At 37.9% G+C, this 71,384-nt stretch overlaps 4 protein-coding genes across 6 annotated transcripts; 2 read left to right on the top strand and 2 right to left on the bottom strand.

Moving 5' to 3' along the window:
* The first annotated feature begins 27,390 nt into the window (after positions 1–27,390).
* LOC110681885 (myb-related protein 1-like) lies at positions 27,391–31,917 on the top strand. 2 transcript variants are annotated; one of them, XM_021858034.1, is made up of 6 exons: positions 27,391–27,959; positions 28,116–28,192; positions 28,455–28,491; positions 29,268–29,466; positions 29,868–30,297; positions 31,425–31,917. In XM_021858034.1, exons 1-6 carry the CDS (start codon positions 27,812–27,814, stop codon positions 31,776–31,778), a joined length of 1,245 nt encoding a protein of 414 aa, XP_021713726.1. In that variant the 5' UTR covers positions 27,391–27,811; the 3' UTR covers positions 31,779–31,917. The 2 variants fall into 2 exon arrangements, with proteins under 2 accessions (XP_021713726.1, XP_021713727.1); XM_021858035.1 differs by having other exon boundaries at positions 27,398–27,959; positions 29,271–29,466.
* Positions 31,918–44,993: 13,076 nt separating this feature from the next.
* On the bottom strand, positions 44,994–50,577 carry LOC110681884. Its single transcript, XM_021858033.1, has 7 exons — positions 50,278–50,577; positions 49,364–49,410; positions 47,578–47,686; positions 47,281–47,479; positions 46,146–46,275; positions 45,678–45,854; positions 44,994–45,581 (listed from the first exon to the last, which is right to left on the bottom strand). Exons 1-7 carry the CDS (start codon positions 50,504–50,506, stop codon positions 45,423–45,425), a joined length of 1,050 nt encoding a protein of 349 aa, XP_021713725.1. The 5' UTR covers positions 50,507–50,577; the 3' UTR covers positions 44,994–45,422.
* A 748-nt stretch (positions 50,578–51,325) lies between these two features.
* LOC110681881 (protein ACCUMULATION AND REPLICATION OF CHLOROPLASTS 3-like) lies at positions 51,326–65,312 on the top strand. 2 transcript variants are annotated; one of them, XM_021858031.1, is made up of 16 exons: positions 51,331–51,909; positions 52,292–52,350; positions 54,214–54,278; positions 55,106–55,240; positions 56,192–56,240; positions 57,793–57,905; positions 57,988–58,059; positions 58,287–58,397; positions 58,893–59,074; positions 61,231–61,431; positions 61,526–61,611; positions 61,706–62,103; positions 62,549–62,653; positions 62,754–62,891; positions 63,273–63,439; positions 64,507–65,312. In XM_021858031.1, the coding sequence occupies exons 1-16, from the start codon at positions 51,545–51,547 to the stop codon at positions 64,562–64,564; spliced, it is 2,304 nt and encodes a 767-aa protein (XP_021713723.1). In that variant the 5' UTR covers positions 51,331–51,544; the 3' UTR covers positions 64,565–65,312. The 2 variants fall into 2 exon arrangements, 1 of the variants encoding a protein (XP_021713723.1); XR_002503359.1 differs by lacking the exons at positions 63,273–63,439; positions 64,507–65,312 and having other exon boundaries at positions 51,326–51,909; positions 62,541–62,653; positions 62,754–62,890.
* A 272-nt stretch (positions 65,313–65,584) lies between these two features.
* Positions 65,585–69,728, bottom strand: LOC110681883 (uncharacterized protein At4g15970-like). The gene is made up of 4 exons (XM_021858032.1): positions 69,132–69,728; positions 68,141–68,506; positions 66,107–66,588; positions 65,585–65,996 (listed from the first exon to the last, which is right to left on the bottom strand). The coding sequence occupies exons 1-4, from the start codon at positions 69,444–69,446 to the stop codon at positions 65,933–65,935; spliced, it is 1,227 nt and encodes a 408-aa protein (XP_021713724.1). The 5' UTR covers positions 69,447–69,728; the 3' UTR covers positions 65,585–65,932.
* Positions 69,729–71,384: the final 1,656 nt, after the last annotated feature.

Below are 71,384 nucleotides of genomic sequence, written 5' to 3'. Positions count from 1 at the left end.
TGGCTTATGCGCGTTTTTTGACTCCCAGGTTTACTCATAAGCTTAATAAGTACTCCCTCCATTCGAAAATAATTGTCAAGTCCGCAATGACAAATACGTTAATGGATATCAGATAGACTTACAAAACGTAGGTTGTGGGTTGGAGTGTTTGAGTTGTTGCCTATCAGTAGACGGATAAACGACAAGCTGATCAGCATCAGCTAAATAGATACATGAAAAGGAAGCAGATCAAATGAATGGATGGTAAAGTTTGGATTGAAGATGATATTCAGAAATCATGGACATTGCGAAAACATGCAAAATAACATGAGTTTGTGGTAAAGGCTAAACAAGGGTGGGTCCAAAAATACCTGCACTAGAAAAGAAATTTCAAAATCCATGACTTTCAGAAATCATAACTTACTGGGAGAATTTTACATAAAATGTCATAGCCTAGTCATTTTCACTCTCATTATTATCCTTTTTAGGAGCTCTTTTTTGTCTATGGATTCTACTTGCACTCTATCTTTGCTTACTTATTATTACTGTAGATATTTGGATTATTTTGTTTTACTAATTGAATTGTAGTACTACTAGTAAAAGTATTACTCTTAATAGTCTACCTCAATAATAAATATTATCTCAGTTCTTTGAAATTGCACAATAATCTCATATACTCCGTATGAAGTACTCTTGTACAAGAGAAAGACTATTTTTAGAGACATGTTAAATAACAGTGTTTTCGGGTTGTCTGCTTGGTTTCCTTATCTTAAAGAAAGGATAAGTAGTATGTAAATGTTGACACAAGTGTATACGTGTACAATGTATAACACATTAATATGACAATTTAAAATTAGGTCTTACTACGCACAATATGCTTTAAAGTCATGCTTGACAAAAGTAATTGTTGTACCAATATAATATATCAAATACCATACTTCGTGTATTATTGTTGGTGAAAATCTCACTGTTAACACTTGTACTATACGAAAAGTCATTAATCAAAGCGATAAAAACAATTATTAACATGCATTAATGGTCATAATTATGTTATCTTCCTCACTCTCAGGATATGTGAAAATAGTCCCCAAGTAGCTAGGGGATTTGGCATAGTAACACATATATAATTGGAATTACCTAACACTTAGAAAAACTTTTTACAAATCTTCTAGAAGTAAAACATTGTTCATTGAATGGGAGTTGAGATCCTCTAGAGTTTGAAAATTATAGAGTTGTAGAGTTGTGAGAGTGAGAGTGAGAGTGAGAGTGAGAGTGAGAGTGAGAGTTTTAAATTATTTTTTATTTTGAAATGCATGCAAGATGAATATTAGCCATTGATCTTTTGTGGAGGGTCTAGATTTATTGAACTCTATAGAGTTGAACTCTAGAGGATCCAAACCCATTGAATGGAATTGTGGAATCGTCTAGGTGTTTAAATGTTTTTAGTTGTGATGGCAAGTGACGTCATATACTTTACACAATTGGCAATTAACTAATTTATTCTTTTCACTTTATAAAATAGGGCTTTTCTTATTTTAATGCACACGTTGAGAATTTCATAACTTAGAAAAATTAAAATACTTTGTTATGGAGATATATATGTAAGACCAGGGGAATGTTTTTGTATTAATTCTTTATTGCTCTTTTTAATCAACATATACACTAGTAATCTGAAATATTTATTAGCAAAGGAGGGAGGAATTTTGTACGATAAACTAATTACTCGTAGAGTTGTAGTACATCATTTTTCTAAAATGACTTATATGTTATGTGTGTTAATACTTAGCTTGATTAAACATGTAATAATAAATACATAGTATAAAACAAAGATGATTGAGAGCTTATTTCGTGTCAATATTGGTTGTAACTTGTTCGTTTGATCAAATTATTTTTCTTTTATTTTTATTATTTTTTTTTTTTTTTTTTTTTTTTGAAAGATTGATCAAGTTATATTGGAAGTACTTTGTGTTAGTAGTTTGAATTAGCTAGTACATGCATATACTCATATTTATCAATTTCTTATAAAGTGGCATTTTTATTTTTTATTTTTTATTTTTTTTTGGTAATGAAACTTCAGCTGTTAATTGATAGTTAGTTCATCATCATTTTCAATAATAAATCAACAAGCCATAAACAAAGTTTGTTCTATTTATTAAAAATGCATTATCCAAACATAGCCTCCATGTTTTTTTTTTTTTTTTTTTTTTTTTTGAGGCCAACATGTATTATTTAATTATACATGTGTAAACTAGCACATACGAAATTAAAGAGAAAAACCACAAGTCAATAAGAATTAATTAATTAAGGTTAAAAAACAATTACCAAACAAGTTGACTATGGATATATATACATCAAAATTCGTAAAATTCATTAGTTGCATGAGCATGTGCAAAGCCCTTAAAAACTTGTAATTAGGATATGTATATGTATTATGTAGGCCACCTATTTGTCTTCATCAAAAATTCTCTTTGGTTGGTAAGATTTATTATTATTATTATTATTATTATTATTATTATTATTATTATTTAAAGGCATAATTTGATTTATTTTCGTGTTCATACTTGATCAATTCTTCTTTCATGCATTCAATGCATGCTGATTTTTACACACACGTCAATTAAATAAATTAGACAAGGTTATATATTTCAACGTTTTTTGATTGATTTATTAATAAGCCGCTAATTTCAATTCATTGGACATGCAACTTGAACGTGTCTTGTTACGATAAAAACAAGTCTACGTACAACTACGTAAGTGAAGAGTGTTTAAACAAACTTTTCGGCGGCCCCTCAAAGAATAATTTATTTCTTAATCAATTTGTATAATTGTTATTTAAGCTTACTTAAGCCTTATTATATTGGAGTAATATACTTAATGATTGGAATATAATAGGTATGGGTATAATTAGTTTCTCCGTGTTTTAAATATAATGCAATGATAATTGGTTTTGTAAGGCAGAACGTACCCTGATTATTAATATTTAAAATTATCATCTATGTATAAAACAATAAGAAATTATAATGATATATGTAAATAAAGATGAATCTAATACGATTGCCACTCATGATTAAGCTTTTATTATATTGATTTGAATTCACGGTCAAGGTTAATAAAATTTAACAACCTTGAAATGGAGGGAATTTGATATGTTGATAATATTTAAAGATACTAATGACGTTTCTAGCAAAATATATATATATATATATAAATAAAGTGTACATAAGTAGATCAAGGAAAACTAATAATTGATTGAAAGCTACTCCTTGTTTTTTTTTTTCTCTTTCTAAGATACACATAATATAGTATAGTCTTATTATTTCTTAGACGAAAATTGAAAAACAGAAGAGAGAAAAACTTTATGAATGTAGGGAGTAGTTGGATTATATACTAACATAAGAAAGACTAGTACTTACAACTTTACAAGTCAATAATTTCCACTAATAACGCACTATCGTTAAGTAGAAACTTACTCATTTTTACACTTTTTAAACATAATTAAAAAGTTAGATAGGACACTTTTAGTGGGGAAGGAATTTGATCACCTTTTAGGGCAAAACCCTAAATTTGATTTTAATTGATGGAGGGACGACCAACATACAAGGCCCTCTATTATTGATCAATTTCTCAAGCTTACAAGTTATCAATTGTTCAAGAAAATTCAACTACCTTCAACGGCTTCAAACATACTTTTGAATTATTTTTTTTAATCACTATATGAGTATATGTATATATATACTTGCTTCTCTATGATCATGGATACTTATTTAAGGTGTATTCTCTTCATTTGAAATTTCTTGAATATAAAAATAAAATAATAATAAAAAAAAACCCTTGAATTGAATCCGGTTAAAATCCATTAATTTGACTAGAATTTTCAGACGTGATTTATGAAAATTTATTGAATATATATAATTCAAATTGAAATCATAAAGGCAACATATATAAAATTTTGGATCGAGTCTCTTAATGTTACTATACCTAGAATAAATAAATAAATAATTAAGACAATGGACCAATATTATATTTTAAATGAATGAGAACGTATATATCAAAAGGTAATTGTCACAATTCCAAAATTCCAAGGACCCATGCAAACATACGTTGCCCTTGTCTTCACCAAATTCTTACTTTTTGGTTAAAAGTCAAGAAACTTTGGTCCTACTTTCCTTTATAATCGCCCCATTTTATTCTACATTTGCACATGTTTACCCCGCAAACAAAGATTACAGAGACTACTGGAAATTAAATGGTCCATCAACTACCTATTCGACAAATATACATAGTGTACATACCTAGATATAATTAAACTTACTATTGTTTGATGTAATGTCTTACAAAAATAAATAGGGTTGTTGATTATGTCGATTACTTTTCTAGCTTACTTAAACGTGGGACAATTTTATAAAGAAAAAAAAAATTGTTTGTCCGATAGGTAATCAACTTATTAGAGATAAATATAAACACATATTGAAATAAGTTCAACATTTTAAAAGAATATTAATGCTCTATCGATCTTCAATGTTTTTAATCTTTGATTACTCAATTTCAACCCGTAAGTAAGCATATCGATCATAAACATACAAGTAGTTCATAATAAGCCCTATATCGCCTCAATAAACTGGAATATTATTGGAAAAATTTACATCATTGTCGTATCCTACCTTTTTACACAAGAAAGCAATGAAATTTAAATTAGAGTGTAATCCAAAGTTTTGGACCGGCATCTTAATTAATTAGTAATTGTCATTTGTCAATATATTCTATAGTAAATGAACCTTTCTTGCAAGTTTCTTTTTCTTCCTTTCTACTTTATTAATTAATCATTAAAGTCCTACTATAATGTTGTAAAGACAGAAATGTACACAATAATCATTTTGTCATGTGACCAATAAGGATTTAATAATCGTCATATATTATATGCCTAATACTATTATAAGTTTAATTAGTGCTGAAATCTTTGACTTATCCATAATTTTTTAGGGCTTTTGCTTAAGACGACCATGCAGATTGAATTGGCTGCTCCTTTTTTAAAAATTAATAATAAAAGTTTACATTTTTGTGCTTTTCTATTGTAGTATGATTGACAAATTTGAGGAATTTAACAAGTAATTAATTAGTAAAGTTAATATTACTTTTGGAATGTTTAGTACGTCTCCGGCCACGTGCATCGAACAATTGTATGTTTGGAACTTTGGCTTAATTAATTTATTAAGATGTATAACTGTATATTATGTACATACAAGTATTTGATTTGGTGAGAGTTATACATTGGGATGTGCCGTATATGAAAAGGAAAAAAAGAAAGTGTATACCATCACCTTACTATACATACACCTCGTATATTTAATTATCACGGCTATTATCATTTGTGTATACCTTAAAAAAATACAATTTACTCTATATTAGATTTACAATATTTTATATAAAATACATATTTCGTATTAAAAAAAAGGTTTTATATCCATTAATTTGTATTCACTTGTAAACACAATGCAAGGTAGAATTGGATGAATAATGACTCCGATTGCAGAAACACAGAAGTAAATTCCTTCCCTTTTTTTTACCCAATGCAAGTATACAACTGCACCCTGTTCGAGCAACAAGATTAATCATAGCCATTGGTAAAAGTTAAATCAAAAACTTACTAGCTTAGCTAGGGAGTACCTACTAGAGAAGTACCTCCCAATAAGATAATCCCAAGATTTTATTTTGGTAATTTTGCTAGCTAAAATCTTTATTGAAATTGGATGAATAAGTAGAAGTGCAAAACAACTTAAAAGAATGTGGTCTAACTTATTCTCTTGTTGAATAGAAAAAAATACACTAACCTTGATTATCTACCGAATATTTCTAAGATTTAAAAAATGTACCTTATATTTTTGAGGTATAAACACAATTTCTTTTTATGAACAATTCTTTTCACCCTCATACGGTATACTAAGAGCAACTCCGTAGATGCCTAGATGTATGAACCTTGGCCAAGTTGGATTGAGGCAAGGTGAGGTGAATTTGACACTTCATACTTATTTTTGGAACCATTATTAAAGTATACGGTGTTTGGGTAAACCATTTAAAAATTTAAAACCATACAATCACCTAAACTTGATAAAAATACAACTTGTACGAAGGTATATATGAAAGTATATGACTCGTAATTAAATCAATTCTATTCGCACAAAAAAAAAAAAAAAAAAAAAAAAAAAGTTAAACCTAAATACTCATTATCACATCTAACACAACTCAATCAATATAAATTCGAACCCAAGGATTATGTTAAAAAAACCACCTCTATAATACGGTACAGTAATAAAACTTAATGATTTTATCTAGAAAGTATATCCAAATTCCAAAATCATTCCTCTCATTAGTCCAACGTTCAAAAATATGGCTAATATGGAAAATTTGGGAATTTGGTAGGACTAGCTACAAAAACAACCAAAGCTAGCTTTACTTTCCAATTTCAACCTCCTTTTTCGTGTTTAGCTTTATTAACTTTTAATTCTCTCCTTTTTTTTCTTTTTTTTTCTTGGAATAATATCTTTTCTTTTAATTTGCCTGCATAATATAGTTGACCTTTGTTCATCTATAAAATCCATTTTGATAGAAATGACGTGAAAGGAATACTAGCTCATACTCTAGCATTTTTATTATTTTAATAAAATAAAAAAAAGCACCTAGGGTTTTGGGTTATTTTTGACTATTTTTTATAGTCTAGAAAAAAGTGAGAAAGAATGTACAAAAAGAATAAGGAATAATTATTGCAGGTCTTAATTTCTTTCTTTCTTTTTCTTTGTCAAAAAAAAATGGATTGTTGTTTTTACCCTCTTTATTTGCTGCATACCCCTTCCTAGTTGCAGCTTTCAGGTGTAGCCCCAGAATGGGTAGAGTTTTTAGTACGTAATTGTAGAACATGACAAAACTGTGAATTTGTATATACAGTCAAAATAATTATGAGTAATAATTAATAAAATTAATCTTTTTTCATTACGAAATAATGGCAAGATTCACATGTTCAATGCATGACAATGACACACGTATTAGTCTGTATAAGAAAGAGATTAGTGAATATAAGCAACTAATATTACTATCAAACATCAATTAAAGAAAAGTTATTTTCTAAATCTATACTTTTTTTTGAAACCTTCTAAATCTATACTTGTATATTATTTTCAAAAAAATCTATACTTGTATATTAGGTATAATCTTCATTATTATATAATTATTTTGTTTTAATCCGGATTCGAGGATCAGTTCTGGGTGGTTATGTTTTCAGTCCCCTTCCAATGGTTGTTGGGGGGATCGAACACAGGTCATCCCTACTAAGGGTCTGTTCTCATTGACTGAACTCGGCTGAACTGAACTGAACTGAACTGAAATGAATATTTTATAAGAAAAGGAAATTTTATAAGAGAAGGAAATTAGGAGCTGAACTGAACTGAACTGAACTGAGCTGAACTAAACTGAATAGAGCTGAACTGAATAGAGCTGAACTGAATTGAACTGAACTGAACTGAACTGAATTTTAACGTAAGAGAACAGACCCTAAGTGTAGTCTCAATCAGCACTACATCTATAGTCAATTGGTAACTTTTTTCTTTATTAAAAGTTGTATTTCATCCCTATTTAAAGCTCATGGCCCACCAAATTTCTAACTATCTCTCACCTTCGTCTTAGTTAAATGCATAAAATCATGTGAGATAAACATTTCTTAAAAAACATGTGTATTGCAAAGACGAGTATTAAAAAACAAAGGAAGTACCAATGTTAAAATATTGCGATTATAAGAAGAATTACCCTAATACAGTGCTACAGTATATAGTAGAGTAATAGTACTGTAGTAGGGGATATGGATTATAATGTCATTTGGAAGGCTTAAAAATTTGCAGAAGGTATTCAGCAAATCAGCATAAACAGTTTGGCCACGCTTATTTCCCCACGCGTCGTACTGAAATACGTATACTTCGCTCCTGCTATAAGGTCATTATTAGTTATGACTATCTCTATTTATTGGTCTTTTTGGAAATTCTATTTTCCTTTTTTTGCTTTTGCTTTTTGGAATTTTCTAGCCCTTTTTTAAGACCATTTAATGCAAGCTAAGGTTTATTGTGGTGAAGATTTTTCAAACAATTGAAGGTTGAGTACTCTAGCAAATATTCTTAAAATTGATATGTATGGATTAATTAAATTGGAATCGGAATACAAGTAATTGAAAGTTGGAACAAACATTTTTGCCTAGGGTCCAACTTATGAAGACTCGGTTATATACCTGACTAATAATCATCATAGCGCCCATTCAATTGTAACTATATTTGACTTAGGGCTTGTTCTGTTCAGCTTAATTTCAATTCAGTTCACTTCCTAATTTCCTTCTCTCATAAACAATTCATTTCATCTCTATTCAGTTCAATGCACTTCAATTCCTAATTCCCTTTTCTCATAAACAATTCATTTCATCTCTATTCAGTTCAATGCACTTCAATTCCTAATTTCCTTCTCTCATAAACAATTCATTTCAGCTTTATTTAGTTTAGTTCAGTTCAACCCCCAGTCAGTTCAGTTCAGTTGTTTTCAGTAAATCAAAACAAGCCCTTAGTGATCGATTTGATGATTTTGTCTTATGAAATGATCGTTTTATCTTGTATGTTACATTAGACGGTAATAAAAGACTTTTACCATCGAAACTTTAATTGAACTTTACTTAATTAAATATGCTTACATAGTTACCTACTAGTACACTACAATGCAAGAAAAATGTCTTTTCGTAGCGATTATTTCATAGCGATTGTACATTCGCTACAATATGCAAGTATGTTTGTGAAATAATTTAGGAAGTCGTATCATTTTACAATCGCCATGGTTTTCCCATATAAAATCGATACGGAAAACATAATAATACATATCCACACTATTTTTACACATTTATATAATTTTGAGAAATCGTATCATTTCCAATTGACACTAAATCCTAAAAATCGATACGAAAGGTCTTTTCAACACTAGATATATAAATATTGTTTGACAAAGAATACATAAAATATGTCATAGCTTATTTGTGAAACATTTAATATAAGAGTTTGAGGTTGCATGTTCGAATCTTGTAAAGATCATACGCATGTTTTTTTTTTTGAAGAAAATGAGTTAAATATTTATAGCGATTGTAATCGCTACAATAATAACCACGATTGGATGTAGTTTTTAGTATCAATTATTGAGGTCAACCCCAGCGATATTGAAAACCATTACTAAAAAGGGTAAGGCAACAGGGGATATTGTATCGAATGACCATTCGTTAAGAAATCTTTTTGTTGCAATTACAATCGATACTAAAGGTTAAAATAATCGCTACGAAAAGGTTATTTTCTTGTAGTGGTAGGCTAGTAGCTTGAACCCTACATCAAGGGTCTGGTCACTTTATCTTAATTTCAATTCTTAATTTTCTTTTTTCACAAAATATTAATTTCAACTCTATTCAATTCAGTTTCAATCAATTCAGTTCAAATCAATTCATCTCAGTTAAGTAAATCAGAACAGACCCCAGGTAAATATCAAAGATCATGAAAATATTTTACTAGCTGAATAATTTAATTTCAACTTGATTGCTAGATGAACACAGATGACTACATAAAATATATTAAAAAAATAAAATAATTAAGGATTTGAATACTTTATGAAATGGATAAGAAAAATACGTAAAGGCGTGAGTTCTTGTATCTACCAAAATTGGCACTTGATAAAAAAAATTATTGTGCTAAACACCAATTTAATTTGGTCCTCATTGGCAGGCCACAGCAGCCAAATTAGGCATAAAAGGTCAACATCTACAAATTGGCCATGGTTAAAAGAAAGAAGAATTAAAAAGAAAGTAGGCATAATGTGATAAAAAAATTAAAAAAATTAAAACTAAAATTTTACAAATAGTCTTGATGTATCATGTAAATTATTTTATTTTTTTTGAAACAACCATACAAATTATTGACTTGTCTTTATTTTTCATTTTTACCTATCAATAGTTGTATTGTACTCCCTCCGTTTTTAAATACTTATTTCATTTTTATTTTTTGCACTATTTATTTGTCCTACTTTGACTAATATTTGTGATTTATACATGACAAAAAAATAGTCTTATGAGTACATGTTGGAATTATCTCGATGAATAGATTATTAATTTTTCAATTGTTAGAATTTATACTTATTGATAATTAAATATATTAGTGATTAAAGATTAGCATCGACATGCGTCTCCTAGAGAAATGGAGCAAGTATTTAAAAATGGAGGGAGTATTACTACTATATGCTAAGTGTATTTATTTTTTTGTACAAATATATGAGGTGTTAAGTACGGAGTCGTTGGAAAAAAAATCATGAAAACTAGTATCTAGAATAAAACTAGGGTCTTGTTCTCATCAGATTATTTTCAGCTCACTTCAGTTCAGTTCAGCTCAACTTATAATTTCCTTCTCTCATAAAATATTCAATTCATTTCAGTTCAATTTAGTTTATTTTAATCAATGGGAACATGCCCTGTTTCGGGGTTTTCTGATGTCCTGCGGGAGAGTTACAATTCCGAGACTGGAACCGGACGCCTGTACCTGCAAAATAACGGAGACTCCTGAGAGCTCCGCCTCCAACGGTCAAGTTAGTACCTGATTAAGGAGTAATTAATACGGAAATTAAAGTAATAAGGTCTCTCTAGGTGATAGTGTTTAATGTTGGTAATCTGCTTTGTTAGCGAGATCAGCCGGTTATTAGTGTGTTCCGTAATGTTTCTGTTCTGTTCTTCAGGCGAGATTAATTGCTTGATCCCCTTTAATGAGGATTAATTAAGTATTTATAGTCTTGAGAAGCGTGCCACTCTCTAGGTTTAGGGTAAACCTAGGGCTGACCGGGCCTCTAAACAGGATTGGGCCTTGTTGGCCGGTTTTCCCATTTGGCATGGGTGGACACGTGGCGTGTCTCAATTGGTTCGTAGAGGACGTATCTGTGACTGACACGTGGCAGGCTCCTATTGGCCTACGTGAAGGACACGTGGCGGAACCTGGTTGGTCCACTTGTCAAACGGTGATTGGTGGATAAAAATCCCCTAATCATTTGCCCCTCACAGGTGGCGCGTGACTGGTCACGTGTCACCTGTGACAGGTGTCGCACGGTGACAGGCGACGGCCTGCTACAGGTGTCACCTTGCAAATGGCCGAGAGATTTTCCCGCCCAAATTTTGAATTTGGAAGCGACCCTTCGCCTTCTCACTTTGCCTATATAAGGAAGTGCTGACTTCGGTCATTTTCACATTTGAGAACTTTGCGAGAACATTCGGACCCCTGAACTTGCTCTGACATTTGGGATCTTTTCTGCCTACCGCCTGTTCTGACAAGCCGACTGCACCGGATTTCCAGAACTTCATCAACCGTCACTCGTTCAGGTAACTCAGTTCTCTTACTCTTAATTTTCTTTTTGTTTTTTGAAATGGCACCACGGAAGCACACGACACGACCTAAGTTAGTGATCAGCCGGTCACCGGGGACGGCTGAATCTAGGACTAGGAGTGCCGCCTGCCCTTTTCTGGACCCATCTTTGCCCTTTATACAAAGTCCGACTGTATCTGTGTCTATGCAGAACGTGATGGCCAGAACGAAAAAGACTGCTATGATCTCAAACTCGGACGGCTCCTCCCAAAGGGTGCTCATTAGTGAAACATCTGACCAGGCGCCAGATGTAGAAGTGAAGCAAAGCGGCTTGACAGCCGGCAGTTCTGAGGGAGGGGTCAAGTTGGTCCCTTCCCATTTCACCATTGATATGTCTAATTTTCCTCCTGCTCCTTCTAAGGGAGAGGAGGCGGGCCCCTCTGGGAGAGGGGAGGAGTCGTCCTCTTCGGACTCGTCAGAGGACGAGTCCGAGTCCAGCTCTTCTGGCCACGCTTCTCCAGGCTCAGAAGAAAGGAACAGCCGCCTACAAGAGGCGAGGCTTTCTCATGCAGTTGAGAAGGGGGACAATTGGGCGGAGCCGTCCGCCTCTTACAGAGAGGAAAACACCCCCTACTACTGCACGGTACCCCGGGGCCGGATCGCAACCATGCAAGACAAAGTGGAGAGCTTTATAGCTAACCACAGAATGGGCCCCGAATTTTTATTGTTCGTGCCGGATCCAGAAGACACTGTCGTCTGGCCGGCTGGTACCAGCTATGATGACGGCTGCTTTGGCTGCTATGTGGCGGCCATCAAAGCTGGACTGCGCTTCCCATTACATCCGGCTGTTCAGCGGATTTTAGATGGGTATGATTTGGGGTTATGGCAGTTAGCCCCCAACTCTTGGGTAAACGTACTCGGCTATGTGGCCGGGTGCGAAATGTACGGGGTGGAGCCAAGCTTTGAGGCTTTCGCCCACATGAACTATCTCAGCCGGACCCCTAAGTCGGGAGGTACCGGCTGGTATCAATTAACAAGCCATAGGGGCTACCTCATGACGAGAGGTAAGGCGAACAAATGGAAGGATTGGCGGAACACCTTCCTTATCATCGAGGGTTCAGACACGGAGCTGAACAAACGCTTTAACAAGTGGAATAGGGATCCGCCTCTTCTCGCAGGCGGCCGCAGCATGCCGCCTGTTCCCCCAAAGGCTAAAAAAGAGATCCTAGACAAAGAAATCTTCAAAGTAGAGACTAGGGTGAACTCTACTTCAGGGGTACGAGAGCAAGTACCCCTAAACTGCGTCCCGAGCTTCAAGTGGCTCTATGACGAGTACTTTTTGGCCGCCTGTGGCCTTAGCATTCGGTGCTCTAGAGGTAGCCGGCCTGACAAATACTCTGTTTTTTCACGCTTTGTTTACTTGGGATCTTTACTAACTTTGCTGTTTATTTTTTGCAGCTGACGCCATGAGTAAAATAACAGCATCCAAGACTGCGGCGGCCATGTTGCGGGCCTCTCTCATGCAACAGTCTTGTACCGACTCCCCCAACAAGGGGGCACCCTTGGTAGGCTTCGAAAACTCTTCCTCTTTTAGGAGTTGTCTTATGCATATACTAACTCTTTTTATTTTCAGTCGGGCACTCCAAGAGCTTCTTCCTCGCAACAGCCGGACCCCAAGGCCCGGAGGACGACTGTTGCAAGCTCTCCTGGGTCTTCCAGGAAAACAGTGGCGGCTGAGAAGCAGCCGGCCACTTCTTCTAAAACCCCGGCGGGGCCGCCTAGAAGTATGGACAATTACTTGTAAAAACTTTTACACTTGCTTCCTTCTTGACTAGGTCTAACTTGCTTTTTTACGCTTGATGCAGCCGGCCCTCAGGGGCTTGACTTGGTTGAGGTAGCCAAGTCCATGATCAAAGTAGTTCCTCCATCTGAAAGGGAGGCGGTCAGGGGTGCCGGCACCCTTGACCTTGATGGGATTGCAGGGGTCCTTGCTGAGGTATACTTTTTGAGTATTTGAATTCCAGGACGCCTGTTATCTTTTTTGTTTGGAAACTGACGCCTGTTTTTTTTTTTTTTTTTTTTTTTACTTAGGCCCTGCTCCGAGTTAACAGCCTTCGCAAGCCGCTTGATCGGAAAAACAAAGAGGTAAAGGCTGCAAAAGCTATGGCCGCCTCTAACTGTGATAAGGCAATGTTTCAAATTGCCCAAAATGAAGTACTGACCATTGATATTCTTTATTATCAGGCGCAGGCTACCGCCGCTGTTCGGGCTCAGTTAGAGGCGGCCCAGAAGAAGAATGACGAGCTGGAGGCGACCATCACAAATCTTAAGGCCGAGCTGAAACCTCTTCGCCAAAAAATGTACTCTTACGAAGCCATGGAGAAATCCTTGGCCAACATAAAAGAACGCCTGGTGAGCCAAGAGAAGAGTCTTACCCAAGAGCTCTCGGAAAAGGCCGAGCAAGAGAAGAAAGAGCTCGTCCGGGAGATGATGGAAGACTCCGCTCAAATCCAGCGCATGACCTGGGGCCGCCTGTTCCCCAATGCCGAATTTGCCTCTTGGGAAAGAACGTACCGCCAGTGTTCGGAAACATATAATCAAGAGATCCTGGCGGCTGCTGAAGAAGAGGCGTTGGGAGATGCGTTGGAGGAGGAGGAAGAGCCGGTTGTGGCGCTTGTTCCACTTGGGGGTAAGGCATCAATAGAGGATGCAGCTGAAGCCGAGTCCAGCAAGAAGAGTGCTGACCAGGCGGCAGCTGCTAATACTGAACTGCCCCCTTCTTAAGCTTTATGTATTCTTTCCACGACCTGCGTGCCGTTTGCTTTGTATTTACCCGGCCAGGGGGCCGGGGCTTTGAATATTTTGCTGGTCTTTAATGACCGGCTTATTTTTAATGAATTTTTGTTTTGCTTCAAATTTGTCCAAGTATTCCATATCTAATATCCCATTGTTTACTAGACCGACTGTTGTACATGGCCGAACGTTGCACACAGGTACGGATAGTTAGTACGCCGCCTATGCCCCTGGACGACTGGTTGTCTGTTTCCAGGATAGACGATCAGTCGGCCATTTATTCAATCGGTATTCGAACTATTTTGTCTGGATCCTTTTTAGGCAGGCGTGCCTGTCTTTTTGTAATTTCAACCAAGTAGGAAAGTGGTCTGACCAAGTAAATAGAATATTACCTAGTCGCCAAGGAATTAAGTAAGTAGGATAACAAGCGGCGGGTACCGGTTGTTTCCCTTTATTGCCAATGTTGGCTTTTAACTCATAATTTGTTAACCTAGCAAGAGTAGTGGTTGAGAGTCCCTGTTTGTTAAAAACAGGCGGACGACTCATACCTTTTAGGCTCCATACTAAGTTTGAGTGACTATTAAGTTAACATAGGAGTTACTTAGTCTTCGTCACACTCTAGATTAAATAGTAGAGGTACCAGGCGGCGGAGGCCGGCTGATCCTCTTGATTTGCCAATGTTTGTTGGCTATTAACTCAATAGGTTACCTAGTAGGAATAGGGGTTTGAGTGCCCTTGTTTGTTAAAAACAGGCGGACGACTCAAACCTTTTAGGTTCCATACCAAATTTGAGGGAGTGACTATGAGTTAACGTTGGAGTTACTCAGTCGCCGTCACTTTTGTTTGAGAAGTAGAGGTACCAGGCGGCGTAGGCCGGCTAGACCCCTTGATTCGCCAATGTTTGTTGGCTATTAACTCAATAGGTACCCCCTGCATTTATCCCAAGTAATACAGGCGGTCATCTGACTCAGATGTCAACTGCTACCACTGGTTTGGTTAGTGATAGAGTTATCCTTGTCTCAAAAACGGCTACGTGGTTGCCCTTGGGGACAGTCGTATAGGTGCCGTGTAATTAGTTTATAGAACAATGTTCCACCCAAAAGGGAGCTGCTCTCTGCGACGAATTTCATCCGGAGGGATGTCGTCGGACGCCTGCTATGATGTTGGGACAGGTCGTATTAGTTTTGTAGATTTGATCAGTTGGCTTGGCGCCTGGTCTGATCATTCGGCCTGTGGCCTTGGTAAGTTCTTGGTGAACGTAGGTGCTAAGTAAAAGAAGGGTAGCCGCCTGTTAGGAACAGGGTCGGCCAGGCCCTAATCTTTTTAGCTAAGTATTGTGAGTAAAATACTCAATGGAGAGTAGCCGACTGTAAAGGTACAGACGGCATGCCCCTCTGAAGATAGAGTGAAATACTCAATGGAGAGTAGCCGACTGTAAAGGTACAGACGGCATGCCCATCTGAAGATAGAGTGAAAAATTCAATGGAGAGTAGCCGACTGTAAAGGTACAGACGGCATGCCCCTCGTAATACAAAATTGAATAGTAAGTGCAAACTTTTATTAAGTAGCTCTTTACTTTACATCATTCAGAAGAAATATTTTTTAAGATTATCTACATTCCAAGTTCGAGGCAACGGTTTTCCGTCTGGTGTTTCCAGACGGTAGGTACCGTCCCTGACTTCCTCATAGATTCGGTAGGGTCCTTCCCAGTTGGGAGTTAGTTTGCCAGACTCATTAGCCCTACCAACTGCTTCCATTTTTCTAAGTACAAAGTCCCCTACTTTGAGTGGACGCCTGTGTACTTTTTTGTTGTATGATCTAGTCATTCTCAGGCGATAGATCTCATGGCGCAAGACAGCATTGCCCCTCTTCTCAGGAAGTGAGTCTAATGCCAGGCGCATGGCTTCCCAGTTTGCCTCTTCGTCATATAGCATTACTCGAAGAGTCGGCTCGTAGTGTTCTATTGGAAGAACAGCTTCCGCACCGTAAGTTAGGAGGAATGGAGTTTCTCCAGTCGCCCCTTTTTCAGTCGTCCTAATGGCCCAGAGAACATGTGGTAGTTCATCCGCCCATAGGCCGCCTGCTCGTTCAATCTTTTTCTTGAGACCGTCTGAGATGATTTTATTAAAGGCTTCTACCTGGTCGTTTGCTTGTGGACGGCCGACAGATGCAAAGTAGTTTGCAATTCCTTGGTCTCCCAACCAGCTTTTGAGAACAGGCGTCTCAAATTGGGGACCCTTATCAAAAACCATAGACATGGGAATCCCGAACCGAGTGATGACATTTTTCCAAATGAATGAAATTACATCTTTCGTCTTGATTCCCTTTACAGCCTCCGCCTCTACCCATTTAGTGAAGTAGTCGACTGCAACAAGTATGTACCTCCTTCCGCCTGTAGCAGGCGTATATGGACCCAGAATGTCCATGCCCCACTTAGCAAACGGTAGTGGGCTGTGAATGGTAGTGAGGTCAGTAGCCGGACGGTGAATTATTTTGCCAAACCTTTGGCACTTGTCACATTTTTTCACCATCTCCATTGCATCTGCTTCCAAAGTAGGCCAAAAGTAGCCCTGCCGCCTTGCCCTTTGAGCAAGCATCCTACCACCTATATGAGAAGCACAGTAACCAGAGTGAAGATCATCTAGTATCTCTCGTCCCTTTTCTGGAGTAACACACTTTAAGAAAGGTTGAAGGTACCCCCTCTTGTGAAGTTCTCCCTTAATCATTTCAAAGCAAGTGGCTCGTTTTTTCAGTGCCGCCGCCTGTTGAGGATCATCCGGCAGTGTACCGTTTGTCAGATATGCCCTTATTGAATCCATCCAGGTTGAGCTTCTGTCTAGGATTCCAATAGGGTCTTCCTCGATGCTTCTCTTCTCCATTACTTCCCAAAAAACAGTTCGAGGAGTATCGGAGGAGGCGGATGATGCTAATTTTGACAGTGCATCTGCCTGGTTGTTTTCTGATCTCGGCACTTGGATCAGATGGAAATCCTCAAGGGAGCCGACTGCTTGTCGGACCGCCTGTAAATACTTGATCATGGCCGGATGGGTTGCTTTGTATTCGCCATTGTACTGACTCACTATCAATTGTGAATCGGAACAGGCGTCTATTTTTCTTGCCCCTGCCGCCTTGGACATGCGGATCCCGGCTAGTAAAGCTTCATATTCTGCCTCATTGTTTGAAGCCTGAAAACTGAAGCGTAGAGCATACTCGAACCTGTCGCCCTCTGGCGACTGACATATGACGCCTGCTCCACAACCATTTGAAGTAGAGCTTCCGTCCACATATACCTTCCAAACTTGGTCTGGAACTTGAGAGTCAGGAGGACGAGTCATCTCTACAATAAAGTCAGCAAAGGCTTGCCCCTTCACTGCTTTTCTAGGCTCGAAAGTAACTTCGAGGCTCTGTATTTCTATGGCCCATTTGATCATTCGGCCTGACGACTCCATGATGGTCAGCGGCCGCTTGATAGGTTGGTCTGTATACACGACGACTGTATGTGCCAAAAAGTAGGGCTTCAATTTTTTAACAGCCATGAAGAGTGCAAGACCAAATTTCTCCACTAGGGGATACCTCAACTCGGCATTTTTTCAGTACGTGACTGACAAAGTAGACCGGGAGCTGACAGCCGTCCCTTTCAGCAAGAAGAACAGCGCTTAACGCATGATCAGAGACGGCCAGGTACATGTAGAGAACCTCTTTGGGCAAAGGGCTGACCAGCCTCGGCAAGGAATGCAAGTGAACTTTTAATTTCTGGAAGGCGGCCTCAGCATCCGGCCCCCATTCAAACCTTGCCTTTTTCTTAATTGCCTGGAAAAAGTATAGGCATTTGTCGCCTGATCGGCTTAGAAATCTTCCCAAGGCCGCCAGACAACCTGTTAACTTCTGAACCTCTCGGATGGTACGAGGCGACTGCATGTCAATGACCGCCTGCACCTTCTCAGGGTTCGCTTCTATTCCTCTCTGATTGATAAGGAATCCGAGAAATTTCCCAGACTCAACTCCAAATACACATTTCTTGGGATTGAGCATGACATGGTGCCGCCTGAGTGTGGCGAAAGTTTCTCGGAGGTCCTTCAGATGATCTTTCTGAAGTTTAGTCTTGACAATCATATCATCAATATATGCCTCGACGTTTCTCCCAATCTGATCAAAGAACACAGTGTTTATCATTCGTTGGAAGGTAGCCGGGGCATTCTTAAGACCAAACGGCATGACCGTGTAACAGTATAACCCCTGATCAGTGACGAAGGCCGTCTTCTCCTGATCTTTCTTCCATAAGGGAATTTGATGGAAACCAGAATAGGCGTCCATGAAACTCATCAAGGCATGGCTGGCTGTTGAGTCGACCAGGTTATCAATTTTAGGCAGAGGGTAACTGTCTTTGGGGCACGCCTTGTTTAAGTCTGTGTAGTCTACACACATTCGCCAGGTGCCATTTGGCTTTTTAACAAACACCACATTTGCAACCCAGTCTGGGAAGTAACATTGCCGAATGAACCCTGCATCAAGTAATTTTTTAACTTCGGCGGCTGCCGCCTGACTTCTTTCTTCGCCATGGTTCCGCTTCTTTTGCCGTTCCGGCTTCTTTTTCGGATCCACAGCGAGTTTATGTACCGCCAGATCAGGACTAATGCCTGACATTTCATGGACTTCAAATGCAAAGATGTCCTTGTATTCTTTCAATAGGTTGTGAAAGTCGTCACCAAGGTTTCTCAGAGCAATCGTCCCAACTTTGACTGTTCGGTCAGGACGTGAGTCGTCTAAGATCAGGTCCGCATGCTCACCAGCCGGCTGAGGGCGGAACTCATCCGGCCGCTCCTCTGCCAATGATTGCTATTTTCTTGCTTTTCTTGCGGACTCTGTCTGGGACGCCTTTCTCTTTTTGTCGCCTGTTTCTTGAACAGGCGCACTCTCCTTGACATTGTCAAGGTCTGTTTTTTCTCCACTTGACCCAGTGGCCATAACAGTGGGCTTGACATCCGAGAGATAGCACTCTCGGGCCATCCTCTGATCTCCCCTTAGGGAGCCGACTGTTCCATTATCCCTCTCAAACTTGAGCAACATAAGAGACGGGATTATAACAGCCTTGGAATTATTCAGGGTTGGTCGACCCAGAATCATGTTGTAGGCCGAGAGTTCCTCTACTACTAGGAACCGGACTACCATGTGTCGTCCTTCCCCTTTTTCGCCCAGGCGAATGGGTAAATCTACTCGTCCCAGTGGGTGGACGACTCCTCCTCCAAACCCTATTAAAGGGTGGGAGGTCGGATGTATGCAGTCCGTCTGATATTTCAGTTTCGACAGACATTTGCTGCTGATGAGATCTGAGGAGCTCCCGGTATCTATGAGGATTCGGCCAACTCTCTGGTTGGCCACTTTACATTCAATAACGAGAGGGTCGTCATGCGGCCCCCTTATTCCTCCTAGATCCTCTTCAGTGATGACAATCTCAGGAAATGTATATTTGGACGGTCGTTCTTGGTGAACGGAATTTACATCTAACCGCCTTATGTTATCTTTGTTGCCCCTAATAGTGGGGCCGCCTCCTGAGAAGCCGCCTGCAATGGTGTAGACGACTGCATCATCTGTATCGGAGCTGTCGGCCTGCTGATTCTTTTTGGCCGACAGCTTTTTTGAGGAAGTGTTCCCCGTAGATTTCTTGACATAAGTGTCAAGATCACCTTGCTCAGCCAGGCGGTCTAGGTACCGCATGAGACTGATGCAGTCATTGGTGTGATGACCAACGTCATCATGATAAGCACAGATTTTATCTTGGTTCCGGTTGTTTGCAGAACCCTTCATGGGGACCGGCTTCTCAATTGAGATCCGTCCCTTTATTTCTTTTAGGATAAACTGGTTATCCTTGTTAAACACATACTTTGGGGAGTATGGTTTGAATTCTTTTTTCTTTTTCTGGGCCGGCTGTTTAGAGGAATCAGCCGCCCAGACCTCTTTTCTTTTCTCATCTTTGTTTGACGACTGTTTCTGTCGTCCTTCTCTTTTGTCGAACCTTTTCCCGTCCGACTGTTTTATCGTACACAGATCAGTCGCCTGTATATAGGCTTCTGCTTCAATCAAGGCCTCTTGAAGAGTCGCCACCCTTTTTCGAACCAAATCAAATTTGAAGGTAGACCCGTCTTTGAGACCTCTAAAAAAGTCGGTATAAGCTACCTCATCCGGTAACCCTTGAATCTGTATTCTCATCAGGTTGAACCGCCTGATGTAAGAACGAAGCCCCTCCTTCTCGCCCTGCTGAATCGTTCCCAAATCAAGGGTCGTTTTCTTCGCAGGGATGTTCATGGCGAAGTTGGAGGCAAACAAGTAAGCAAGCGTCCTGAAGCTGTTTACACAACCAGTCGGCAGGTTGCCGAACCATTGCTGTGCGATTCCCTTGAGAGTCGCTGGGAAACACTTGCACCAAGTGGGATCATCCAACCCTTGAAGGTACATCAGGTTGGTGAATGCCATCAGATGGTCTTCTGGGTTAGTAGTGCCGTCATAGGCGCCTACTAGTACATTTTTCACTTTGGCCGGCTGAGCGGCTTCAGTAATTTCCTTGGAGAAGGCCGACGGCTGTTCACCAAGTCTAAGCAACCGTAGCTGCCAGTCCATAGGTTGGACGTTTTTTGCTGCAGGTCCACCAAATGGAGGTGGCTGCATAAAATACTGTTGCGGCACAAATGGTAAGTTTGGTACCGCCTGGGCACTATGAAAGCCGGACTGACGGGAGGTGCCGCCTGACTGACTCTCATGGTACGACTGAGTATGCCTCATCGAGGCATTTCGCAAACTGTCTTGAAAGTCTGAAGTAGAAGCCGACTCTGACAATCGGTCACTCTTCTTCTGCTCTAGCAGTAGCCGAGCATCTGTGAACGTTTGCTTTGACCCGTCCGCCTGAATATGACGAACCGGTTTCCTATTTCCTGTAGGATAACGGAATTTTGTGAAATCAAGGGCAGGTGGCTCCCGCTTCCTAGATTTAGGATGAGGAGTCGCCTCTCGCCCTTGAACTGGCTTCCTCTTCTGTGAAGTGGAAGGTTTCTTGGCCGACTGCTCCTTGACTGAAGCAGGCGGCTTCTTGTTGATCAACTCTTGAATCTCTCCCTTGAAGTCCCTCATGAGGGTCATGAGTTCGTTCCTTGTGATGGGAGCAGACCCATCAGTCGGCTGTTGCCGAGCAGGCGGTGCGCCTGCTGGCTCGCTTCCTGTTTGAAGATGCTCCCGTTCCCTCCTTTCGGTATGTCGGGTACGTCGGGCCCTTAGGGTCTCGTCTGGAGCTGTATGAGTTTCAACTTCAAATTCACTTTCGGTGTCATGGTCCGACTGAACTTGAGGGTCGTCTAGGGGACGCCTCTCTTCAGGAGTCGGTACAGACTTGGATGCCATCTCTGAAGTACTCTCCCCACAGACGGCGCCAAATGTTTCGGGGTTTTCTGATGTCCTGCGGGAGAGTTACAATTCCGAGACTGGAACCGGACGCCTGTACCTGCAAAATAACGGAGACTCCTGAGAGCTCCGCCTCCAACGGTCAAGTTAGTACCTGATTAAGGAGTAATTAATACGGAAATTAAAGTAATAAGGTCTCTCTAGGTGATAGTGTTTAATGTTGGTAATCTGCTTTGTTAGCGAGATCAGCCGGTTATTAGTGTGTTCCGTAATGTTTCTGTTCTGTTCTTCAGGCGAGATTAATTGCTTGATCCCCTTTAATGAGGATTAATTAAGTATTTATAGTCTTGAGAAGCGTGCCACTCTCTAGGTTTAGGGTAAACCTAGGGCTGACCGGGCCTCTAAACAGGATTGGGCCTTGTTGGCCGGTTTTCCCATTTGGCATGGGTGGACACGTGGCGTGTCTCAATTGGTCCGTAGAGGACGTATCTGTGACTGACACGTGGCAGGCTCCTATTGGCCTACGTGAAGGACACGTGGCGGAACCTGGTTGGTCCACTTGTCAAACGGTGATTGGTGGATAAAAATCCCCTAATCATGCCCTATGTCAATTTTTTAGGGATTAAAAAATAAATAAGAGGTAGTAAAAAATTGAGAGGCACTATGATAGTGAACTAGTGATTTGTTACATGTAATTATTTAAACAGAAGATATGGAATAATTTTAGAAGTGACTATGTATTTATTTTATTTATTTATTATTATTTTATTTTTTAAAAAGTGACAATGTAAATTAGTTCACATGTGATTTCCATATTTTCATTGTTGCAATTGATAAACGTTGGATCCTAAAACTAATACTAGTATAATTTAACATCTAGTTGTGCATTAACATTTTACAACCACATCAATCTAATTTGTCGGTCAACGCAATAAACTCAATCAAATCACTCGACAACTCAAATTATTACGGAATACTAGCTAGTCTAATCTAATTTAGTATTGTCTCAAAAAAAAAAAAAAAAAAAAAAAAATCTAATCTAGTATTGCTACTATTAATCTATTATTAGTGCAAATTTGCAATCTAAACATGTACGGAGTACTCCGTAATATGACTCTATAATCGTCTTTTATTTCGTCTGATTTTAATAAAATTAGCTAATTAAATAATTATACAAAGAAAATTTATATGTATGGATTACAACTGCTTCTTTTGGATTAAATAATTATGACTTATAGTGATGGACAATAATTTAATACGGAGTAACTACATACAAGTATGAATTAAATTAAGCATATATACATTTTTTTAATTCAAGAGTTTGGTTTGACAATGTGATAGAAGACAAAGCCTAGGCACCTATTAAATTTTACTAATTAATAATTTTAAATTAAAGATGATTGGCATTTTTGTAATTAAATTAAAGATGATTATTCATTTGTGATTAACATTTTTGTAATCATCAAACTTGGGCATAGGACATGAGTAAAGATCAATACAAACATTTTAAAACCGAATGCAATTTTCACTATTAGACTTAGACCTACTAATTATTGGTACAAGGAGAAAGGCTCAATCGGGTCAGAACTTCTCACAGATCTTTTTGACCCGGGCTACAGGCAAGGTGTTTTAAAAGATCTCACAACCTCTTGATTGTGAGATACAAACTTCACCACTAAATCAAGCTCATATATTTCGTATAATTAATACAGTCTGTCGTTCCGTACTTTGTATATACATGGAAGAACCATGAATCATCGTAAAGACTAGAATAAACCCGGTCTACAATAACTTATTGTAGACCCAACCTTCTAGTATACCATACGAATGTGATTATATCATACGAAATGTGATTATATTACAAAAGTGATTATATCATTTTGAAATTGTTATGTAAATGTAACACTCAAAAAGTAAATTTATCATTATAAAAAGTATGAAATGGTAAATTACATCATTCAAAAGATGATTTTTAAATTTTATCATCCTAAAGATAATTATATAATCTCATTAAATGGTTTAACATGAGATTATATAATTCAAAATGTGACTCACAAAAAAATAATTATATTGTCTAAAAAAGTGATTATATCATCCACAATGTGATTATATTATTTGAAAGTGTCAAATTTTGGATCTACAATAATTTATTGTAGATCGGATCCATACAAGACCAATCATACAGTAAAATAAAAAAAATAAAAATGTTTGAAGAATGGGCGTAGGATCAGTTAAGAATTACGTAGCGTGAAATGATTTATGATGGACAAGCCATGAGAATGTCAATAAATGGTTAGCCTCCCAAATACCATTACATCCATTTACTTTGCTCACCTCTTTTTAGGCGCCACCTCCCCACCGCCCTCCTATTGCTCCTATGCCACTTAACCTAGCTATACCAATTACTCCGATTTTAGAGTCTGTTTATATTTACTGAACTGAACTGATTGGAACTGAAATGAATATTTAATGAGAGAAGAAAATTAAAAGCTAAACTGAATTGAAATTGAGGTGAAGTGAATAGGCCCTTAATTACACTTTCCATCTAATTTTTTTTTAGAGGAAATTTTTATGCTAAAATTTAACCACCTCCATTTTTTACAAGCAACCATTTTCTTACATGAATTAGATGATTCCTCTAATATTTTGTTTTTCCTACTTGCAACTAATTATCATGTAAACAAGCCTTTCTAAGGGCTTGTTCTAATTGACTGAACTAAACTTATTGGAGCTGAGCTGAACTAAACTTAATATTTTATGAGAGAAAGAAATAAAGAACTGAACTGAACTTATTAGAGCTGAAGTGAACTGAAAATAAGCTGAAGAGAACAGACCCTAGAAAGAAATTAGATAGAATTAATAAAAAAAATTAATTAAATTTTTTGAATTCGTTATAAAATAAGTATCCGACTCTTTCTTATAATTTATCCATTTTGACCTATGTAATATGTCTTTCAAATAAGAGTAACCTTATATTGAGTTGCAAGTAAAAAGAGACCAAAGAAGTAATTAATCCACATTGTTTAATGATCTCACCATCCAAACCTAATAAAATTATTTCAAAATTTTCAACATGCTAGTATAAGGATTTTTTTTTTTTTTAAAAAAAAAAAAAAAAAAAAAAAAAAACTAATTTCACCCTTTCACTTTAATTTAAGTGATGGACAAAATAGAAAAAAGAGAAAGCAAGCAATGCATGCAGTAGCAGTTAATTAAAGTGGAGGTATTTTCATGCAAATAGGCAGCTACGAGTAGTAAAAATCTAACGTTACTCAGCTATCTTCATGTTGATGGGAGTAGACCATCTGTTTATTCTGCCATTAGCATGTATCCTCAGAAGGGTGAATTGTACAGTAAACCCAAAATATTGCTAACTTTAATTTCAAACAATAAATTTACTTAACATGCAATATCAGCTCAATCTTCTATGTTGATTGTTTATAAATGAACCTATAAGCTAGCTTCATGCATCTCTCTGGATTACAATTTAGGGGACATTAACCATTAGAGTGTGTATATATGTGTGATTGTGTGTCAAGTCTTAAGCAACATTTATGGTGCTAGCTAGCTAGATGTAAATCTTATTGAAGGAAAAGGGAACAAATGAACAATGCACAAGTGCGTAATTTTCAATTTGATTTATGAGTCGGATTACTTTTACGGATTATTTATTAACTTATAGGAGTCAATTATATTGTACGACATAGAAGTCAATTATATTTCAGTCCAGTAAAATTAATTTCAGTTCAGTATAATTACTTTCAGTTCAAGAAAAATAATTTAAGTTCAGCAAATATAATATTATTTCAATAAAAATAATTTCAGTTCAGCAAAAATAAGGTAAAGTACAGTGAACGGGGCCTAATAATCTAATACATACATTCACATACTCATCTGTTTCTTAATAAATTACATGGTACCATGCCAATTAATAACCTTATGTATGTTCAAAAACAAAATTAGGAAAAAGATAAACAGTAGAACACAACTAAAAACGAGCGAAAAACAAGTAAAATAAGCAGGTGTACATAATAGAAAATCTGGAAAAGACAGATCAAGCCAAATAGGTACCCAACTTCTTTTATTGCACAACACTCCCTCAATATATTATGCCATATTTTGCCCCCCTATCTAATTTATTCTCTCGAGATATAAATGCATTTGGACAATAATATTTTAATTTTATATGCATATAAAACCAAAAAATAAAATATAGTGTAAGAAAAAAATGATTTAGGGAGTAGAAATTAAAAAGAGAGAATAATAATGAAGATAATTAAATTGGAAGGTGTGGTTTTGTGATCATGACGACGTTGGCGTATTGTTAATACTAACACTCGAACGCGGTCAGAATGTATGACAGACAAAGAGGAGAGAGAAAATTACAAAAATTGAACAACAATTTTTATTGAGGTCAAACTTATAGGGGTCTTACGCTATGCTGTAGCCCTATAGCTATCATTATTCTATAGCCTAATTTATTTATTTTTTTACAGGAATAAATTTTTTTGACGGTAAATTCTTGTACTGTATTTATTTCTCTTCTAACTTATTTCAAATACTTACTCCGTATTACTTAATCCTAAATAAATCTAGATCAGATCAGACTTTTAATTATCACTTACTTATTGTTATATATAGTTAATTGCGTTTTAATAAAAAAATATAAAAATTACATATTTGAAAAGTTTATAACGAGACGGATCTAATCAGATCAATATTGATAATGTTTTACTTTATAGATTAGTATTAAATTGCGGTCAAAGTTTAGTCAAAATGTTCAATCATATCAGATCAGACCAGATAATAAAAATTCAAATAAGACCTTAAAGAAATCAGACCAAATCTACTTGTTTCAGGTAAAGAGAACAAGTCCTAAAGGGGATGGTAAGAGAATCTCTAACCCTAAATCTTTAGAGTTTGAAGTAAGAGTCTGTTCTCTTTATCTTATTTACAGTTCAGTTCAGTTCAGCTCCAATTAATTCAGTTTAATTTTCTCTCATAAAATATTTAGTTCAGTTAAGCTCCAATCAGTTCAGTTTAGTAAATCAAAACAAGCCTAAGAAATTTACCAAGTGAGACACACTTTGCTGATACGAGTACGTACACGAAATAAATGACATGTGTCTAGCTTCTAGTCTTTTAGAGATAGGAGGCTACAGTAGTTGACCAGTTCTCCGACTTTCAGGTGTGAGATCAGGAGTCGAATCTCACCAAGCACATTCTAGGAGTAGAAGAGATTTCCCTTTCATCCCCCCTTCTATGATGGGTCGACCTTCTTCTTACCCTAAAAAAAAGTAATTATTCCGTCTCTATAATATTTAATTTATTTCTCTCAGCTAGTAGATCCATCATAAATCATATCTTATTAATTTCATATTCCCTCTCCTCTGATTCTCTCAATTAATTTTGCTTTTTACAACTTTTATTACCCTACTACCTTCACATTTTATTATTTTTCTCAATTGTTTTCTTTAATTCCGCGTATGGAGGAATAGAGTAAGGGTTTGTTTTCATAGACTGAACTCAGCTGAACTGAATTAAATTGAACATTTTATAAGAGAAGGAAATTAGGAGCTGAACTTAATTAAACTGAAAATAAACGTATATGAATAGACCCTAAGTATTTAAAAACGGTGGGAGTTAATTACATACTCGATACTCCGTACTAGCCTACATAAGATTAAGTTAATTAAGAAGAAAAATTATACAAGTATAAAAAAATCAAAATGTGATGCATAAAATGCACATTAAAAACGTCACTATTGAAAATTCCATATTTCTAACAATGACATTTTTCTTAATACGGAATACCTTTTAAAAGTACGAGGGAATCAAATACCCAATACGGATTGAGTATAATAAACTTTGTAACAAAATTAAATGACCAAGTCAATCTTAATAATTAATAATCCTTTAATAAACAATCAACAATATTCTAATTCATTTTATTTAAAAAAAAAAAAAAAGTAAAAAAGGGAGGTTGAGAGAGAGAATGTAAGTAGAGTAATGATTTAAAGAGGATCAGAAGCTCGTGATGAGAATTTCCATGTTTGCAGGTTTTCTAACAGCGCCACTTCAGCCCAACCAAAGGAATTTCTTCTTTCTTTCTCTTCCTTATTTTCTCGTGATCTTCTTCTTCCTTTCACCTCCAATCCTCTTATATTTAAACATTCTTCTAGTCAACCCTTCTTTCATCCCCTCAAATGATTTACAATAAACTAAAATTATATTATTAGAGTATTTAAATTATGGAAGTTTTTATTAAAAATAGTAATAGTAATTCTAGTAATAATGGAGTTAGACAATATGTTAGATCCAAAGTTCCTCGCTTACGCTGGACTCCTGAGCTACACCGCTGCTTTGTTCATGCTATCGAACGCCTTGGTGGTCAAGACAGTAAGTTTTCTTTTCCTTTCTCGTTGTTTCGATGATGAGATAAGGTTGCGTATATCTGAACCTCTTGCTCGGATATTATGGTTATCCGAGCGAGCTGAGATTATTACTACTAATATTAGTAATTAGTATAATTGTTTTGGGTTTTTGAAATTTCAGAGGCAACACCAAAGCTTGTTCTTCAGTTAATGGATGTAAGAGGGCTTACTATTTCTCATGTGAAAAGTCATCTCCAGGTTTGTTTTTCTCTACCTCCATTTTCTTTCTTCTAGAATACTTACCTTTTTTTTTTTTTTTTTTTTTTTAATTTTTTATTATCAATTATTTTAATCATAATAATCCTCGTTCCTTTTTTTTTTACAAAAAAAATCATAATCTAGGTTCTTTTTAAAAAAAATTTGGTGACTTGTGGTCTAAGGTTTCACACTCATTGTTAAGACTAATTTATTTATAATATGCACTAATTTTTGGTTAAATCATTTTTTTAAATGTCAACAGATGTATAGAAGCATGAAGATTGATCATACAAGACAAGGTATGAAATTTTGTACAGTATTTATCTTTATTTTAAATTTTTGTTCAACCACCATGAATATGGATGATTCTCCTATTCTTCTAATTACTTCCAAACTTTACTCCGTCTGTCCGAAATTAATAGTTGTTAGCTACTATAATAAAACTATTACTGTAATTAATATGAGGACACGATTCAAACTCAACCCGAATGGTTCACGGATAGGTGAGTAATTAAAACATGTAATAGAAAAACACAGAAATCTTTAAATTGATGGAGTTGTCAATTTGTCATATATATAAATAGGTCTTGTATTAAAAATCTTGTGAAAGTAATAAAAGCAAAATATTATAGCTAGCTTTAAAATTCTAGGTTGGTTCCCCAAATGGGGTGTTTCACTCAGCTGAAAATCAAAGATTATGGGTTACCATATCATATCTTTTTTAGTGATTTTTGATGTCTCACTTCATTTATTGTTTAAATTGACTAAAACAGAAAATATTCACATTAATTCCCAAATCTTCTGATTTTAACATTTTAATGGGAAAATAAAGTACATAAATAAATTGCCCAATTAAACTTTATTGTTGTACTACTGTACAAACAATTATAATGCTTTCTGAATCAGAAAAATAACATTGGAAATACAATAAAGAACAAAATTTTGAAAATTATAATTACCGTATTTACACAGTAACTTTTTGTTCTTATGTTGTGTAGTAATTTTTTTTTTATTCTATAAATTAAATTTTTAATATTTTTGTGTAACATCTTTTTGGTGTATAATTTGCTTTTAGCAGACAAGAGCTTCACACAGCAAAGGAAACAAGCTTTTGAGAATCATCATAATAACATTGCAAGTACTACTAATTATGTTTTGAAGGATGAAAAAGATGATGTGGGGTTACATTTATCTTCTCCAAATATTACTAATAATCATAATGTTATTCAAGATCTTCAATCTACAATTTCTGCTGCTTTTCCCCCTTCTAAAAGGTACTAGCAATCAACAAGCATTTTCTTTACTCCCATTGTAGATTACATATATATAGACCATCTTTAAATTATACGCGCCAAAATTGATTTTAACACTCCTATAATTTTAAAATCTGCGTGTTTTCGATGATTGTTTTACTCTTATGGGAGTGTGGATGAATTTAAATATTAAAAGTCCTAAAATCAATTCTTCTTGTTTTGACTTTTTTTTTTGTCAAACAATTACCGTTAATAAAGAAAGAACTTTTAGAGACGAAGTTAGTAGTATTACTCGTTTTAAACTTAAGCTTGCACAATAATGAACCAATATGTAGTTTTTTTTCCCCTTTTTTTTCATAAATTGATTGTTGTTTTGTTTCATTTGTTTTTATGGGTGATGAAAAAAATTGAAATTTGAAAAGGGCAAGGATGGAAGAAAGTTGTACAAGTAGTATGATGATGAAGAGAGAGAAATTGGAAAGCAGCCAAAGAGAGGGAGTGAGAAAAGATCCAAAAATGTACTGCTTGGTTGATGATTACAAAAGTCAGCTGGAGTCAATTTATAATAATTCAAAGGGTGAGACAAAAAGAAGAGGAATTATGCTAAAAGATGACAGTAAAAATAAAAATAAAAATAAACATAATAATAATGAGGAAGAAGAAGAATTAGAAAGTGGTGGATTATTGGAAGAGAGTAGTCTGAATATTATCAGATGGCAGCAGCATCAGACCCAACACCCTGGTTTCTCCTCTTTGCTGTCTACACTGCCCCTGCCTCCTCAGGATCATGTTTTCAATTTTCATCATCTTCTTGCAGTCCAACCTGATCAATCCCACTTCTTAAAGCTGCAGGTATAATTCTCATCTTCCTGCTCGGAATTAGTTGTCACGCCAATAGTATAATCAAGTCATGTGAGACGGAGACAATGTTTGATTATGTTGCATTCAATTTGGTTGAACTGTTTGAAATTAACTTATCCGAACTAATTAGAACTTTTTAGAAATTATACATGAGAGTGTTAGAATGTATTTTGTCATATCTTATTTTGACCGGTACTCGTATGAACCTATTTGATAAGATAATATAAGCTGTACAAATAGACCCTTAGCTTCAAGATATTAGCCCCATGTATATAAGCTTGTTAGTAATTATTTGTTGGTTATATGCAATGATTAGTCATGTATATGTGGTCAAATATTCAACAAGAAGACTACATTGTGGTCAAATTTATAATGTGTGAAGGACTACAAATTATGGATAAATGGATATATAGATAATAACAACAGTTTAATTAATTACTATGTACTAGTAATAGCATAAATAAGTGATAATTCACATGTATATATGTTATTTTGTAATGCATGTATATAGAAAATGGAACATGATTACTATTCTTGTGTCTAAATTGGAAGAATTGTTGGTACTGAAAAAAGACCAAGATAAGTGACGAATTTGGAAGAAGAAAACATTTATTGGTGACAGATATTTTAGCCATTATTTAAAAAAAAAAAGAAAATCAACATATTCTAGTTTTTTGGTACAGATATTCTGAGGCAGAATAATTTCCATTATTTTCATAGTGGTCCATTATATTTATATACTATGCTGAAATTGGCAGTCACTCTTTAAATGCGTTTGAAAGTCATTGTGCATTATTAACTTGTTTTAGACTAGAGACTGTATAGAGTAAAGGACAATAATTTTCTGATAATGGTAGTTAGCTAGCTAGTTTAATGCTTGGTAATTATTAAGCTATATGTTCAATATTTATACAACTGATTAATGTTCTTTCGGATTTAAAAAATTTAGCGGGACTTATACACCTATTTAAAATCTCAAGTCGATATAAACATAGAGATAGCTCAAGTGGTTAAAGCTCCCCTCCCTCACTCTCCTGTCGTTATGTCATTGATCCTTTAATGCATAATATATTTTGCGTGTAGAATTGTTTAATCGTCTCACGTTTAAATTATTACAGGAAGCAATGGCATATGAACAAGTATCAGACCAAAATCAAGCTCATTACTTTCACAACTCAGATGCATTCTTCTCTTCTATGAAACAAACCAAAGATGAATACAAAGAAAACGACGATGATGAAGAGCTAGCAATCGGAAAAAGAGACAACGAGCATGGAATATCCTTGTCTCTCTCCTTACAAAGGGTGGCCTCGCCGCCATTGTTAATCCAACGGAGCAGCAATGTTTCGTCGACTAATGTTAGTGAAATTAGTGATCAGGCAATTAGTTCATACTCTTCTTCTTCTATTGCTTGGGATAATCATCAACAGTCTCTTAATCTTGATTTATCTATCTCACTTTGTGGTAGCTAATTAGATTAGTTAATTCCTTTTTATTTTAGGCAGGCAATCAGGTTCTTTAATATCATAGTATTATGCATTTGTAAAAAAATTAATGAAAGTTTAGTTGATTAAATCAAGTCATAAACTAGTTGGAGTACTGGTCTTATTATATCTATTCTTTCATATTAAATTAAACCAAATTTAATTATTCGTAAGGAGTACCTTCTATCAATCACGTACTGCATGATTAGAGTATGGTAATCACTAATTAGGATTGTTGGATCCTAAAAACAGTCCACAAACTATCACGTTGTACAATATCCCAAAAAGGCAATTAAACAACATTCTCCACTGTCATTGGGCAGATTTAGAGGTGTCAATTTGAATATGCAAGTCAAGTTCGGTAAAGGGTTGGATGAGATCTTTCAAATTTGAGTCATGTTAAATTATTGTATCCATACAATTCGAAATCTGAATTTAATTTTTTTATTTTTCAGATCGAGTCATCTTTTGACGCCTCTATACTCAACCTAATATTCTTCTTACCTGGAAAAGGAAGATTTACAAATTGCCTTTAGAAGAAATAAGGTTGCACAATTGAGATTGTAGGGTTCCAAACTGTAATGGCCTCCAACTAAGCCTTATGCTACGTTTGTTGAAATCCCATTAACAAAAATACGAAAGAAACTGTTATCCCATGTTGAAGTGTTAAACAAGAGGAGGATTGAATGACAAATCACTTTATAATTACTATCTCCGTTTCATATTTTTTGCAATTTTAGGGCATTATTTGTAAAATATAAAATAATTCAAAGTTTAAAGAATCGTCTTGTCAAAAAAAAAAAAAAGGTTTGAGGAATCGATTAATTACTTCAATTACCAAATTGGTTTTAGAATGAAATACCCTTATAAAATAGGGTGTGTTCTCAACTTTTTCAAAACAAAACAAGTTCACCGTTCAAAAAAAAAAAAAGGGTACAAGTTTCAAGGCTTACGACCAAATAAGTTTAAATAATTGTAGCGTGCATGCACATTATACATGACTAATAATCTAATATATTGATTTTGTAGAGATATTCCAAATTATAAAAAGTGTACAACAAAGTTCATTATAGGAAAGAATATCTTCCAATTCCAAGGAACCTTTGCTAGATAAGTAGATATCATAGACAATTAGACAAAGACAATGACAAATTAGACACATTCACACATAAATACAGTAGTAGGTAGTGAATTCAAAATAGAACATTTTTTTGTACCTTGGACCAGCTTATCAAACATTGTAAAACTATTTCAACAATAATACAACACAACAATTAAACTTCACCTTTAAATTTTTAATGATTTACAACTGTAACTGTTTCGGGGTTTTTTGATGTCCTGCGGGAGAGTTACAATTCCGAGACTGGAACCGGACGCCTGTACCTGCAAAACAAACGGATGCTCCGGATGGTTGGAGATCCGCCTCCGACGGTCAAGTTAGTACTTGATTAAGGAGTAATTAATGCCTAAATTAAAGTGATTGGGTCTCTCTAGGTGAGAGTGTTTAATGTGTGTAATCTGCGTGTTTAGCATGTTATCTCCCTTAATGAGGATTAAGGGAGGTATTTATAACCTCGGGAAACGTGTCAGTCTAGGTTTAGGTTAACCTTGGGCTGATTGGGCTTCCCTCGGGAGTTGGGCCTAGGTGACCGGTTATCCCAGGTGTCATGGGAAGGACACGTGTCGTGTCGTAATTGGTCCATGGTGGACGGATCATTGCTTGACACGTGGCAGGCTCCTATTGGCCCATGTGACGGACACATGGCAAAACCTGATTGGTCCACTTGTCAGATGGTGACTGGTGGGGAAAAATCCCCTAATCATTTGCCCCTCACAGGTGGCACGTGACTGGTCACGTGTTACCTGTGACAGGTATCGCCCTGTAACAGGCGACGGCCTGCTACAGGTGTCACTCAGCGAGAGGCCGAGAGATTCTCCCGCCAAAATTTTGAATTCTGGAAGTGACTCTTCGCCTTCTCACTTCGCCTATATAAAGGAGTGTTGACTTCGGTCATTTTCACACTTGAAAACTTTGTGAGAGAACATTCGGACCCCTGAACTTGCTCTGACATTTTGGACCGTTTCTGCCTACCGCCTGCTCTGACAAGCCGACTGCAAAGGATTTTCAAAACTTCATCAATCGTCACTCGTTCAGGTAACTGTCGGTTCTCTTACTCTTAATTTTCTCTTTACTTTATTCTTTTTTGAAATGGCACCACGGAAGCACACGACACGACCTAGGTTAGTGATCAGCCGGTCACCGGGGACGGCTGAATCTAGGACTAGGAGTGCCGCCTGCCCTTTTCTGGACCCATCTTTGCCCTTTATACAAAGTCCGACTGTATCTGTGTCTATGCAGAGCATGATGGCCAGAACAAAAAAGACTGCCAGGATCTCAAACTCAGACGGCTCCTCCCACAGGGTGCCGATTAGTGAAACATCTGACCAGGCGCCAGATGTGGAAGTGAAACAAAGCGGCTTGAAAGCCGACAGTTCTGAGGGAGGAGTCAAAGTGACCCCTTCCCATTTTACAATTGACAATTCTACATTCTCTCCTGCTCCTTTTAAAGGAGAGGAGGCAGGCCCCTCCGGGAGAGGGGAGGAGTCGTCCTCTTCGGACTCGTCAGAGGACGATTCCGAGTCTAGCTCTTCTGGCCATGCTTCCCTGGACACAGAAGAGAAAAACAGTCGCCTACAAGAGGCGAGGCTTTCTCACGCAGTTGAGAAAGGGGACGATTGGGCGGAGCCATCCGCCTCTCACCGAGAGCAAAATACCCCCTACTACTGCACGGTACCTCGGGGCCGGATCACGGCCATGCAAGAGAAAGTGGAGAGCTTTATCGCAAACCACACAATGGGCCCCGACTTTTTAGTGTTCGTGCCGGATCCAGAAGACAAAGTCGTCTGGCCGGCTGGTACCAGTTATGATGGCGCCTGCTTTGGCTGCTACGAGGCGGCCATCAAGGCTGGGCTGCGCTTCCCACTACATCCGGTTGTTCAGCGGATCTTGGATGGGTATGAGTTGGGGTTATGGCAGTTAGCCCCGAACTCCTGGGTCAACGTACTCGGCTATGTGGCCGGGTGCGAACTGAACGGGGTGGAGCCGAGCTTCGAGGCTTTCGCCCACATGAACTACCTCAGCCGGACCCCTAAGGCAAGCGGTACCGGCTGGTATCAATTGACGAGCCACAGGGGCTACCTCATGACGAGAGGTAAAGCAAACAAATGGAAGGACTGGCGGAGCACCTTCCTCATCATTGAGAGTTCAGACACAGAGCTGAACAAGCACTTCAACAGGTGGAACAGGAATCCGCCCCTTCTTCCAGGCGGCCGCAGTATGCCGCCTGTTCCCCCCAAGGCTAAGAAAGAGATCCTAGATAAAGGACTCTTCAAAGTGGAGTCGAAGGTGAACTCTACTTCAGGGGTACGAGAGCAAGTACCCCTGCACTGCGTCCCGAGCTTCAAATGGCTCTACGACGAGTACTTTTTGGCCGCCTGTGGCCTCAGCAGTCGGTGCTCAAGAGGTAGCCGGCCTGTCGAATACTCTGTTGTTCCATTCATTTCTTGTTATGACTTTTATTAACTTTGCTATTTGTTTTTGCAGCGGACGCCATGAGCAAAATTACCGCCTCCAAGACTGCGGCGGCCATGTTGCGGGCCTCCATCATGCAACAGTCTTCAACCGACTCCCCCAACAAGGGGGCACCCTTGACGGGCGCTCCAAGAGCTTCTTCTTCCCAATAGCCGGACCCCAAGGCCCGGAGGACGACTGTTGCGAGCTCTCCTGGTTCTGCCAGGAAACATGCGGCGGCTAAGAAACAGCCGACCACTTCTTCTAAAACTCCAGCTGGACCACCTAGAAGTATGAAATTGTCCTAGTAAATTTTAGACTTGCACCCTTCTTTACTAGGTCTAATCCGTTTGTTTATGCTTGATGCAGCCGGCCCTCAGGAGCCTGACTTGGTCGAGGTGGCCAAGTCTATGATCAAAGCTGTTCCTCCAGCTGAAAGGGAGGCGGTCAGGGGTGTCGGTACCCTTGACCTAGACGGGATTGCAGGGGTCCTTGCTGAGGTATACTTAGCATATTTTTGAGTATTTGAATTCCAGGACGCCTGTTTTCTTTATTGTTTGGAAACTGACGCATGTTCCCCTTTTTACTTAGGCCCTGCTCTGAGTGAACGACCTTCGCAAGCCGCTTGACCGGAAGAACAAAGAGGTAAAGGCTGCAAAAGCTATGGCCGCCTCTGACTGTGATAAGGCAATGTTTCAAATTGCCCAAAATGAAGTTCTGACCATTGATATTCTTTATTATCAGGCGCAGGCTACCGCCGCTATCCGGGCTCAGTTAGAGGCGGCCTAGAAGAGGAATAGCGAGCTGGAGGCGACCATCAACAACCTCAAGGCCGAGCTGAGACCTCTTCGTCAAAAGATGTCCTCATACGAAACCTTGGAGAAATCCTTGGCGAGCGTAAAGGTACGCCTGGTGACCCAGGAGAAAAGTCTTACTCAGGAGCTCTCGGAAAAGGCCGAGCAAGAAAAGAAAGAGCTGGTCCGGGAGATGATGGAAGACTCTGCTCAAATCCAGCGCATGACTTGGGGCCGCCTCTTCCCCAATGCCGACTTTGCCTCATGGGAAAAAACGTACCGCCAGTGTTCTGATAGATATAATCAAGAGATCCTGGCGGCTGCTGAGGAAGAGGCGTTGGAGGAGGCGTTGGAGGAGGAGGAGCAGCCGGTAGTGGCGCTTGTGCCGCTTGGGGGTAATGCATCAAAGAAGGATGCAGCTGAAGCCGAGTCCAGCAAGAAGAGTGCTGACCAGGCGGCAACTGCTAATATTGAAGATCTGCCCCCTTCTTAAGCTTTATGTCTTCTTGTCACGGCCTGCGTGCCGTTTGTTTGTATTTACCCGGCCAGGGGGCCGGGACTCTGAATATTTTGCCGGTCTTTAATGACCGGCTTCTTTTTAATGAATTTTTTGTTTTGCTTCAAATTTGTTTAAGTATTGAATATTCTGATATCCAATTGTACACTATACTGACTGTTTTACATGGCCGATAGTTGCAGACTGGTACGGATAGTTAGTCACGCCGCCTATGCCCCTGGACGACTGGTTGTCTGTTTCCAGGCTAGACGATCAGTCGGCCATTTATCCAATCGGTATTCGAACCATTTTAAAGACTGGATCCCCTTTAGGCAGGCAGTTCTGTCATATAAAATTAACCAAGTAGGAAAGTGGTTTCCTACTTATCATGTTTTTAGGCTAGAGACTTTAGGCCGTCTAGGCCGACTGTTCCCCGCCATATTTAATCTAGTGTGAGCCGGTGCTGTATGAACACCTTTTTAGTTTCATACTAAATTTTTAAGGAGTGACCAAGTAAACATGATTGTTACCTAGTCGCCAAGTAACTGAGTAGTAGAGGTATCAAGCGGTGGGTACCGGTTGTTCCCCTTTATTCGCCAATGTTGGCTTTTAACTCAGGTTGTTAACCTAGCAGGAGTAGTGGTTGAGAGCCCCTGTTTGCTAAAAACAGGCGGACGAATCATACCTTTTAGGCTCCATACTAAGTTTGAGAGAGTGACTATGAGTTAACTTTGGAGTTACTCAGTCGCCGTCACTCCTGCTTGAGTTGTAAAGGTACCAGGCGGCGGAGGCCGGCTGAACCTTTTGATTCGCCAATGTTTGTTGGCTATGAACTCAAGAGGTACCCCCTGCATTTATCCCAAGTAATACAGGCGGTCATCTGACTCAGATGTCAACTTCTACCACTGGTTTGGTTAGTGATAGAGTTATCCTTGTCTCAAAAACGGCTATGTGGTTGCCCTTGGGGACAGTCGTATAGGTGCCGTGTAATTAGTTTATAGAGCAATGTTCCACCCAAAAGGGAGCTGCTCTCTGCGACGAATTTCATCCGGAGGGATGCCACCGGACGCCTGCTATGATGTTGGGACAGGTCGTATTAGTTTTGAAGATTGGATCAGTTGGCTTGGCGCCTGGTCTGATCATTCGGCCTGTGGCCTTGGTTAGTTCTTGGTGAACGTAGGTGCTAAGTAAAAGGAGGAGGGTAGCCGCCTGTTTAGGCACAGGGTCGGCCAGGCCCTGATCATTTTTAGTTAAGTATAAGGGGGGTGGCTGTGTGTTTGGAACCAGTCGGTCCTCTTTTATGGAGAGTAGCCGACTGTAAAGGTACATGCGGCATGCCCCTCTGAAGATAGAGTGAAATACTCAATGGAGAGTAGCCGACTGTAAAGGTACAGACGGCATGCCCCTCTGAAGATAGAGTAAAATACTCAATGGAGAGTAGCCGACTGTAAAGGTACAAACGGCATGCCCCTCTGAAGATAGAGTAAAATACTCAATGGAGAGTAGCCGACTGTAAATGTATAGGCGGCCTGCCCCTCTTAAGTAAGAATAAAAATTAAACATGGAGAGTAGCCGACTGTTTGTTAGTAGGCGTGCCCCTCTTAGTACAAAATTGAATATTAAGTATGCAAACTTTTATTAAGTAGCCCTTGACTATTTACATCATTCAAAAGAAATATTTCTTAAGATTATCTACATTCCAAGTTCGAGGCAACGGTTGTCCGTCTGGTGTTCCCAGACGATAGGTACCGTCCCTGACCTCTTCACAGATTCGGTAGGGTCCTTCCCAGTTGGGAGTTAGTTTGCCAGACTCATTAGCCCTACCAACTTCTTCCATTTTTCTAAGTACAAAGTCCCCCACTTTGAGTGAACGCCTGTGTACTTTTTTGTTGTATGATCTAGTCATTCTCAGGCGGTAAATTTCATGGCGCAAGACAGCATTGCCCCTCCTTTCAGGAAGTGAGTCTAATGCCAGGCGCATGGCTTCCCAGTTTGCCTCTTCGTCATATAGCATTACTCGAAGAGTCGGCTCGTAGTGTTCTATTGGAAGAACAGCTTCCGCACCATAAGTTAGGAGGAATGGAGTTTCTCCAGTCGCCCCTTTTTCAGTCGTCCTAATGGCCCAGAGAACATGTGGTAATTCATCCGCCCATAGGCCGCCTGCTCGTTCAATCTTTTTCTTGAGACCGTCTGAGATGATTTTATTAAAGGCTTCTACCTGGCCGTTTGCTTGTGGACGGCCGACAGATGCAAAGTAGTGTGCAATTCCTTGGTCACCCAACCAGCTTTTGAGAACAGGCGTCTCAAATTGGGGACCATTATCAAAAACCATAGACATGGGAACCCCGAACCGAGTGATGACATTATTCCAAATGAATGAAATTACATCCTTCGTCTTGATTCCTTTTACAGCCTCCGCCTCTACCCATTTAGTGAAGTAGTCGACGACAACAAGTATGTACCTCCTTCCGCCTGTAGCAGGCGTATATGGACCCAGAATATCCATGCCCCACTTAGCAAACGGTAGTGGGCTATGAATGGTAGTGAGGTCAGTAGCCGGACGGTGAATTAGTTTGCCAAACCTTTGGCACTTGTCACATTTTTTCACCATCACCATCGCATCTGCTTCTAAAGTAGGCCAAAAGTAGCCCTGCCGCCTTGCCCGTTGAGCAAGCGTCCTACCGCCTATATGGGAAGCACAGTAACCAGAGTGAAGATCGTCTAGTATCTCTCGTCCCTTTTCTGGAGTAACACACTTTAAGAAGGGTTGAAGGTACCCCCTTTTGTGAAGTTCTCCCTTTATTATTTCAAAACTGGTTGCTCGTTTTTTCAGTGCTGCCGCCTGTTGATGATCATCCGGCAGGGTACCGTTTGTCAGATATGCTCTGATTGGATCCATCCAGGTTGAGCTTCTGTCTAGGATTCCAATAGGGTCTTCCTCGATGATTCTCATCTCCATCACTTCCCAAAAAACAGTTCGAGGAGTATCACAGGAGGCGGATGATGCTAATTTTGACAGTGCATCCGCCTGGTTGTTTTCTGATCTCGGCACTTGGGTCAGATGGAAATCCTCAAGGGAACCGACTGCTTGTCGGACCGCCTGTAAATACTTGATCATGGCCGGATGGGTTGCTTCGTATTCGCCATTGTACTGACTCACTATCAATTGTGAATCGGAACAGGCGTCTATTTTTCTTGCCCCTGCCGCCTTGCACATGCGGACTCCGGCTAGTAAAGCTTCATAATTCTGCCTCATTGTTTGAGGCCTGAAAACTGAAGCGTAGAGCATACTCGTACCTGTCTCCCTCTGGCGACTGACATATGACGCCTGCTCCAGAACCATTTAAAGTAGAGTTTCCGTCCACATATACCTTCCAGACTTGGTCTGTAATTTGAGAGTCCGGAGGACGAGTCATCTCAACAATAAAGTCAGCAAAGGCTTGCCCCTTCACTGCTTTTCTAGGCTCGAAAGTAACTTCGAGGCTCTGAATTTCTATGGCCCATTTGATCATTCGGCCTGACGACTCCATGATGGTCAGTGGCCGCTTGATAGGTTGGTCTGTATACAAGACGACTGCATTTGCCAAAAAGTAGGGCTTCAATTTTTTAACAGCCATGAAGAGTGCAAGACCAAATTTCTCCACTAAGGGATACCTCAACTCGGCATTTTTCAGTACGTGACTGACAAAGTAGACCGGGAGCTGACAGCCGTCTCTTTCAGCAAGGAGAACATCGCTTAACGCATGATCAGAGACGGCCAGGTACATGTAGAGTACTTCTTTGGGCAAAGGGCTGACCAGCCTCGGCAAGGAATGCAAGTGAACTTTCAATTTCTGGAAGGCCGTCTCAGCATCCGGCCCCCATTTAAACCTTGCCTTTTTCTTAATTTCCTGGAAAAAGTATAGGCATTTGTCGCCTGATCGGCTTAGAAATCTTCCCAAGGCCGCCAGACAACCTGTTAACTTCTGAACCTCTCGGATGGTACGAGGCGACTGCATGTCAATGACCGCATGCACCTTCTCAGGGTTCGCCTCTATTCCTCTCTGATTGATAAGGAATCCAAGAAATTTCCCAGACTCAACTCCAAAGACACATTTCTTGGGATTGAGCATGACATGGTGCCGCCTGAGTGTGGCGAAAGTTTCTCGGAGGTCCGACAAATGATTTTTCTGAAGTTTTGTCTTGACAATCATATCATCAATATATGCCTCGACATTTCTCCCAATTTGATCAAAGAACACAGTGTTTATCATTCGCTGGAAAGTGGCCGGGGCATTCTTTAGACCAAACGGCATGACCGTGTAACAGTATAACCCCTGATCAGTGACGAAGGCCGTCTTCTCCTGATCTTTCTTCCATAAAGGAATTTGATGAAAACCAGAGTAGGCGTCCATAAAGCTCATCAAAGCATGGCCGGCTGTTGAGTCGACCAGGTTATCAATTTTAGGCAGAGGGTAACTGTCTTTGGGGCACGCCTTGTTTAAGTCTGTGTAGTCTACACACATTCGCCAGGTGCCATTCGGCTTTTTAACAAGCACCACATTTGCAACCCAGTCTAGGAAGTAACATTGCCGAATGAACCCTGCGTCAAGTAATTTTTTAACTTCGGCGGCTGCCGCCTGACTTCTTTCTTCGCCATGGTTCCGCTTCTTCTGCCGTACCGGCTTCTTTTTCGGATCCACGACCAGTTTATGTACCGCCAGATCAGGACTAATGCCTGGCATTTCATGGACTTCGAATGCAAAGATGTCCTTGTATTCTTTCAATAGTTTGTGAAAGTCGTCACCAGGACTCTCAGAGTAGTCGTCCCAACTTTGACTGTTCGCTCAGGACGTGAATCGTCTAAGATCAAGTCCGTATGCTCACCAGCCGGCTGAGGGCGGAATTCATCCGACCGCTCCTCTGCCAATGATTGCTATTTTCTGTCTTTTCTTGCGGCCCCTGTCTGGGATGCCTTTCTCTTCTTGTCGCCTGCTTCTTGAACAGGCGCACTCTCCTTGACATTGTCAAGGTCTATTTTTCCACCACTCGACCCAGTGGCCATAACAGTGGGCTTGACATCCGAGAGATAGCACTCTCGGGCCATCCTCTGATCTCCCCTTAGGGACTCGACTGTTCCATTATCCCTCTCAAACTTGAGCAACATAAGAGATGGGATTATAACAGCCTTGGAATTATTCAGGGTTGGTCGTCCCAGAATCATGTTGTAGGCCGAGAGTTCTTTTACTACCAGGAACCGGACTACCATGTGTCGTCCTTCCCCTTTTTCGCCCAGGCGGATGGGTAAATCCACTCGTCCCACTGGGTGGACGACTCCTCCTCCAAACCCTACTAAAGGGTGGGATGCCGGATGTATGCAATCAGTCTGATATTTTAGTTTCGACAGACATTTGCTACTGATGAGATCTGAGGAGCTTCCGGTATCTATGAGGATTCGGCCAACTCTCTGGTTGGCCACTTTACATTCAATAACGATAGGGTCGTCATGCGGCCCTCTTACCCCTCCTAGATCTTCTTCAGTGATGACAATCTCAGGAAATGAATATTTGGAGGGGCGTTCTTGGTGAACGGAATTTACATCTAACCGCCTGATATTGTCTTTGTTGCCCCTAATAGTGGGGCCGCCTCATGAGAAGCCGCCTGCAATGGTGTAGACGACTGCATCATCTGTATTGGAGCTGTCGGCCTGTTGATTCTTTTTGGTCGACTGCTTTTTTGAGGAAGTGTTCCCCGTAGATTTCTTGACATAAGTGTCAAAATCACCTTGGTCAGCCAGGCGGTCCAGATACCGCATGAGACTGATGCATTCATTGGTGTGATGACCAACATCTTCATGATAAGCACATAATTTTTCTTGGTTCCGGTTGTTTCCAGAACCCTTCATGGGGACCGGCTTCTCAATTGAGATCCGTCCCTTGATTTCCTTTAGGATAAACTGGCTATCCTTGCTAAACGCATACTTTGGGGAGTATGGTTTGAATTCTTTTTTCTTTTTCTGGGCTGGCTGTTTAGAGGAATCAGCCGCCCATACCTCTTTTCTCTTCTCGTCTTTGTTTGACGACTGTTTCTGTCGTCCTTCTCTTTTGTCGGACCTCTTCCCGTCTGACTGTTTTACCGTACTACAAAGATCAGTCGCCTGTATATAGGCTTCCGCTTCAATCAAGGCCTCTTGAAGAGTCGACACCCTCTTTCGGACCAAATCAAATTTGAAGGTCGACCCGTCTTTGAGACCTCTGAAAAAGTCAGTATAGGCTACTTCATCCGGTAACCCTTGAATCTGTATTCTCATCAGGTTAAACCGCCTGATGTAAGAACGAAGCCCCTCCTTCTCGCCCTGCTGAATTGTTCCTAAATCAAGGGTCGTCTTCTTCGCAGGGATGTTCATGGCGAAGTTGGAGGTGAATAAGTAAGCAAGCGTCTTGAAGTTATTTACACAACCAGTCGGCAGGTTGCCGAACCATTGTTGTGCGATTCCTTTGAGAGTCGCTGGGAAACACTTGCACCAAGTGGGATCATCCAACCCTTGAAGGTACATCAGGTTGGTGAATGCCATTAGATGGTCTTCTGGGTTAGTAGTGCCGTCATAGGAGCCTACTAATACATTTTTCACTTTGGCCGGCTGAGCGGCTTTAGTAATTTCCTTGGAGAAGGCCGACGGCTGTTCACCAAGTCTAAGCAACCGTAGCTGCCAGTCCATAGGTTGGACATTTTTTGCTGCATGTCCACCAAGCGGAGGTGGCTGTAAAAAATACTGTTGCGGTACAAACGGTAAGTTTGGTACCGCCTGGTCGCTGTGAAAGCCGGACTGACGGGAGGTGCCGCCTGACTGACTCTCACGATACGACTGAGTATGCCTCATTGAGGTATTTCGCAGACTGTCTTGGAAGTTTGAAGTAGAGGCCGACTCTGACAATCGGTCACTCTTCTTCTGCTCTAGCAGTAGCCGAGCGTCTGTGTATGTTTTCCTCGACCCGTCCGCCTGAATATGACGAACATGTTTCCTATTTCCTGGAGTAGGAAAATGGTATTTTGTGAAATCAAGGGCAGGTGGCTCCCACTTCCTAGATTTAGGATGAGGGGTCCCCTCTCGCCCTTGAACTGGTTTCCTCTTCAGTGAAGTGGAGGGTTTCTTAGCCGACTGCTCCTTGCCCAGAGCAGGCGGCTTCTTGTTGATCAACTCTTGAATTTCTCCCTTGAAGTCCCTCATGAAGGTCATGAGTTCGTTCCTTGTGATGGGAGCAGACCCATCAGTCGGCTGCTGCCGAACAGGCGGTGCGCCTGCTGGCTCACTTCCATTTTGAAGATGTTCCCGTTCCCTCCGGTATGACGGGTACGTCGGGCCCTTAGGGTCCCGTCTGAAGTTGTGTGAGCTTCAACTTCAAATTCATTCTCAGTATCGTGGTCCGACTGAACTTGAGGGTCGTCTAGGGGACGCCTCTCTTCAGGAGTCGGTACAGACGTGGATGCCATCTCAGAAGTACTCTCCCCATAGACGGCGCCAAATGTTTCGGGGTTTTCTGATGTCCTGCGAGAGAGTTACAATTCCGAGACTGGAACCGGACGCCTGTACCTGCAAAACAAACGGATGCTCCGGATGGTTGGAGATCCGCCTCCGACGGTCAAGTTAGTACTTGATTAAGGAGTAATTAATGCGGAAATTAAAGTGATTGGGTCTCTCTAGGTGAGAGTGTTTAATGTGTGTAATCTGCGTATTTAGCATGTTATCTCCCTTAATGAGGATTAAGGGAGGTATTTATAACCTCGGGAAACGTGTCAGTCTAGGTTTAGGTTAACCTTGGGCTGATTGGGCTTCCCTCGGGAGTTGGGCCTAGGTGACCGGTTATCCCAGGTGTCATGGGAAGGACACATGTCGTGTTGTAATTGGTCCATGGTGGACGGATCATTGCTTGACACGTGGCAGACTCCTATTGGCCCATGTGAAGGACACATGGCGGAACCTGATTGGTCCACTTGTCAGATGGTGACTGGTGGGGAAAAATCCCCTAATCAGTAACCACTGCTTTGGTATTGATACAATCAATGTTAACACTATTGTAGATTGTAGTGAAGTCAAATTATTTGAACTGGTTGTAGATTAGCCACGTAAACTTATATATTAGCCATTAATCTTTTAAAATAAGATATTATAAATGATTAGTATGGTTAGTTCATTAGTATGTTGCTTTCTTCCTTGTTAGTACTTTATTCGGAAATCAACATTTGTTTTCATATTGTCCCAACCTTCATATAAGAATTCGATATTAAGTTGGGAATTTGTGACACGCGTCACCCCAATCCCTAACACCAAAAAAGAAGAAATAAGTGTCTTTTCAACATTGTAATTTCACACAAGAAAAATCTACATTAACTTTATATGTATCCAAAAGACAAGAAGATTAGGTAAAAGCTTCATACTATGAACATACAAGAAGTTTCATTAATCAACTTCATCAGATAAATCAACCTACCTAACAGCTAGATAATATAATTGGGCTAGGCAAATATAATACCGTTATGCCAACCGAAGCATGACGTTATGGCCCTTATGGGAGGTACAGTATAGGCTCTCACCCTCAGATTCTCTACTGTAATTCTGTAAACTTGGACTACTAAAAAAATTTTCTATCAAGGAGCAAAAATATCAAAAGAAAGACAACGAAAAAACTTAACTTTAAACTCATACTCTAATCACACTTTGGTTGGCAGCCAATTTTACTTGCAAAATTTCTGTGACAAACCCTTCTCTGAAGACTTGGATGTTCAAGCCTAGTTTAAGACGCTTTTGTTTTAGCTTTAGGATCAAGGACCAAGGATTTAACACAAAGCCGTGGTTTGGTGCTGACAAGGTCTCCAGAAAGGACTGAAACGGCAACAATCAGTGAGCCATTTGGCACCCCAGACAATGGAAGAAGCTCAATGAAAATGCAAAGCTGCAAAACATAAACACAAATTAAACGTCAAAACATATACTTTTTATGGCATGACAAGTTGACAACGGTTCATAAATTGAATTGAGAGCTAACAACCTCTGGGGATTTAAGGTCCACGGTTGAATCTGATACAACCCCTTTTACAGCACTCGCTACAATGGAGAAGCACTTATTTCGATCAAGCAATACACAAAGATTAGGTTCGCTAACTTTATCATTTGCAGTTTTCATCTCTGTCTCCTCAATTCCTCTTCTACTATAGCTAACTGCAAACTAAAGATAACAAAGTAAAGGTGGTGCATCAAGATCAAACAGAAATCATTCTACGACTGCATATTGTATTTTTTACATATATGAGGAAGGAGACCAAAAGAGAGAATGTAACAGCTAACATAGTTAGGAAGTCAATTTGAAAGATACAAGTGGTGCCTTGGCCTCCATACAGAAAAGAAAACAGAGATTTTTTTTGGTCAGATACCAAAGATTGGCATGTAAAGGAAAGTCTCCATTGGATAGAATTCACTGCAATACTCGACCGCAAAGCTAATATTTAAGTATGCTCACCTTTAGGGGTCCAGAAGATCTGTAACTTTTGTCATTGACGTACTTTAGAACGAGATTTGACACAGTAGTACTGACTTCCTTTTCATTCAACATACAAGTAGCTTGAATAGGGAAAATTCGATGGCACCAGCTGCAGAGAGGGACTACAGTCACTACACTTGCTTAATAGATGATTATTAGAGAAATATATAACTGTGCATAGTATTTGACACTGGTTTAAAATGAAGCCAACAGTGGAGTGCAGAGTGAAAAGAGTAGTTTAAGTAACGCAATTGGAGGGCTGAAAACTAATTCTACACAATTGACATCATATATGCACGTAAAATCCCAACATTAGGTTTCCTCATACACAAATCCTTAGATATTAGGGTAATCAATAACACTTCCCCTGAAATATATTAATCAGCGGTTTCTACCAAACTTAAAAAAAAGCTCAAACAACCATAAGCGATTGGGGTTTTATGAGACAATTGTGGATCTGCAGTCATCTATGATCAAATAGCCAATATGGACTCTGGTGATCCTAAAAGATGCATAGACCCCTAAGAGACTCCTCCTCAAACTTAACTAACACTTGCTACATTTGCCTAGGTGGTCAATCTTGGGTGCGGTAACAAATAGAAAGCTGGTTCTTAGAGTCTAAGACAGTCCCTGAGACCCTGAGGCTTACCCAAGTCATTGTTAACCTTAATATGGCCAATATACACCTTGTACATCCCTGGAAGATGCTTCTGATCAGGGTTCTTTCCTCCAATATTATCTCAACTACTTCCAACGGCATCTAGAGGGCAATTTTTAAGTTTGACTTATAGCCTTTGCCTCAGACAGATAACTTCTGATGTGGTCTAACCCCAATTCTTGTATCTCAAGATTTTCAAACATTTGCCCATCGAACCCATCTGATTTTCTACATTATTCTTGTTGGTCATAATCTTTCTTGGATAGAGACAAAATGTACAAGTATATGACATACCCAGGCCTAAAGGCTTCATTATTGATAGTTTGGAGCAAATACTGAAATGATTAAATATATAAACGGGTAATTTGGCACTAAACAAAGCAACAAAATAAATTGGATAAGTAACACATTGGATAATTACTGAGTAATATAACGCCAAAAATAGCAAGTACTTACAGTGGTCGTTTTAACTCTCCTGATTCTAAGGATTGATTTAATTGGGTGACTATGCTGACCGGATCAAAAGAACTGCCTTTGGGGAATGTAAAAAGAACCAAGCCACTTCTTGTCACCTTTACGAGCATAAGACTAGGAGTTTGTTTTGCAGAATCATTCGTCACTCTAAAAGATTGAGAATCATCTTTTGACAATATACCTATACAGATATATAGAAATTCCAAATAGTCAAACCAATGCTAAACTCAGTTTTGTAATTGATCCTGAGGATCTAGAAACCAAATTTCAGTATCTTACTAGTGATAGCTACAGCAGAGCCTCCCTCCACCTCATCAAGTTTCCTTCTTTTAACATTTTCACTGGAATCAGACTCTCTAGAGCAGTCACTACCACTGGATTCAATATACTGCAAAACCATCACATTGTCCTTCAACCGTGAGTATTCCAACGGCATTGACAGTCACTAGGAAATAGAATGGACATAAGGAAAAAGAAGATGATCTTTGTTGATACAACCAATTAAATAATTTTTCATCTGCATCATGCCATCAATAATAGCAAACAATCATTATCACCGTTCCAGGCCACTCATGATCCAACTCACTTGTTTTCTTAATACCCCAGGAAAGGGCTTTGAAAATATACACACCTAAATTAACTTGTAGCAAATTACAGTGTAGCTGTTATTTGTCTTTGAAGGAGATATGACAATAAATTTGCAGCTTTTATATTGTGAATATTATAGGTCGTGCTTTCCAGGAATTTCAAGAAATCTAGACCCTCTAATACCTTTAATTTCCATAACATTTCAGATAATGTTTCTAGGCTGTCGAAGTACCTCCAGTAAGTTTCAAACTACAGGAGAATGATAGAATCACTACATGATGGGGTTGAATTTGGACCACTAAGCTTAAGTAAAAATGTATTACTAATAGCAAATTGGGCAATTTTCTTGTCTTTTTTGGGATACAAGACATACTCTAATCTCAAAAATACACACGAGTACATAACTTTGAATTTTCACCGATAACTTTACCGCCTTACCAGTTTGACTCAATCTACTACCTAGTATAAATTTCCAGTAAGTTAGCAAATAGGAAATTTTGACTTTTACCACCAAAAAAATTGGACAAATTGTTTTTTACCACCTACTAATTTAAAAGTTGTATTTTACCACCAAATAAAACTCAAAAAATTGGTTTTTACCACCTACCGTTTAGAAAACCGTTAATCTAACGGAATTTTTTTAAATCCTTCGATTTTCGTGCCTAAAATATATTTTTTATAGGTTTAGGGGGCATTTTGGCCCTTTGGATCCAATTTAAGGTCAAAATTGATAAAAAATGATCGAAAATACCTCGTTTTGCGTGTTTAAAAATACATCGAATTGCGTGAACACGCAAAACGAGGTATTTTCGATCATTTTTTATCAATTTTGACCTCAAATTGGACCCTTGGTGCCAAAATGCCCCCCTAAACCTATAAAAAAACATATTTCGGGCACGAAAATCGAAGAATGTTTTTTAACACCGTTAGATTTAACGGTTTTCTTAATGGTAGGTGGTGAAAAACAATTTTTAGAACATTTTTTGGTGGTAAAATACAACTTTTAAAATAGTAGGTGGTAAAAAACAATTTGTCCAAATTTTTTGGTGGTAAAAGTCAAAATTTCCTAGCAAATATTATGAAGTACTTGAGGTTTAGAACACTAAAAGAACAACAGATTAAAGTTCGTCATATTAATGGCACTCCAATGTCTTTGAGCTTCTCTAACATGGTACATAATATAAATACTCTAAAAAGGTTCAACCAAGTTCTCAGTATTCTCACCTAAGACAAAATTGAGTAGTCACATGGGCACCAACTTATGATACAATTGCTGCAATTGCACTGAGGCTTTTTCAGTCTAAGCCCAACATCATTAAAGACTAACAACTTAACAAGGTATTTTGCCATACATCCTTGATTTGATAGGCAGCTTCATACAGAATTTAGTGAAAAAAGAATTGCAGCATGTACAACTAAGTGGAATCAAATAAACAAAGAACGGATGTTAACTATTTGAAGATTTTCAAGAAAATACCTTTCCAAGAATAGATATAGCTTCTTTTGTTGCACTCTTCTCCCTCTCTGTAAAGCAAGAAGTTTTTTAAGAGCCAAGTTCATCTCAAATACGGGGGAAAAATTATTTCACAATATAATCCGTGACTGGTAATTTGAATAAAAGTTTGTTCAGCCAATAGAGTAGTATAAAGCCAATGCTGTCTTGTGGAGCTTAAACACTGCATGGTTCATCCAAATGACATCTTTTCTAATGAACAGTTTAAGACAGTTACAATATAAAGAGATACACAATTCATCCATACAAACTATCAACGAAATTCCCCAGCCAACAATTATGTTTCTCTTCTCATAGAACAAATATAACTAGGTAATCCTTCCTATTATTTTATTGGATGCTTAGGCCAAAACCAAACCACTATCCTCACATTGTCTCTCAAAGAGCTGACATCCTCCACAAAATTAAGGTCTAGTGTTACAAAACCACAAGATAGGGTCCGATATTTCATGAATTGCTTTCCTATCCATGGAATCATACATTTTTAAGGTCAATAAAGCTCCTTATTAAAAAGAGTTGAGCTTTTTATACATAAATATCTCAATAACAATTTACTGGCATCAACATTCACCTAAGCTACATAAATAATCCAAAAACTCATGCAGGAAAGAAACAAACTTTCCATCATTGTAATTTCAACATTGAACAATCGATCATATTAAACCCTAGCAACGAATTTTAACTTGTTGAATCATAATTTTATCTTATTTCACCCATTACAATTTTAAATTAGATAAAGAAAGCTGTAACTAATCAATAAAAATCAAATTAAACAAAACCCCAAGACCCCAATTCACCAAGAAACAAAATATAGCATATAATTGAACAACCCATTAAAGTGGGAAGAAGGAGATAGAAAAGGGTGAATTAGAACTTACTAATAGGGCAAGTAATGAGAAACCCAGAATGAGAATTTAGGAGGAGAGAAGAAGGAGCGTTGTAATCAAAGCGAGGAATACATATGACAGCAGAGTGTTGCTCCCATGGCTTCATTTCCTCTTTAATTTCTCCATTTTCATGTGCTTCTTTTACTTCCTGCTGCTTCATCTGCTGCTGCTGCTGCTCTTCTTGCCCTACTGCTTGCTTTGAGTCTTCGACTTCCGCCATGATTCTGACGTCGTCTCTATTTTGTTTTGGACAAAGCGGCAAAGCGCTGTGTTTATGAAGTTTACTCCATTACTTCTTATTATTTGACATGAAGTTAAAAGAAAAGTGTCTAATCGTTGCAAATAATATGTAACGGAGGTAGTAAAGTGTTCGTCTAGCGTAAGTTATGTTTATCTCAGAGATAAACTTGAATATTTTCATAAAGTTTAATCATTTGTAGATTTAATCTAATTTACATCATTTTATTTTGAGAAAATGGAAAATGTTATATCCTTGTTTATGAAATCATATTCTTAATGGAGCTTGATGTAATTTGATCTTTTATATTTAGGAAAATTGTAGTCATTTAAAATTTAGTAATTTGCAATTGCAGCTATTTTAAAAAAAAATTGCAAAGTTCTTATAAATTGTTAATTGCAGCCCGATTCTATTTTTTCATCGGTTTATGTGTCGAAAAATATTCAATTAAGGTTTTAGGGTCATTTTAGCTCTTAAGGAACCGAATTGAGCCCGGAATTAGCACAAAAATAATGTAAGTGGAATAGATGTCAACAAATCAATACATTTTGTAATGCAAAACGGGACATTTACGTTATTTTTTTTTTCTAATTCTGAGCTCAATTCGGACCATTAAGACCTAAAATGGCCCATAAAATATTAACCGAATATTTTTCAATACGTAAACCGATAAAAAAGTTGAATCGGACTGTAATAAGAACTTTTGAACTGCAATTTGTATTTCTTTTTAAATTGCTGCAAATGAAAAATTTTACTAGACATTTTATATTACTTTATTTTTTACTTTTAGAGCCTATTTCATTTATTAAACTGAACTAATTGGTGCTGAACTGAACTGAATTGAGCTGATATTAAGTATACGTGAACAAGCCGTTACTTGAAAAAGAAAAAAAAGTATTAACTCTTCTCCTCGTCCTGTTTCTCCAAAACGCCATGTTTCCTTTCCTCATTTCTGCAAACTTCACACCCACAATTCCTCAAACACTTCCATAAACCCTAATTTTCCACCCCAATTCCACCATGGAAATGGCGAATTTCTCGATTCTCTCTCCCCCAACCTACAAAGGAGCTTCTCCACGTTCCCTAAAACCCTCAAATTACCCTTTCAATTGCTCCTTCTACTCAATTCATCATCACATTAGGTTTTCGAAATCATCAACAAAATCCAAAAGAAAATCCTTCAAAATCAGCTGTTCCATTTCATCATCATCATCATCATCATTGAAGGATAATTGCAGAAATTCCGACGCTAATTGTAATGACAGCATTACCGACGTTTGGGCTGATTCTCAATTTGTTGAAGTTATTGGTATTGGCAATAGAGTTGATTCTGTTCTTGATTTTTGCATCAGCTTCTCTTCGACTTCACATTCTTTGAGATTTTGGTACTTTTTTTTTTGTTTTTTGTTTTTTTTTTGTGTGTGTGTAATCTACTTCGTATATTGCAATAATTTACTAATTAATTGCTCTTATATGTATATGGAACTATTAATTATTAGTAATACCTAATTATTGTTTAATTTTACTCCGTAGTAGTTTGTTGAATTAATTGCTCTTTGATAATGTTCACATTTGTTGCTACTACTGTATAATGTGATTTTGGGAAAGAATACATGACAGAATTAGAAGGAATGGCGGGAAAGGACAATTCTCGTAATTTCTGTGTGTACGCGGGAGCGTGTTTGTGTTGTTGTAATATATCATATTCACTTATCTGTTTGATTATATTTTGCTGAGAGTTCAAAGTATTGTTGAATGTCTTTACAGGAATGTTATCAGAAGAGATTCGTCGACAGGACAATTACGTCAAAGGGTTCTTGAAAAAGGTTTAGTTATTGTTGATAACTTCTTTTGTCTATTGCTACGTGTTTGTTATTAAGGGTCATTCAGTGTGAACTGTTATTTTATTTTTGTATCAATTACTTATTTGCAATTGTGTTGAGGAGTTGATTGGATATGGTCCATGTCATAGTATCTAAGATTTTTCTGCTGTCACTGCTTGCTGAACTTTCATCTTGCTGTAAACCTAGACCATATGATGTAGTGATATGTATCTATTGTGTAGCTGCTGATTTTGCTATTGTGGTGAAATTGACGCATTGCTATATACTACCTCCGTTGCAGGTTATGTGCAACGATCAGACATTTTCCCTCTCTGCTTTATGTCAAATCGTTGCACATAACCTGTAACGGAGGTAGTACATACTTTGTAAGTTCGTTGTACTTAGCTATTTGTTATGCTTGAATGTCTGTAAGAGCTATGTGATATTTTGTGCTCTCACTCTTTGCTAATTTTTGTTGTATTGAAAAAAAACTTCCATATTTGTTACATTTCTAGGGGTAACCATCAGCCGTCACACTTAGATTATTTGAAAGAGATTTCCGGTTTGTCTAAGAGAGGTTACCTAGGAAAATGTCTGAATGTCTAGTGGTGTTTTTTTTTTGGATGATATATTATGTCCAGAATGATTGTTACATTTCAAATTTCAAGAAGTCTGGTTGTAAGTTATGTGAACTTTTAGTGATTGAGAGCCAAATGGTGAACTAAGTGCTCTAATTCAATTGTATGAGTACTGCCTAGTAGTGAATGATAGTTAGGCCCTATTTTTCTTCACCTTAATACAATTTTAGTAAAAGTAATTTAAATTCAACAAAAAATATTAAGTTCAGTAAAGATACTATAAAAAATCAGTACAGTGAATCAGTTAAAATAGGTTTTAATAAATACTTCCTCCATTTCGTAATACTAGCAAGTAGCAACACTAGGGTACGCACAAAGTTTTAGGAAAATCACAGGGTGAGGAGAAAAAGAGGATTTTTTTGTAATACTCCATATAAAGTATGGTTAATATGAGAGAGAAATAATAAAAAAAAAATAGTAGTGTAGGTGGGTTTGGTAGGAGAGAGAAATAATAAATTATACTTCGTATGTGGAAGTGGGGTTAGTGGAGGAAATATAATAAAATAATAGTGGATCTTTTTCAAATAAGGAAATGTTTCAATTCTTATGAAAACGGATATAAAGAAAAGTGCTGTCATTATTACGATAGTACAAATAATCTAAGTTCTGTACAGTACAAATAGTTTAATCCAACAAAAATAATTTAAGTTAAGTGAAAATCAGGTGAAGAGAACTGGAAAAAAGATGTGCTGCTTAGGATAGGATTAAAAAATTTCAATTTTTTTTTTCAAGGTCACTGGTGATATGTTCTATTGGTCTCATATAAATGTACTTCAGTCCTTCTAACATCTCAATATATTCAGGCAAAGCTGAGAAACTATCTCTTCCTACATTGTGAGGTGACCTGTCAGCTGGAGCTGTCTATTTGTCTGATAAAAATTTTATATCACGGGTTCTGTGGGTTATTTCACCATTTACTTTGTGTATGGGAGAAATAAAGGAAGAATGTTCCTTTTATAGATTGGCTGGTCTAGCTATTGTTTGGTTGTCTTCATTAAACATTTAAATTTACAGGGCATGAGTTTGTATGGGATAAAGTGGCTTATCTTGCTTTACTTTGGTGTCGTTATTTGGGGTTTGCACTTGATGATGATGTGCTCGTGTGCCACTTCTGTATTGGTTTCTTTAGGAGGATAGTGTATTAGTGTGTCCTCTGACTCCTCTCTGTAACTATGTGTAATTACTTGACTTCATTTCTGATCAAATTATCTCCTTTCTTTTTTTGCAGATGACTATCCAAACACTGCAGAGGCACCACTAAACCAACAATTACATTCGAAGGCTGTTGTTCTTGTTTGTACATTCTTGCCCCTTTCTTGTGTCTTCATTCAGTTCTTCTGATATATGTGACAGCTGAAATACTGAGACATTTTTTTTAGCTGAGGTTTCTTGAGATTGGGTATTTTTACTTAGTGTTCACATTTTCACTTCCAAATCAAATGCAATTTAATGCGGACATTTTTGTGTAGATATTAGAATCCTCTAGTCTAAATTCCCTCATACTCGTTTGATGAGAGATTCAATACAGTGTAAGGTTTTAAGACATGCCTTGGCACCATACGAGTGATATTTAGTAATGACAGAAAAATAGGCCATGTAAAGACAGTGGCAGATCTTGGGCCAAAAAGTTTGGGGAGCCAAGGTTTGATCCACCAACCTTTTGCTCAAAAATGACAATACTTGACCACTATGTGACAACATTTTAATTGTATTATGTTACTTACAAGTTACAACCAACAACTTATAAAAATTTTGGGGGGCCGGGTCCCGACCCGCCATAACAAAGGTCTGCCCTTGTGTAAAGATGGCTTGTATGGTATATAAGGTTATTAATATGTTCAACCACAACAAATCTGAGAGGAATATGATACCCCTCTATTACCTAAATATTTTTCAACTATAAAGCTCACTGAGTAATTAAAAAAGAGGGAATCCCATAAGAGCTGCTTTCACTGAAGAATATGTCTCTTACTGAAGACTTGTGTATTCTAATTACAATGTTCTTCTCTTGTACATTAAAGAATAAAGAGAAGAAATGTTTCTGCTCATAGTCTTATTCCCTTCACAAGATGATGTTGAGGATTCTGATTATATAAAATCTTATTCTTTATCTTGTATAGGTGGCAAGTGCAGGCTACGGTGATGATCATGTCACGGCAATTGATACCCTTCGGGCGATTAGATCCAGTGGTGGGTTAGTTATTGCTGTTATAGTGAAGCCTTTTAGTTTTGAAGGCCAGAGACGCCAAGATGAGGTAGGTTATTGCCCTTGCCTTGATGTGTAAGTTTCTATCAATTCCTGCCATCTATAGAAATTAGACCTTATTCTGAATTTTCTTGGTTTGATACCCTTCTGTCTTAAACTATAAGTAATCTTTGCTATTCTTGAATTCCTTAATGACAAGATCTTTACCTACATATGTTGCTGAAAAACTAAATGACATGTAACACTTAACTATTAAAAAAGAAATTAATGTTTATATTTATACTACCTCTGTTCCTTTTTGTTAGGTTACACTCACTACTTTCATCCATTCCTTTTTGTCGATTACACTTTTGCTATTTTCCTATTCTTTTCAAAAAAATTCTCTCACAAACCCCACCTACATGGGGTACAACGTTTTCTTTCTTTTTCTTACATAGTCCTCACTTACGACACTTTTCACATACTTTTTTTTTACTCTTGTTCCACTTTCTCACTCGCTCACTTTCTCACAAACCCCACTAACAAATTATATTTCAACAAGGAAAATCTTGTTATCCGTAACATGTAGATGTAAGCTTAAGCTTCTTATTGGAATTAGCAGAAATATATTCATCTTTTAAGAGTTTAATTATATTGGGATTTTGGGAAACCATCCCACTTCATGTGTTGTATTTTATTTTTATGTTTATGGTACTTCATGTGATCTTGTGTGTGTGTCATTTTTATTAAAACTGTGTTTTTGTTGTTGTTGTTGTTGTTGTTGTGTGTGTGTCCTCACCTTGGACATTCTGAGCATAAGATTCTGAAAGACTCACAAGACATTCTTCTTCTTAGTTTGCTCAGTCTTTATTTATTTAATATTGGCTCTTTGAAACAACCCTTTTCCATGATAAATAATTTTATAGTGCGCTCTCTCAATTTAATGGCATTTCTTTTAACTCCCCAGTGAGAAATATCATGTGTGTGTGAAACTAAATCTGCATTTTTGTGGGACTCACAGGTCAAGATTTTGGTAGACAAACTTCGGGATTGTGTGAACTTCTGTGTTGGTGAGTGGTATGCTTATTGATTTTTTTGGTTTATTTCTTTCTCGTATCCATTCTTTCTCTGTTGGTGTTAGCCTATCATTGAAACTGGTGAAATCTGTTGAGTTACTTTTGGTCTTTACATAATTGTTCAATTTTCTTTCAAATCAAGATTTCTAATGGTCTGAACTATTTCAAGCAACTTTCTTTCAGGAAAAAAAAAAAAACAGAAAAAAAAAACCTATTTCAGGTAACTTGTGTATCTGTTTATCTTTAGAATGTTTATAAATTATATATAAAACACTGTGTACCTTGCTAGTCTTCCAGCCTATGTTGCCCAGACTTGTATTTGGGTGCGTGTCCGACATGGTGTTCGATCCTTCGACACTCTAGATTTTGTAAAATTTCATATAAGACCACTTAATATCTAGGTGTCGTGTCGTAGTGTTAGAGGATTTAACCCATGACACTCAACGTACACAAGGGGTTGAACTAACAAAACTTCCAACTGACATTTTCTTAACTTATGGGCATTATGGCTTTATGGGTTATTAATTATGACAGAGGTCAAGTAAATTGATGCCAGAGGTCTTGCTCTACATCACATTATCACAACTTATGCTGGAGTTTATTTAATCATATTTTTATTGAACATCATTGTCTTGGTCACTTTTCCTACTTTTTTGGGCTATTGTCAGGAAATTATATTATGTCCTTAAAACATTAATTGACTAAAACTTCATATTGCATTTCATGCCGAAATTCCTTTGTCATAAGGTGCTGTGACTGAGTTTTACATTCTTTGTATCTGCAATCAAAACAATGTGGTTATGGATTTTATCAAAGAAAGGTTCAGCCTGGACTTTGGTGCCAGAAAAGTCACTAGTGGTAGTTCAATGTATGCCTAGTCAACTTCTTCCTTTGTCCATAAACATTGATCAAATTGTTTAAAACTTCTCATGATTGCGTTGACCTATAATATCTGTGTACACCCCACCATCCCACTCTCTATATCTAAGAATTCCAGATAGGAGTTATTTGGGAAATCCAATCATGATCAATTACAATTTTTTATAACACAATAACTTTTTCCTGACCTTCCAAGATAGCATGTGTAACTATTTGGCGGAGGCACCTGATTATCTTACTATCTTAGATCGATGAGTCATATTGACTTCCTCTCTTATAATTTTTTTTTTCAATTAAACAACTCATTTAAGCTATTCTGTGGTTTTTGCTGCACTCTATTGTCCCTGCTTTATTAAGTAAGCCTTGCACCTTTACCATATCTGCTTTCTATTAATTTTGGCCTTTTTCTAATTTTTCTATTAACAATGGCATGTGTGAGTAGTCTTGTAGATATAGTATATAAGTTAGGCCTACTTTTTCCATCCTGTACCGACTACAGTGAAATTTTATGTGCTTGTAATCTTGTATCTGCCAATATTGATGAAAATGTAATGTTTTGCTGGTTTAGAATAATTCCTCTTTTTGACACAAGTCATGTTTTTTTACTATAAAAATAGGTAAATGAAAATTTTCACTTAGGATATCTTTTTGTTGTGTTTTCACACAGATATTGACATTGACACCTTGCTGAAGCTGGATCTGGTCACTCTAGATGAGGCTCTGAAGACTGCCTATCAAGCTGTTTTGTCAGCCATAAGTGCTGTTTCCATTATTGTATCTGTAAGTAGCTTCTTGATCTCGCAATTTAGTTCAAGTTTTTTGTTGGTCTTAATGACAGTCTGATGTTAACTAATATTTGCAGGACACATGCAAAATGCACATTCACTCTCTGCATGATAGCATGACTCAAATTACCATTCGTGAAGTTATAAAAGTGAGTTCTGCTTGGCAGTGTGTGCCTGAATAACTTGAGTATGACATATTTGCATGGTTTGATTAGTTAAAATGTTACATCCACAGTTGCATTCTTTCTTGTTCTCATAATACTTATTGTAGAAGAAAGTGTTTGAAAGACTCTCTGTCTCTCTTCTCCCACTCCCCCAATACTGTCAACCGAACTCGTAGTGATTTTTCTCCATGAAGCTAATAACACAACTGTAGGTCTTGGAGAACTATAAGGAAGGAAGAATTGGTTATGGTGTTGGCCATAATGTCAAGGCTTCAATTGTACAAGCTGTTTATGATTGCCCTTTCCTCTCGGTTGGACTTAAGGTAAGACCACAAATTTTCCTTAACCTAAGGAGTATATAAATTTATCTGTCTTTGTGGGAGTGCATCAGTCTTTAACTGCAACTTGTTTCTTGGATGCACACTCTGGTTTTATTTTGAATTATGATTATGGTTTTACATCATCCAATCTCTCCAATCCCATTTTTTGCGGCATAGGGGGATTGGTCAGATGTACGCAGCCTTTCCCATGAAATATCAAATGCAGTTTCTTTTCTCATTGCACAATGATCGTCTTCAACATTGCTATGTATAACATGCACAGGCAGTTAGATCTTAGATAAGCAAATTTCTAAAAGTGCATTAAAATCCCAAAATCAAAAAAATAATAAATTTTTCACCCTTTTGAAAATGAACAATACCCTATAATCTAAATTAAGTTTGGCTGGTATGTCCTGTAAATGAGAGTACGATATTGTCTTATGCTGATTCATCTTTTCCATGCTGTTGTCATGTTTCCCTCTTTATCCATGAATGCAGGACCTTGATGGAATTGTAATATGTATTCTTTCAAGTTCCTCAGCCATTGCAGATCATGATGTCGGTACTCTTTTGCGTACTTTTCGTGAAGCAACAAAGTGCACCAAAGAAGTCATACTTTCCACAATTAAAAATCCTGATATGGAGCCTAACTCTATAGAAACAACAGTTATCACAGTGTGGTAAGTTGACGTGCTTGCTTCATATTGTAATTTCATTTTGACTGTCTTCTCTCTTAGAGTTGATACCTGTGACCTTTTATTTTCCTTGTCAGTTTCTCAATTAATGTGAGAGGAGCATGATTATAGAGTTTCATGTAGGAGAATTTGTTGTCTTTGTGCTTGACATTTTGTAATAGATTGGCATAGAGGGAGGGTTGTCACTATAAATTAGTTGTCTTGGGGAATATGTTGAGTAGTTAGAGTAGAGAAAGGAAGGATAATATCTATAGGATATCAGGGAGAGAAATCATCATCGAGATGATAATTTTATCCTGATTTGTTTGAGCTTGTAGTTTGGGAGTGTCCGGGATTATTTGACGATTTAATTGCATCAAACTACGATCTTCTATCATTTTTTATTTTATGATTTTTATTTTGGAAAAATGGAAACTAAAAATCCAACCTTTGCGGGGTCTGACAATAAAAATCCAACCTTAAGTTTATTCAAAAATATCCAACCTTTATACCCCAGCTTCATCTAAAGATCCATCACCTGTTGGTGATCGGTTTTTATAAGTTATATGCCACGTGTCAGCTTTTTATAGGTCTACTATTTTTTAATTAATTAAAAAATAATTAAAAAAAATCAAAGCCCCCAGCCCCCTATTACGGCCAAATGAACACCCCTACGCCGCCGTCCCGATCGGAACAACCCACCCCCTTTCCCTTCCCCTCCCTACCTCTCCTTCCCCGACAACCCAACCTGACCCCGAAGCCCTAACAACCACTCAAACCCCCCACAGTCCCCCCAATTAATTTGAAATAGGCTGAATTGGAGGAGCTTTTTGCTGGCTGCTCTGCTTTGGTGAGGGAGATGGTGTGGTTGTTGGGGTTGAGTGAGGGAGATGGTGTGGTTGTCGGGGTTGAGTGAGGGAGATGGTGCGGTTGTCTGAGTAAGGGAGTGCAAGGGAAATGCGAGGTAGCAGGGGTTGAGTGAGGGAGATGCTGTTGTCGGGGTTGAGTGATGGAGATGCGGCGTTCTTGGTTGCGAGGGAGATGTGGCACTGCTGGTTGCAAGGGAGAAGCAACAGGAAGGTGAGCTGGGGTTCCTGGGTGGCGAAGGGTGCTGCTATGGTATGGGCTGGGGGTTTCAGCAGGGGGTGTTAGAGGTTTTAGGGGGTGACAGGAGGGTGGCAGCAAGGGGTGAGGGTCGGGTTTTAGGTTGGCTGGGGTGGTCGGGGTTTTAGGATGGTTGGTGTTAGGGCCGGGGTATTGTGGGTCGGGGTTGGCTGGGGTGGTCGGGTTTTAGGTTGGCTGTGGTGGTCGGGTTTTTGGTGGCTTGTTGGGGTGGCGGAATTGGTGGATTGGTGGGTTGTTGGAGAGAGGAAAGAGGAGAGAGAAAGAGGAGGAGTGAGAAGGGAAATTAAGAGAATTAAAAAAAAAAAAAAAAAAAACTTTTTAACCTGTTTAATAGGTTAAAGGTCAAATGGATCTGTTGGAGAAGGTGGGGTGCAAAGGTTGGATTTTTTTGAGATTAATGAAAGGTTGGTTTTTTATTGTCAGACCGCGCCGCAAAGGTTGGATTTTTAGTTTCCATTTTTCCTTTTATTTTTGATCAAATAATCCCTGTTGTCAAGGTAATTACTTTTATAGCAAAGTGGCATGATCCATTACTGGCTTGCTTTGTTCATTTGGAATGATACTATTTGGGATTAGCATGACATCAAGTGTTTGCACTTTTCTGAGCAATGGAAGTGGACCCACATTTTCCTTCTCTTTTTGTATGTTGAAGTAGTGCTTGTTATATAATCTGCTAGTGGTTGTAAGACTTGTGACAACCCTAACAATCTCACTACATTAGGACCCTTTTGACGTTGCACAAAAGCCATTGTTCAGCTAGCTCTAATAGGGCTACTTTTAGCAAAAGTGGTAATATTATACAAGTATTTCAGCTTGAACATCAGTCATGTTCTTGGACGCATTGCCTTACAGCAGATATACCATTATCCGTCTATTACAAATTGTCAATAAATATATCTGCACTATGTGTGTGTGTGTGTGAATCACTTGAAATTTTTCTATGCCAGTTTTCAGTTACTGTATTTTGAAAGATGCTGCCATAACCAAATCAAAGAGTTCTTTTTATATAAATTCGGTGTTTCTTGATGCATTGCCAGTGGTTCTGAAAGAAAGTCTCTTCAGAATAGCAACATTCTTTCTCGACTGGCAGATAGCATCCCCTTTGTTTTCAATCTTTTGAGGAGGCAGGAAATGCAGTCAGGAACTTCTGAGAAAAACGACCTTAGAGAAAATATGTTTCCTCCCACGATGACAAACGTCATGAATGAGATGCATCTGGATGAAGATTATGCTGAAAGGTATGCCCTATATTGCCTTGGATTCGCTCAGTTGTGTGAAAAATCTTCGTTTAAATTTATCAATTTATGCCACTCACTGTCATTGCAACTTTAGGAATTTTGAAGATGGTGAATCAGACAAGGTTCAGTATCTAGATTCTGATGGCAATACATTCAAAAATATAGAGCAAATTGATCAAGGTGAGTGTATATTCTGGAAAAAATTGGGTGCTGCCCACTGTATATACTAAACAAAAACCATGATATTTACCTACGTAAAACCTTTCTTTAACAGCTCAAACTTTTGAAAGGCAGCTTTTTATCAATCGGAGCCTTAGGCCAGGTCATAGAATATCTCATGAGTGGCACGAGGAAGAGTTAAATGTATCTGGAGCTGATCCTCTGGCTGATAATCCAAGAATTTTTCAACTTCCTGTTGGTGTGAGACTTTCTACCGACTTACGAGACGTTTACGATGATTCAAATTTAAGCCTGTCAGCAGAAAAAAATAATGAAGAAGTTCAAATGCAAGCATCCTCTGTATCAAGTGTTCCGCCTCGGAATGGAATTACAGATACGAGTTTTGATGCAGTAACTGGCTTTTGGAATAGTGCATCAGTTCTGTTGAAAAGAAAACAGCCTATTGCTTCTAAAAAGCAAGGAGTTCTTTCTGCTCGTGCTGCATCAATGCTGGTAATCTGACTTCATTCTCTGGTTTCTGCTCCGTGCTCTCCTGTTCATGTAGTTTTTATGAGTTTGTCTAGTCTATACAGATACACATGCCTTATGTATCCATGCACAGTTTCTGCCTCCTTTATCTTATACTGTTTTTCCGGCTACTTTCCACTCTTATATACGCATTTGTGCATGTGATTAGCATAGTAGTTAAACTAGTTTTTTCTAAAATGAATTCCAGATATTATGCTCCTAGTGTGGCATTTAGAGAACAACGGAGGACCCTTGTGAACTCATCATGTGTATGTGCATGCGTATGTTTATATGCTCCATAGACATCTTTTGAATGACTTAAGAGCTTAGTTCTTGAAATGATATGATACAAAATGTTCAAACATATAGTAACCTTGCTGACTTATACTCCATGAATGGTCTTGCTCTTAACTTGTGTGTAGTGCAACAGGAATCAGAACGGGATACTAATACGAAATGGTGTCCAGTGATGGAGATCCGGTACAGAGGAGGAATCTACAAGGGTCGTTGCCAAGGTGGTCTTCCTGAAGGCAGGGTACTTAATTGATGACTGAACTCTAGTCCAGACTCCCAGTCATAACTTTCTGTGCAGATAATCATTAGTGTGATTAAACTGAAAAAATTGTGTCCTGCAGGGTCGTCTTACATTTCTGGATGGTACTGTCTATGATGGAATATGGCGATATGGGAAAAGGTCAGGAATGGGCAGCTTGTTCTTCAGTAATGGAGATGTGTTCCATGGATCATGGAGGGACGATCTTATGCATGGCAAGGTTTATTTCTATTTAGCAGTTTTATTTTCCTTGCCTCAAATAAGATATCTGATTCTATTGAGTATGCTACTATGTCGTGAGTTGCTAGTTGCTGACTTGTTGGCAGCTTTGTAGGCAGTCATGCTTTGCTTACAAGTTTTCTTATAGGCTTTTGATTCCCCCCCCCCCCCTCCCCCTTCTTAAGGGTTTCTAGGAAATTCATACTTTGTTTATATTTATATCCCAGTGTAGTTTTGTCCTTTTAACCATAATTAAAGAGAATGCTTATTTTCATTGTTGCACACAAAACCAGCTCCGACAAAATATCGGGACATCATACATATTCTATCATCTTAAAATTGTGATTTCCCCGACATATGACTAGGATTTTGTTTGATATAGGGCTGGCTTTACTTCCATACCGGAGAACGATGGTTTGCTAATTTTTGGAAGGGGAGAGCCAATGGTGAAGGCAGATTCTATTCTAAGTCTGGAGAGGTCTTCTTTGGCAATTTCCAAGATGGTTGGCGACATGGTCAATTTCTCTGTGTCAAAGTCGATGGCACAAGGTTTGTGTTGTTAATTTTCTATGTTATACATTCTCTGTCTTTATTAGTTGACATGTTTTGACTTATGACACTTTTCACACACTTTACTTCGATTAGCTTTTGTGATTTATAATTATAATTAAACATAGTCATGTGGGATGACTGGGATTTTGTCAGAATTGTATCAATGTATATTTTAACAATATATCAACTTCTGTAATTTTTACTTATTGGAAAATAGAGATGAGTTGTTGAACTTGTGCATTGGCAAATGTGATAAAAGAAATGTGTCAATGAAAATAGAATGGGGGAAATATGTTGCAGAATAATTGTAAACAGTGTGATTTTCATAGTAAATTTGCTCAAAAGATATTTGGTAGTCACAGATGGATGGAGATGCTGCGAGCATCTGACCAATTTAGGCTTTGTGAGTTTATTCTGCACGCCATCTTAAATCATGAGATTTTTTTCCTAGTGTAATTTTTTTATGGGTGTAATGAATTGCAGAAAACTCTGAGCTTATTGTCTCCAAATCCTTATCACTCTGTCAACTAGTATAACCTAGTTATATGCTGTGAATCCATTTGTGCTACATGAAGTTTGACATGAATGCTGAATTTCTGTCAATTATTTTACTATGCATACTGTCTTAGTTTATCTTTGAATCTTTGATATAGCTGTCTGTTCTATCGAGTCTATAGACAGTTAGGCCATTATTGTCGTGTTTTCTTCTGTGTATATCTGCTTCTACATGTATGTGAAACAGTTAATTTTGTACAATAATTTCTGACTTAGCTTGAAAAGAAAATATAGGGTGGCCCTGTGACTCCTGCCAACCTGTCTTTCTGGGCTAATTAAGATGAGCATCGAGTATCATTGATAAAGTTTCCATATTTTGGATTTCAGAACATTGTATGCGCACATTTTATTCACTAGCATTGGATTTTAGAACACTGTATGCGCACATAACACTTCATTAACATTGGATTTTAGAACGTTGTATGTGCACATTTGACTTCATTAGCATGTAAGCTTTACAATGCATTCTTGATGATCTGATGCTTTAACTCGAGGTGACGTACTTTCAGGTTTGTTGAAATTTGGGATGATGGCATTCTTTTGAGCTCTGAGGAGTTGGATACATAAATTTTTGTAAAGGTAGAAGTGAAGTTTTAATCATGCTTCTTAGTTGTCCTCTTCTCTCTTGCCCATTTGTGTTTGCATTTTTGTAGAGGTATAAGACTGTAATCTTATATAAAAAAAAATGTCAATTTAAGGAGCCACTTTGTGACTTGCAGCCTCTTTTAAAAAAAAATGTAATTATGAAATTTTCACGCACTTCACATTTGTAATTGTCATATCTTACTGAAATCTGGTGAATTTTTGGGGTCCAAAACCACATTTTGAGGCCAAGAACACCAGAAAAAATATACGAGGTTTTAGGTGCAAGCAAAATCCACTGAATTCCAGTAAGAGCTGATAATAACAAATGTGAAGTATTTGGAAATGCGATAACTTACAACATTTTTTCTAAAAAGTGATACAAGTCGCAAAGTGACCTATTGGATATTTGGATGTGTTCTGTCCAAGGTAATGAATTCAGTTGGGTATATCAACTTAAGTGATACTGAAATTACAAGCTTGGGCTGTGATCTATGATTATCATTCACAAGGAGCGTGAAGATCAATATGATTTCTTTACCTGTGTAATATGTAGTATCTTAATCTCGTGTAAAATATACTCTGTACTAGTTACTTTTTGTATATAATTATATACTTCAATCTTTCCGTTCTTGTACACTTGCTGATGCCAATGAGGTGATGCAGCATACTTTAACCCTTTCACTGTTTTATGATTTAATATACCGGAGTACAAACAACAAAGTACGAAGTATATAGCATAGCAATTTGATTTGTTCTGTTGTATGGTGTGTTGAACACACATTTAATTTTCCAAAGCAGGGTAAAATAAGACCTATCCATCTTGTAGGAGATGTTGTACCAGAATAATTCCCAAAATTACACTACATTATTTGGCAAATGAATCACAAGAATTTAAACTGAGACTCACCTGAAATTACACTACATAAGCACCGAGAAAATTTCCCAAAAAGTAATCTGTGTAGTGATATTTCGTGGATCATTGACTTTGTTGTAAAGTCAAGGTTACTGAACAAGTAATTTGATAACTCAATCCTGCATCTTACAAAATAAACCCTTACATTTCTACACCGCAATTACTTTACAGTTTACACTGTACAATTTTTTGTGTACTAAAGCTTAGTTCCTCCTAGCTAATATCATCTACCAACCTAGTTCAAAATATAATTCAACAAAACTAGGCATGATTAATGACTCGAAATACCTCAAAGCCTAGAGACAAGGGACCTCTTTGGACCTCGTGGTGCCCTCTATCCACCCCTCTAGCCACTCTAGGTTTGGAAAGTAGGGCAGAACTAAATTTGCCAATCATAAATAATTAATCTCGAGTAAAATTGGAATGTGATATACAAATCAATTTTCATTTTCTTCTTCATCACTCTCCGCCGGAATCTTAGCAGGGTGGAATGCACTTAGGCTGCAAAAGGAGTATTGCAAAGTAATGATTAGGGCCTAAAAGATCATAGCACAATCAGCCAAAATGAGGAGTATTATAATGTTGTAAAACAAGCGTAAGGTATGTTATACCTGCAGTTCATTGGGACCCTCCAGGTATATGCTTGCGAGCGCTTCAAACTCAGGGGCAAGGACATAAATAGTTTCCAGTCTTGAAGCATAATCTTAAGATCATGTAGCTTGCTATTGATACCATAACAACAATTGGCATGCATCGTACATACTTCATTCAAATCTTTGCTAGGTTCACACAGTCCACCAAAGTAAGCAGTATCTAAAAATCTCACCGTCAGCCCCATTTCTGTGATGTATGGATCATGTTTGATAAAATTTAGTACATCCTGATCATGGTAGCCAGGATAGTTTTCTTGTGATGAGTACCAAAACTTGTAAAACTCAATGGATCGGTTGTTTGATTTAACGTAATTGAAACCACCATTAGGCCTATTATGCATGGTAGATGAATTGCCCGAGAAATGGTCACATGCTATTTGAAAATCAGCTTCAGGAAAGAATCGTGGAAATGGATCTCTGAACCACATGACATCAGCATCCTAAAGAATAAGTTAGAATAACTTATTGCGCTTTAAAAATTACTAGTATGAGTATAAACAGGAAGTCAAGAAAGATAACTAAAGCCAAAAAACTTCCTAAAATAGTGACTACCAGTAAAAGTGCACACACAAGCAACTAGAGCAGAAAAGAAGAGGCATTATCCAGTAAGTGACATGAGCAAAAAGGCTCTTAAATCTTCTGACCTCGTATCTCTATCAAAATTAGTGGGGAGTTTGCTGCAGGTTAAGATGAACACAAGTACTTCTGACCTAGCAAAATAGTGGGCAGTTTGTTGCACCCCCTGATAGTTTGGAGTTGATAATCATATCTCCTTGCAGGTGCATTTTGAGGTCTTGCTCTTATCTTAAGTGGTCAAAGCACAGAATGAGATGAACTCGCAAAGCTGAAGGTCTTAACCACAAAAGGTGATGTTAAACCATTGATAGAGATAATTTCTGGAGAAAAGGGAAAATTCCAGAAGTGTACAGATGCATACACAACAAAAACTTCTGATGCCATCTTTGACAGGTGCATAAACAGAGTAATAACAGGTAGCAGAAAATTGTCGATGGAGTAAAAAAAGGCTGGTGAAATCATGAAGGTGCATTCATACAATATAACGTCATTAAGATGACAAGTATTATTATAAGACATTCCAGAATGAACCGAAGTAGGCAACCTTCAAAACAAGGTCGAAATTGAGGTTGGATAATCATAAGGAGCTCATCATTTACGGTGTGCTTGGATTAAAGGAAATGGAGGGAAAGGAAGGGAAGAGAAATGGAGAGATGGAGTATCTTTCATTTGGATAGCAAATGAGGAAGGGAGGGAATTGGAGGGGAGAGAAATGGAGTGATTAAAATTGTAGGAAATTGATCCCTCCAACAATGGAGAGATTTGGAAGGAAAACTCACCATTCTTCCCTCCCCTTCCTTTCCCTCCCCTCCTCTTCTCCTCCCTCCCCTTCTTTTCCTTCCCCTTTCTTCATCCAAACAAACCGTTAGGGTGAGCACCGTGAGAGAACAGGAATCCATTAGCAGGCTTTTTGCCTTGCGGATTTGTAAATCTTAATTTCTTTGAGGTACCTTGACTTCAATGGGTGAAATTGCAGTTCTGAAATAGTTTTTGAGGTTCAATCTTTTGGAAAAAAAACAATGGTTTTTCAGCATTGATATAATTCTGTAGTAAGTAGTAACATACAAAAGACATTAACTTTTTAGAAATTATTGCAGCATCAAGCATCCTAAACAGGCAAGTTGGGCAACATCAAAAGTAAAATCAATTGCTCATTCTTAGTAATGATTTTATTTATTTTAAAATAGGTGTGGCTCACCAAGGTATAAAAGAGATGATACAAGCAAAATGTAAGTCTTAGCAGGCCAGTCTTAAATTATATATCAACTTGATAATTTGTTATGACCAAGGCAGATGCAAAATAGGAAATGAGAAATCTTTTCATGCATCTACAAAAACTCATGACTGCAAAGGTAAAACAAGTGATAACAGAATACGCAGATATTTAGACAAGTAAAGTAGAGAGGAAAAGCTTACAGTGAATACAAAATTGTATCCCATTTCAAGTACACTTCGCAGGAAATCGATCCTTCTCCACATCATCTTCAGGTAATCAGGCGTCATAAAGTACGCCTCTTTAGAAAAATCAATTCCTTCAGTCAAAAGAGCATAGCAATGGAGATGTAAACTTAAGCACCGTCTATATGCTTTGTCATCCAATGCCACAACTACTAGATGGTCCAAAAGTCTCCGGGTATGAAGTCCAATCCTAAAGCTTTCTAGGAAGAGATCAAAGATGGAATTAGGCGTTGCCCAGGCATCGTTCAGTGTAGTTATAATAATAGTTTTATCTTCCGTAGCAGCATCATTCAGGACCTTTTCAAGCCTGGACTCCTCACTAACCTATAATTTTCGTATAAAACACATTATATGTTGCACACCACAATCAATCAATCATCAAACAAAATATAAACTTTGCGCGACATATAAATGAACTCAATCGAGTGTTCTCAATCCAGCAACTCATACTTTCAAATTCACGTTAAACAGTAATCTAATAAGAGCAGAAAAAACGCATCATTAGTTCGAATTTCACTTGACATAAAGCTTACAAGCAATAAAATGACCAAAACTTACTAATTAAAGAAATTCCATACTAAAACACATTCCAATTTCACCTCAATTGCAATATTTAAAGCAAATCCTGAATCTAGATCATACTTAAATTACCATATCCAATAACTCGTTCAACTGCATTCAAACCAAACAGCTTAATTACTACCAGAAGCCAGTTCAGTTCAATTTCCACTCAAATTCAACTTAACCTGATAATAAATAAATCTAAAACGAAGATAATTGAAATTATTTAAATCAACAACAGCTTCAATAAAAAAAAAATACAAATCCAGATCAATTTACACTAAAATTCAGGTAAATCAACCAAAAAAAAATCATCCAAATTAAGAAATAAATTTCAGATTCAAAGAAAAAACTAGAAATCATCAACAACAGAAAATCAATCAATAACCTGAGAAGATAAACCGTCAGGAACAGGAAAAAATCCGACGGGATTAGTAACAGAAGTGTCGGCGAAGAAACGAACGGAGTTGTAAACGAACAAAATAGCAGCGAAGAAGCAAAAGGCGGCGACAGATCGCCGGAGAAACAAAGTTTTTTCTGACGGCATATCGGCGGCGGCGGAGGCGAAATCGGAGAAGGCGTTACCGGCGGAAGGAAAGAGAGAGCGCAGCATCTCGCCGGAGTAGGAGAGATAGAATCGCCGGCGCCGGAAAGTGGAGGGAAGAAGGTCGGAGTGTTTGGGAGGAGAGAGAAAGAGTGACATCAGTGAAGAGAGAGTGAGTGATGTTCATTGTTGGAATGAAGAAAGAGGGGAGAGAAAATGTGTGCTAATGATGGTTGATCAGGTTGTAATGGTTTGATTAATTTTTTAACTGTTTTTAGCTTGACGACAACATTTGTGTTCATTTTTGTAATTTAACTTGATTAATTAATTAAGTTTGGGGATTTAATGAAGTGATTTTATTTATTCTGTTTGAATGTATGGTTTTGAGAATTGAGAGGATGTTTTTGAGATATTCGAAATTTCGGATTTAAGAGCAATAATTTTCGTGACACTTGAGAGTTGAGAGAAATAATTGATTGTTAATGAAGATGAAATCTTGATTCACGAATTAGGGTCTGTTCTCATTGACTGAACTGAACTGAGCTGAATTCAACTGAAATGAATATTTAATAAGAGAAGAAAATTAGGAGTTGAACTGAACTGAACTGAGCTGAACTGAACTGAGCTCTACCCGAACTGTTTATGAACTGAACTGTTTACACGAATTGATAGCTCTACCCTAAAACTCCAAAATTTCTCAAAAAGCGTGGATATTAGCCTTTAATTTTGGAATTTTTTGACTTTTTTCGCTTGCAAATAAAAATTGCCGAAATGTTTACCATGATGCCTAATACCCTCCGAGAGTCCAATTGGGTAGGTGAAACCATCCAATTTGTCTTTAAACGGCCAATTTACCGATTTACAGCTGTCACTGATTTCATTAATTCAAGCCTACAACATACATTTATGATAACATATAATGACTATATATGGTTCCAAACGGCATTATATGACCCTGAGATGTATCCCCTAAAATCTCAAGGTTTTTCGACAACGGGCCCCAAACCTCAAAAATTTCGCAAAAAGCGTGGATATTAGCCTTCAATTTTGGAATTTTTGACTTTTTTTCGCCCGGAAATAAAAATTGCCGAAATGTTTATCATAGTCCCTAATACCATCCGTAAGTCCCATTGGGTGGGTGGAACCATCCAATTTACCTGTAAATGGCAAATTTACCGATTTACAACTTGCACCGATTTCATTAACTCAAGCTTACCACGAACATTTTTGACAAAATCTAATGATCATATATGGTTCTGTAGGGAATAAATTTCAAGAGTTAACCCCATGCTTGAACCCCACTGTGATCATACACTAAAGTATGGTGGCGTCCAAAAGGGAAGAAGATAGAGTAAAAGAGTCGCCAACAAGTTTTAGGAACTTGTAAACCGTTCACAGGGTGAAGGTTACACCCCTTATCGATCCAAGAGATCGTCAACTCCATAAGGTCTAGAACCAAATAAGGGTTCGGGGATGAAGGTACAAATCCAACCTAAAAGAGATTGAACCTACCCTAATAATAGGCCTCTACTTTATTCTGATCGTATTCATGTGCGCTTTTTGATTAACATGCAATCGATAGGATTAACCCTAAACCTGTTTATCTATGTTGGTTGAATATTAATGCACAAAAAAACTATTATTGGCGATCACTTGAAATTATAATCAAATTAACCCTAACAAGATTATTAATTATCTTATATTAAGCGTGATTACAAGTACCAATTCCCTTAAACATGCATAAAAGCGTGTTCAAGCAATAACAATAAATATCAAGCAATATAATAATAAATTATCATAAGAATGAACATGAATAATTATAATAATCACAATAATAATAATATCATCATAGATAAAATCATCATCAAAATAATAATAATAATAATATTCATAATCATCATAAATCATAATAATTATAATCATAATCATGTTCATATTAATATTAAAGCATAAAAATAATAGCAAGATCCTAGGCATGATACTAACAAGATTAATAACAAACCCTAGCATGTCACTAAGCAATAAAAATCAAATCTTTAGCCCTAACATGATACTAACAATCATAAATATTAGGAAGAGAATAAAAGGCATCGCAAC

Source organism: Chenopodium quinoa, unplaced genomic scaffold, assembly GCF_001683475.1.
Source record: "Chenopodium quinoa cultivar QQ74 unplaced genomic scaffold, ASM168347v1, whole genome shotgun sequence".
Classification (NCBI taxonomy): domain Eukaryota; kingdom Viridiplantae; phylum Streptophyta; class Magnoliopsida; order Caryophyllales; family Amaranthaceae; genus Chenopodium; species Chenopodium quinoa.
The sequence above is the reverse complement of the archived record's forward strand: the minus strand, read 5'-3'. Positions and strand labels throughout refer to the sequence as shown.

Bases quoted from the DNA above. Each gene is read 5' to 3' on its own strand.
- LOC110681885 (XM_021858034.1), top strand. From the start codon at position 27,812: ATGGAAGTTTTTATTAAAAATAGTAATAGTAATTCTAGTAATAATGGA. The intron at 28,193-28,454 runs GTTTGTTTTTCT...AAATGTCAACAG, and splicing joins ATGTGAAAAGTCATCTCCAG to ATGTATAGAAGCATGAAGAT. The intron at 29,467-29,867 runs GTACTAGCAATC...AAATTTGAAAAG, and splicing joins GCTTTTCCCCCTTCTAAAAG to GGCAAGGATGGAAGAAAGTT.
- LOC110681884 (XM_021858033.1), bottom strand. From the start codon at position 50,506: ATGGCGGAAGTCGAAGACTCAAAGCAAGCAGTAGGGCAAGAAGAGCAG. The intron at 47,480-47,577 runs GTAAGATACTGA...ATATCTGTATAG, and splicing joins CTCTGCTGTAGCTATCACTA to GTATATTGTCAAAAGATGAT. The intron at 45,855-46,145 runs GTGAGCATACTT...TGTTATCTTTAG, and splicing joins GATCTTCTGGACCCCTAAAG to TTTGCAGTTAGCTATAGTAG.
- LOC110681881 (XM_021858031.1), top strand. From the start codon at position 51,545: ATGGAAATGGCGAATTTCTCGATTCTCTCTCCCCCAACCTACAAAGGA. The intron at 52,351-54,213 runs GTTTAGTTATTG...CTTTTTTTGCAG, and splicing joins TCAAAGGGTTCTTGAAAAAG to ATGACTATCCAAACACTGCA. The intron at 58,060-58,286 runs GTGAGTTCTGCT...ACACAACTGTAG, and splicing joins CCATTCGTGAAGTTATAAAA to GTCTTGGAGAACTATAAGGA.
- LOC110681883 (XM_021858032.1), bottom strand. From the start codon at position 69,446: ATGTCACTCTTTCTCTCTCCTCCCAAACACTCCGACCTTCTTCCCTCC. The intron at 68,507-69,131 runs GTTATTGATTGA...CGAAAATTATAG, and splicing joins CTGACGGTTTATCTTCTCAG to GTTAGTGAGGAGTCCAGGCT. The intron at 65,997-66,106 runs GTATAACATACC...CTCCTTTTGCAG, and splicing joins AGGGTCCCAATGAACTGCAG to CCTAAGTGCATTCCACCCTG.